Below are 60,948 nucleotides of genomic sequence, written 5' to 3'. Positions count from 1 at the left end.
TCTTCCGAAATCGACGCCTTTGATACCCGTCTGCGAATCGACCGGAAAGATGTCTGTGTCGGTCCAGCGATTCCGGTTGGATGATGGTATCCGGTTCACTGGTGCCTCGGCGATCCATCCGATGCTTTGTCGTGATCTATTCATCTTGACCTCGACGACAGATCAAGACTACACCGACGGAAGGTTCCCTGTCGAAAAAAGTTCTCCCGAACCAACGCTTATTTGCTGATCCCTTCTCCATTTTTTCTGCAGCTCTGACAGTATCTGAGTTACCACCCTGTATACTGCATTCCACTTGCCTTCTTCGCTACACATTTCCTCAACTATATTGCCCACCCCTAAGACTGGCATTCCCATGCGCACTTCCACAAACCTGGGACACTCGAAGATCATATTTTCTGGTGTTTCCTCAGCGTGCTCGCATTCTGGACAAATGGATGACACTGCATTATACACTGTATGTATGTATGTATGAATGTATGTATGTATGTATGTACGAAAGTATGTATGTATGAATGTATATATGTATGTATGTGTATGTATGTATGGATGCATGGGCCTATATGATGAAAGTGCAATATACATTATAATAGGGATGTCCAATATCGAGTCGATACTTTGAGGTGTCGATACTTTCTTTAAAAAAATTCTTTCTGACCCTCTGCGCGAGGTTGTAAATGACATGAAAATTGAAATAAGTGAAATGTGAAATCAACATAAAGTGACGTGCGGAAATTCTTTGACGTGGACCAAAAGTCGAGAAAGGCGAAGTGCAATGTATGTGACAAGGAATATGCGTATACTGGTGGCACAACAATATTATGCACATCAGAAAAAAATTGTAACAATCTCGATATGATTATCAACTGATGTGAAAAAGATTTAGACGTACTGAACATCAAATAGTTTTCTATTTTCAAGAAAAATTGCAGGTGAATCACCTTTATCTATGGATATCTCATTCTTAGAAGAAGTAAGAGCTCGGCGCACAGGCCCGAAATTTCTACTTCGATTGACTTCAAAACTTGACAAAACATTCTTGAAATGTTTCATTACAATGAATTATAAAAAAATATGATTGTTTTGAAAATGTTAGACCTTACAGACAAAAAACTTTAAACGCGTTTATCTCAAAAGCAGGTTTTGAAAGTCCGTGTCTATCGTCATTCAAAATATACTGCACCAATGTTTTTTTTTTCAAATTTTGCACACACTTTCTATATAGAAAAAATCAGACCCCAACGTTTTCTTTTTCGTTGTTTGTTACTTTGGAGAGGTTTAACAGCTACAAAATTACGGATTTTTTCGTGGAAAATCGTAGTTTTCACTTTGAACAACCACCAAAAATTTAAAAAAAATCAAGCAGAAACGTTGAGGTCTAGAAAAATTTCTACTCTAACTATGCTGCGTTCATTTGTTCACTTCTGATTAGTCTGCGCTGAGATACAGTGGACACCGCAAATCATGATTTTTAAGAAGCGTCTTTAAAAATACCACCTTACCGACTTATCTCTCAATATTTTTCCACCAAAAAATTGTTGTTCAAATGATGCTTTTTATCATGCAAAACATTTGAATTTATTTTGTTGAACGATAATTCTAGCAAAAATTTATGAAAATGATGATTTTTCATCGTTTGGACCCTACTCCATCTCACGAAATAGATAGATTTCACTTTATTAATATTCAATACGCTCACCTTTTCGATTGATGCTCTTCAATTAATGATACTATATAAAAAAAAGTCAAAAAACACTTTTGTGTTGATTTTCACGTAATTAAAATTTGTTTTGAGCGCAGCAAAAGGTACAAGCGTCTATGTGCTTCGGTATTCAGCACAAAAAGAACGTGCTGCTATTACACACACATGGCATTTGTCGGAATGACGCTATCTGCTTTCTGTTAAAAGTTACGGTGGGGTGCCGGCAACCGAACACTGCCTGCAAACGCACACCTTCCCCTACCACTAGCGAACCAAACGTGACGTATGTCCACTGCGCTCAATCACTGAAAATATTTCGTATTTCTATGTGTCGGTTTTGCACGATGCGCTTTTTGCAATGATTCGTTCAATTTATGTGTTTGGAATTTTAGGCGCCTTATTTTGGTTTTGAATTTGGCCTTAACCCGCTTGTGAGGAATTCTGGCAACCGTCAGAAGGCTGGTTGCATTCCGGCAGCTGTCAAAATTGTCCAGGCGAAATTGCGTCATTATCTCGCCGTACGTGTCTTGTTTATTTCCCTCCTCTCTCTTTTTTCTTTTTTTTATTCGACTTCATTTGATATTCATCAATCTCGCATGTACAGGGTCCGGCACTCGAAGTGTAACCAATTAAAAAGGCCATAAATTCAGTTTGGAAAATTACTTTTACTTAATTCAAAGTACAAAATGTGTAAATATAATACAAAATTCAGAATCAATTCACTTTTGCTCGATATGACCACCTTTTGCCTTGACTTGATGACTTGAGAGAGCGAAGGAGTTGCTTCGTTTGGCCGAAAGCGGTCAATTTCCGAACATTGTATTTTCTGACGTGAAAATTTTTCCAATTGAGCAATTCGTAAACTCTCAAAACGATAGGGTTTACTTGACCGACCGTTCATACGAGAATTTGAGTCATCGATTGGCCACCAGGAGGCAACACCCGCAACAGATAATGGTTTGGGCCGCTGTAACCGCAGAAATGGCTGGCAGACATAGCCAGCCGTCTGGGGGGAAATCTGCCCGCCACGTACAAGTGGGAATGCTTGTTAATACCAAACATTTTAAGGATATTTTAAATTTGAGTTATTCGTGGTTCCAAAGTCGATTTTTCTCAAAAAAAATCGAGCTTACATCTGATCACAGAGAACAGATATCCAAGTAGAGATTTCAATTTGTGTAAGAAATTTAACGGTTGTTTTAAAAATCATTCATAAAGTAGAAATTCTCTTGTAGAGGCGCTCCGAGCAGCCTAGTAATCCCCTATTGGCTCTTGCATTAGAGCTTTCATACAATGGTATTTCATGCGTGCAAAGTCGTGCGCAACGATGATTTTAAACGGATTTTTACTTGTATAACTGGAAACAATTCGATAAGAACATATGTAAAGTAATAAAACTAAAGCGTAAACAAGCAAACAAATAAAGGGTGATTTTTGTTGCTGGTATCTTTTTGGCAACATTGTTTTTGACTGATCGCTCGAATCGTGTCTTGCGTCATTGTTGAACTTGTTCTGTTTGGTCTATAATTTTATCATGAATTGTCATTTGGCCAATAATTTAATCATGAATGAATGCTGGCAAAGTTGGAGGAAGATCCACTTTTTTATCGAAAAATTGTGTTCAGCGACGAAGCTCATTTCTGGTTGAATGGATATGTCAACGAGCAAAATTGTCACATCTTCAGTGAAGACCAGCAAGAAGCATTGCAAGAGTTACCAATGCATCCCAAAAAAGTCACTGTTTGGGGTAACTTGCGCATGGGCCATATAAATCGGAGGCGCGGCCAACATTTGCACGAAATCGTTCGTTGATCGTATTATCGATTCCAATAAAGATTTAATCAATTTTCTCATTTTTTGTGTTTTCTTTTGAAAATCAAATCCTACATCTTTTAACTGTATTTGTAACTGTAACTGTATTAACTGTATTGTAATGACAATTTGTATTTCTCCGTAAGATGTACTGTATGTTTGGGAGCGCATATCAAACCATTTTACCACTATGTTGAGGAATCGAAGTTGGAAAAGGTGGATAGTAGCGATTTGAAATTCAAATAAGCTCCACGCGTTCACGGTGTACGTGCCTTTGAGTGTTTTCTTCGCGCATAAAGTAGTAATGTTCGTCACGAAAAGTCAATGCTGCTTCACTCAACGGTCTCACCACCACGTCCAGAATTCAATATAGTACTGACATCTTATCAGGGAAGAATGTAGAAGAGATGATAAGAAACATTCAAAATACGGTTTTTGAGCTGAAATCTTCTATCTCAAGACCAGTTAATTTTCAACATCAGCTCATCAGTCCGTTTTCTGTGCTATTCACTCGCAATCCTGCACCATTCGAGTGTGCAGTGTACCTGTCTGTGTCCTGAAACAGGTTTAGTGAATTTTTAGGTCGGATCTCAGTGGCAGCCATCATGAGCAGTTTATCTCGTTTTCGTCTAATCACATTCGATGTGCATAATACTTTGTTGCAAATTCGATCCGCGCCTGGTAAAAAGTATGGCGAATTGGGTGCTATGTTTGGCATAAGCAATAACAACAGTCAGCTGGTAGCAAACTATGTTCAGAGCTGGTAAGTCAACTTCTATGACAATTCAAGAGCGGAGCTAGTGAAATAAAATGTGGGCGTCTTATGAGGAAAACTTACTATGACTATATTATTACCCTGGATTTTTTTAATATTATTCAAAGCAGAGGAAGAATTTAATCAAGTTAAAAGTTTTAGATATAGTAAAATAAGTGTACATAAATCAATAAACTAATGAACATTATCAGGTATAAATATTTGATAATCATTTAGTTTTCGATTTTTAGATACAAATACCTAGTCATAGTAGATAACTTAAAAAATTTCTTGTTGTAATCACACATCCATTCATTTTTTTGTGATCAGGCGCAAAATGAACCGATTGCATCCGAACTTTGGACTGAAGACTAAAATTGGATACAAGCAATGGTGGCAGATGATGATAGGAGGTAATTGTGTTACGAGATTATTTTTTATAAACTTTCTTTAGGCTAATATTCGTAAGTACATCCCGCATGGGTATCATTATGTAATATGGCTTCATAGCAAGCCAATAAATAAATGATAAGATTTTTTCAGCGTATGTAGAGTTACGATGTAGCTGGTCTGACTGACTATTATAAAATTCATGTATACCACCGCGTTAGCAAATCTATCCGGTGCAGTTTTTAAATTGATTGTTTCGGATCCTATCTACTTTTAAAACCAAGCGTCGTTTCATGTGAGCAAAATTATTTGTTGTCTATATGTTTCAAAATATCGCGTTTTATGCATTTAACCCCTACTCTCACTATCTAAGTATATTTACCATGAGTGTCATACGTACATCATATTTTTAAATCCAAGGTCTTTCAGTTCAGTCTATACACAAACAAGCTTGGATAATATTACAGAACCTGTTCAAACCGTGTTCCGTTAGAAGAAGATATCTAGTAATTGTATTGCCGATTTAGTTTGCTTGTATTGGGACCGATAGCTACCTATAGATCAGTCGGTACGCTTTTTTATATAATTTATTTTACACCGGCTTTAACCAGTTTAAATGTTTTCCGTTATAGCAAAGTTACATAGTAGCTTGAGCGGATGATAGAAATTTGGTTCAGATGTGTTTTAAAAGTACAGTGGGTAACGTAGTTTTGCTAGTAACTATTAATAAGCTTGGTTAGTCAGCCTAAAACATCTTTGATTAAATGGGAATATAAATAGATAGATAAACGCAATTAAAATAATATTCTTCAGTAAAAATCGTTAGCTTACCAACAAATTAATTCTTTGAATTGTCCTAAATTGTAGTACACGCACAATAGACGTTTTCAATGTATAATTCTAGTTTTGTATATTCTTTCAAGGTTTCATCTATGATATACCGAAAAACATCTTCTCAATCCATTATCCATTATTTCTTTTGGAAAATTTCTGACACGAATTTCGGCTGATATTTAACACAAATTCATTCAGATTCTTTCGGTTAGTTCAGAAAAGCATAACTTAACGCTTGCGTCGCATATTCGAAGACATTTTCGAAACCAGATCAGCACATTCGAATTTGTTCATTGGTTACGTAACCTAAGCCTAAGTTTATTAAAATCGGTTCAGCCATCTTGTCGGAGGTTGCATGGAAAGATAAAATGCGTTTTCAGCTAATCTATCACCTTAGACTTCAACGATGTGTATTGTCTGAATAGCTTAAAAGTATTTGCTCCTTTTGCATCGTCTCACATTCTTGAAATTGAAGGTTTTAGCACTCGTCACTCTGTAATTCCAAAACAGGAAGTTGTGTCCCGACTGTGGGACGATATGATAAAAGGAATGTAAAAATCGAACTGTTTCCCTTGGCACATATTTTCATTCAAAATTTACATAAATTGCAAAATACAATTTATGGGAATTCTTAAATTTTTACTATTTCTTTTGTAATTTTGAAACTGCCCTCTTGTTTCCAAGAAACAAAAGTTATTAAAGGCACACCTCCCGAAACCGAAGTCTGGGTATGGGCCTGTATGTACACTCCTAGAAAAAACGAAATTTACGCTTGACGTAAATTCAAGTATGCCGTAATTTTTTCGGTGATGTCACAATATTACATCTACTAACATGTAAATATAAATTTTGCGTCTGTATCGATGTGAGTTCCAGCTAAAACAACTGTGATGGTAATGATATGACTTATCTTTAAATGCTTTGTATTGTGAATGTAAGTGAATCGCGACGCTCCTTTTATGTGCATCTATAAAGATGTAACATTTTTTAAATGTGTAGTATATATTTTTAAATAAATAAAAGTATTGAAAAACTTCCTGAATCCTCCGGAGAATCCAACTTCAGTTCGATATTCATAATGGTTCAACAATGGAATTCTACCATGTTCATTGACGGGGGAAAATGCCCAAATGTCTGTGAAAACCGGTAATCTTAAGACCCAAAATGGTCCCTCGAATGATTTATTGCACGTTCATAGGATTAATTTAAATAATTGGACCAATGAAGGACATCCGTTGGACTTTTTTACTACAGAGAATCGAGGTGTATTGTGTTTGCAGAAAAATAAATATAACGGACAGGTCAATGGGGTTATTCGAACTTTTGAAGCAGGATCAAACAACTTTCGTCAAAATCACTGTTAACTTTTGTTTTGAATAAATATTCTGTAGCTATTTTTTGTGTGTTTCATACAAACTTATTTGTGTCGACACTTTTTTTTCAAAATGATTCTTTGATCATTTTTGATACCCTGAAAAGGACCGTTTAGTTTGTTGCTTTAATGTTAAAATTAAATGATGTTCAACGAGCAATCCATGATCGAGGTCATTTTGCGTTTTCCTCGAATTTAAAGAAACAGGGGTATTTTGATCAAAATGTCTCTCATTTGAATCGAACGACGCGCAAAATAATTCCACAATCCCTCCAGTTACCGATGTGCAAGGTAATCTTGTCTACGGCATCAACGAACCAAACAGAGTGTGATTCTTGTTTCGTTTTTTTTTGCATAAATATCTGTTTATTAATCTTATTTTTGTGTATTACATCAACATTTTACAGTACTAGTGTTTTGACCCTTTGGCCTTTCATCTTTGTTGTTCATACGATTCGTTATTAATAATAGGTGTTTTAGTTACTCTTGTTTTACATACTAATGTTTAATCATAATATTTATTTTAATTATTTATAAAATGTCTACCTACTTATAACTATCCCTAACCTAATACGTACAAATTTTGAATTATTTGTATTTCAGAGATTGAGCACCTCTTTTCAAATTTCGTGCAGTATTGTTCGAATTTTTGTTCTAGTATATCCAGTGAAGCCATCTCATGTACTTCACTAGTCCTTGTCCAAGGGGGAAGATTTAGAATAATCTTTAAGATCTTACTTTGAATGCGCTGAAGCCTAAGTTTGCGTGTTCGTGCACAGCCCCGCCAAACAGGGACTGCGTATTCAATTGCGGGGTAGATGATTTGTTTATAAACAGCCATCTGATTCTTCAGGCACAGTTTAGATGTTCTACAAATCAGCGGATACAGAGACCTGATGAGTATGCTACATTTTTGAACGATTTTGTCAACATGTGACCTGAATATCAGATGTCTGTCAAAGGTGAGTCCTAGATAGATAACTTCATCGGACCATTGAATGACCTCATCACCGAATCGTATTCTGCATTCGTCTGATGGAACAAGTTTTGGAGATCTTGAATGTGGAAACAAGATGACCTGAGTTTTTGCTGCATTGATCACAATTTTCCAGCTTGTAAAATATTCCGTTAAAGCGTCCAGACCTGTCTGTAGTTTATTCTTCAGAGCATTAATGACACGACCTTTGTAAAGAATGGCAGTATCATCAGCAAATTGTGACAGAAGGTGGGATGTCTGATGTGAAAATGTTGTATAGAATGGGACCTAGGATACTTCCCTGGGGTACACCAGCAGGAATAGTAAATCTTTCTGAAAGTGCATTATTCAGAGAAACCTGGAATGCTCTATCTGCAAGATAATTTTTGATAATTTTAATAAGATACATGGGAAAATTATACCGATGCAGTTTGATCACCAGTCCATCGTGCCACACATTATCGAATGCCTTTTCAATATCCAATATTGCCATGGCAGTCGTTTTGGACACTGATTTGTTTTGCTGGATGACGTTGTTAACCCTTGTGAGTTGGTGGATGGTGGATCTTCCTTTCCGGAACCCAAACTGTTCTTACAGAAATATATCCTGTTCATCTGCGAAAGCAAGAATTCGCCTTTGTATTGACTTTTCAAACAGCTTGGATAGGGCAGAGAGTAAGCTGATGGGCCGATAGCTCTTGGAAAAAGAAGGATCTTTCCCCGGTTTCAAAACTGGGATAACTTTAGCTAACTTCCACTTTGAAGGGAAGTAACCAAGCTCCCAGCACCTGTTAAAAATTTTAGCTAAGAAGACAAATGAGCGAATACTCAAATGTTTCAGCTCAATGTTGAATGTGTTGTCGAAACCGGGGGCCTTCATATTTTTGGATTTTTTCACAAAAGCCATCAGCTCATTCGCAGTGACTCTACTTTCCTCAGGAACCAAGCTGTCTGATTGGTCAACCTCTGCTACGCTATCAGCAACGGCTCTTTCATATGGACTAACAATGTTAAGTCCTAAATTGTGAGAACACACAAACTGCTGGCCTAGCGCATTTGCCTTCTCTACTGGTGTGATTAAAGGTATTCCTTCAGCTGCGTCCTGGGGTGACATCAGAGGAGGAATTGGCTTCGGTTTTTTCTTAAGCACCTTCGTTAAGGACCAGAAGGGCTTTGAATGTGGGAGAATTTCTCGAAGCTTTTGCTGGAAGTTCCTGTTGCGAAGCTCAGATATCCTTTCCTGGATTATCCTAGTTAAGTTGTTATAAGAAGTCTTCCTATCTAGGATGCCAGTTCGTTGATACTGCCTCCGGTAGATATTCCGAAGTCGGATGAGTTTCTTGGTGACACTGTCGATTTGAAGAGAGGAACTCGGCATATGTTGTACTGGAACCGTCCTATCACGAGCGACTGTGATTGAATGCTGGAAGGAAGATAGGGCTGCATCGATTTCCATCGGGGAATCAAGTGGCAAATCGATATTAATAAGTTGGTCGGCGATATGTTGAAATTGGACCCAATCGGTGCGATAATAGTTCCTCCGAGGTTGAATAGGCACTGTTTCTGGTGAAGATCCCAACGTCAATATTACTGAAAAGTGGTCAGAAGAGAGCTCGTAGAAGACAACCGGAGAGCTGTCTATGGCGATGTTGCTGATGAATATATCCAAAATGGAATGAACTCCTGATCTGGAAAGTCGCGTTGGTTGATCCGGACCGAAGATGTTGTATTGTCCAGCTTCGTAATCTTCGGCAAGTACGAATCCGTTTCGATTCTGTCTTCTGTTTCCCCACAGCTCATGCCGTGCGTTCAGGTCCCCAGCAATGATGAATTTGTTCTGTCGTCGAGTGAGCATAGCCAGATCTCGCTTCAATGATGCACACGTACCATCTCGAAGATTGGTTTGTTTGGGGCAGTACGCTGCAATGATGATGATGGGTCCCATCGTCGTTGTAATCTCAATTCCGATGGCTTCTATGAGTTGCAATTTAAAGGCTGACAGAAGCCTGTGCTGAATGGATCGTTTAACGGCAATGGCAACTCCCCCTCCTCTGGTAGTTGCCCTGTCGAGCCTGTGAATCCTGTAATTGGAAATAAAAATAGAAATTTCAGGTTTAAGATGAATTTCAGTTAAAATAGCAATATCGGCATTCTTCTCTTGAAGAAAGTCGGACAATTCAGCAGTTTTGCTCCTGAGTGAGCAAGCATTCCAATTTACTATAACCAACTCATTATATTGCATATTCGATGATGAATTTGCCTAAGGCGTTGATTTGATCTAACCGCGTTCTGCAGTTTCGTAGTTTTGTTGTCATTGTTTCAAAAATGACGATCAGTTGTTCAGCAGAGAATAAATCACCAGAGTCATCCCTTGTTTGTGGTTGATTATTGCCCCATCCAGGAGGGATTCTTGAGGAAGATTGTTTTTGAGACCCAGCGGCTGAAGTCTTTGGATTGCTGCGAGGAAGTGGCGGCAAATTCGGAATATCCCTCTTCGGTGGGAGCCGTGGGAAATTAATTTCATCCTTCTGTGGAACATTCTTGCGCGTTGATTGTTTACGGGACGCCTGTTGTCGAATTTTTGTGAACTCAGCACGTTTGGGACACAATTTGCTAGTAGATGGATGGTCGCCATCACAGTTCACACATTTTACAGCGATGTCATCTAGTAGGCAATCGTTGGTATTGTGTGGTTCGGCACATTTCCCGCACCGACTTTTCATGTGGCAATTCCTCGCTCCATGGCCGTAGTTCAAACAGTTCGTGCACTGTGTGACATCCCGATGTACCGGTTTATGCTTTTGCCATTCGATGATTATGTGAAATAACGATTTAATCGTTTTCAATTGACTCATGGTGATGGAGCCCTTCTCCAGATGAATCAGGTACAGTTGATCTCTAAACTTTTTGTCCGTATTATGTCGCTTCATTTTAAATACCATCAAAGGCTTTAGTCCAGCCTCCGACAGGGCCTGCTTTAGTTCGGCTTCCATCATGTCGGGTAGTCCTCGAAGTACAACCTTCATAGGTTTGTTGGCGGCAATATCGTGTGTGAAGTATTCCGCTTTTGTCTGCTTCAGATAGCATTCCACTCCTTTGTAGTGGTTCAAAGCCGGAACAGTTATTTTGTAGCCTTCAGTACATAAACGGATTGTTGCCTGTAGTCCTTTGCTGATCAGTGTGTTGAAATCCGAGCGTAGAGTTGGTGGGAAGCCCTTCAGGTAGAAAGGTGGCATTTTTTCCTTCTTCTGCAGTTCCTCTTCGACATCAACTGGTAGATCAGCATATTGGTTTTTACTCAGCAAACGATCGTTTACCTGTACATCACTTGGCTTCATACGCTTAGCATCTTTTGGATCTTTCTCGGATCTATGGCGGTTTTTACCCATAGCTTGGGCAGGTAGTCAACTGCGAATAAAAAATTAAACAAAATCGAAATTAGTCGTAGTAGGTTATTCGTCTATCCACATCGAGTGTTAGATGACGAATGATTCTTGTTTCGTACGAGCGATTTTCTTAAATGAAAACACACATTGAAAATCATTGCCTCTTGTGAGAGGCGAACGGCGGATAAGATAAACCAGCAGAACACTTTGGTCCTGTAGCTGATGTGCAGAGAAACATTCTCTACGGTATTATCAAACCGAACAGAGTGCAAGTCGGTTCGATACTGATTCTTGTTTTGTGTGAGCGATTTTTTTAAAACACACACATTGGAAATCATTTTTAAAGAAAACAAATATGTAGTCCGTTGTTAAAAGTATATTGAAGACTAAAATGTGTTTTTAGTGAAAATGTTCACAACTCTGATAAGGATTATTGTTGAGAAAACATCAACAAAAAAGTGTTTTGTTCCATGATCCAACTGACATTAAGAATCCTTCCAGATCGTGGCTTGAATATATTAAACGGACTTGTAAGATCAACTTCCTGCGAATTAAACCCCCATTTATTATTTAAATGGTCTTATGATATTTGACTTAACTCTTCGAGAAGCTTCATGTATTTTAAACAAAACTTTCAAATCCTAACTAAAATATGAGAATTAGGCTAGTATTCGTAAGATGTTTTGGAGTAAATTTAAACTTTGGACAGCATATTATAATGCTCTTAATATTATTATTCAACAATAACAGGTACAATTTTCTATCGAAGTATTGCATCTTGATTTAGTCTTTAACAGAAGGTTTAATTAGCAGCTGTGAATCGAAGAACTTACACCTACTCGGCGGATCGGCGGTTCAGAGTATAAGGCGCTGTTCTAAAAAGCGAGGTGTCGTATGTTCAAGTCCTGACTTGGAAGGATTCTCAGTGTCCGTAGGATTTCAACACTGGCCATGCTATAGTCCAGTACACTCACGAGTCGGCAGCAAAACCTGTTGAAAGCGAAGGTCAAGTTACGCATCGGCTAGTAGTACCCGGTTTTGCTTGAATCGGAGAGTGTGTTCTAGCAACACGAGAAGCAAACTCATACTATCATGCATTCACAACCAGATGAATTTCTGAGTGGTTGAATTATATATTTGTTTACAAGTTTGACGTATGTTCTTGAAGATTAATCAACAAATGATGTTTCAAATGAATTAGATTACACAAGGTGGAGGCCGCACTCACAGTTCACTCCCTTTTTTCTTATCAATCATCGGGCGTATGTATTATAATTGAACGTATCGTCAGTGCAGAAGAAATAAGATAGAGAGAAAAGTTCCACCTATGAATGAATTGATATAAGGTATTTTTCAAAATGGGTTTTCTAAAATAAGTTTTCATAAGAAAAAAAGTTTTTTCTAAATTTAATTAATTACATTACATTAATTACATAAATTGAATCTTCTAAGAAACTTTGCTGGAAATTCTTTGTCTCGAAAATCTCATTTTTATAATGTTAATAATTAGGAGCGTGAAATTTAGCTTTTGAACCACTGTGCGTCGTGCTCCTTGTTTTGTAATCTTCACTCTTTTGCTCTAGCGAGAAACATTGTAAAACAAATCAAAATTTTCATATTGTAAAATGTTTGAGGAATATTGACAGGCCGGAAATCGTCATCTCTACATACAAAACATGTCTTAATCCACCTAGTGCTGTAATGATGCCTTTCTCAAATCAATCATACTATCATAAATAATACTGTGGCATTCTTCAAAATAATTTTCTTCGATTCTTAAAACCGAAATCGGTTTGTTTGACCGTCTACTGATAAAAACTATCAATTGGAGAATATTTGAGGTCGATTTAGAAAACTTTTTACGTGTTTTCGCCCCTTTCAGTGATGGTGTAAAAATTTTATCACACTTTACCCTATATTTCCGGATCCGGAAGTCGGACGTTACATACACACATACGCACATACACACACATACATACACAGACATTTTGCGTACTCGACGAACTGAGTCGAATGGTATATCGCACTTGGCCCTCCGGGCCTTGATTCAAAAGTCAATTTTTACAGTGATTGCATAACCTTTCTATATGAGAAAGGAAAAAATGGCAAAATATTTGTTCCGAATTCCGAATATTTACTACCAAAAAGTGTTTGAGAACCATTTATAATAATCTTCATAACACAAGTTTGGAATCCTTTGTTTTCTATTTAGGGGTGAAAATTTAAATCTCGGCAAATAACACCGTATAAACAGCGGTCAGGTTTTGCACAGCTTGACTTTTTGATATTCACTATACGGTAGAGATGGTCGGGTAAGCATTTTGTCAAACCCGAAGCCGACGTTTACCCGATTGAAAAAAAACTTTTATTCGTACCCGATCCGAACCCGAAAACAAAACCCTAATCCGACCCGTACCCGATAAAAAATAAAATCTTTACCCGTACCCTACCCGAGCCCGAAAAAAGTCTCGAAACACGAAAAAACGAACAAATTTTTTAACCCGTAACGTACACGTTGAAAATGATAAAAAATCGGCACTCGTACCTGACCCGAACCCGACAAACATATCTTTTTCTGTACCCGAACCCGGCCAATACCGGGTTCGGGTTCGGGTCGTCTCTACTATATGGGGCCGGGTATCAATTAAAAATTCATAAATTTGAACGTTTACAACCCAGTCATTTGTTGATGAATTTAAATAAAACAATCGATTCACAAACATTTAACTTAAACATTTAAAGCAATTTCGTTTAAGTGTTAACAGTTCGGCTGAAAAGTTCGTATCGTTTAATAGAAACACACATTTTTTTGCCAAAATTCGTTTTTATTATTCAACATAATTGCCATCAGAGGCGATACAGCGATTATAGCGATCTTCCAACTTTTCGATACCATTTTTGTAGTACGATTTGTCCTTTGCCGCAAAATAGGCCTCAGTTTCAGCGATTACCTTTTCATTGTTTCTAAATTTTTTACCAGCGAGCATTCACTTGAGGTCTGAGAACAGGAAAAAGTCACTGGGGGGTAATTCTGGAGAATACGGTGGATGAGGGAGCAATTCGAAGCCCAATTCGTTCAATTTCAGCATGGTTTTCATCGACTTGTGACACGGTGCATTGTCTTGATGAAACAAAACTTTTTTCTTCTTCAAATGAGGCCGTTTTTTTGAAATTTCGTCCTTCAAACGCTCTAATAACGCTATATAATAGTCACTGTTGATGGTTTTTCCCTTTTCAAGGTAGTCGATGAAAATTATGCGAATCCCAAAATACAGACGCCATAACCTTACCGGCCGATTGTTGAGTCTTTCCACGCTTTGGGTTCGGTTCATCGCGTGCAGTCCACTCAGCTGACAGTCGATTGGACTCCGGAGTGAAGTGATGGAGCCATGTTTCGTCCATTGTTATATATCAACGAAAAAATCGGTTTTATTTCGATATAACAGCTCCAAACACTGCTCAGAATCATCAGTTCGTTGTTGTTTTTGATCGATTGTGAGCTCACGCGGCACCCATTTTGCACAAAGCTTTCTCATATCCAAATATTCATGAATAATATGTCCAACACGTTCCTTTGATATCTTTAGGGTGTCAGCTATCTCGATCAACTTCATTTTACGGTCATTAAAAATCATTTTGTGGATTTTTTTCACGTTTTCATCGGTAACAGCCTCTTTTGGACGTCCACTGCGTTCATCGTCTTCGGTGCTCATATGACCAGTACGAAATTTTGCAAACCACTTACGAATTGTTGCTTCGCCCGGTGCAGAGTCTGGATAACACTCATCAAGCCATTTTTTGGTATCGGCGGCACTTTTTTTCATCAAAAAGTAGTGTTTCATCAACACACGAAATTCCTTTTTTTCCATTTTTTTCACAATAACAAAAGTAGCTTCACTCAAAATGCAATATCTCACAAACTAATAATCAGACAGCTGTCAAATTTATACACGTATCTTTTGAAGGTTGGTACTAACTGAAAATGGTATGGATTTAATTCTAGTGGCGCCCTCTCATAGAAACGATACGAACTTTTCAGCCGATCTGTTACCATTGAAAAATCGGTTTGAATTGACCTATGTTTTCACGAGCCATTCACAGCATGCCATAATGATGTCATTCGAACTTTTGCACCGAAAAAGAAAATACGAATGTATGCTCTGTCACATTTTCCATCACAGTCGGTGCCTTTATGCAAAGCGGATGGTTGAAATTTTCTTCGTCATCCACTCGACGACTAGTCAACTGGTCTATGGGCAGTGTGGTACTAAATACGGGTATGCCAAATATGTCAATCATGCCTCGTTTGATGCAATCGGGTAAAACCGTAATCAAACTTGGACTCCAACGTTCGCGGAAAATCAGGACTTAAGACATCAAGAAAAGTAAAATGTTCAGGAGTTAGGAAATGGGTAAGTTCAAACACTATGAATCAAGTAGTAGTAGAGATAGTAAATAGTGAGTTAAAGTGTCATGATAGTTAGAAGGACTTAGGCTTTTTAGTGTATTTTACCTTTTTTTTATAAATATTAAAAATAGGTATAGAATTCGTATTATAGAAAAATTTTCCGAGACCAGGAGGGCCGAGTGTCATATACCAATCGATTTAGCTCTACAAACTCCGTATGTGTGCGTCTGTGTGTTGTCAACAAAGAGGTCGAGATCTCAGTGATGACAGGACCGAGGATAGAAACTAGTCGCGTCGGATGTTTACTTTTTGAGTTATATGAAGTTTTATGTCCAAATTTTTAACATTTTTGTCAATATCGATTGAATCCGTCAATATCTGTCGCAATTGAACATTGAAATCCGTCCATTTTTAACGAAGATATCGATATTTTTGTGTAAGCAACTTTTCGCCTTATTCCAGTAGTAGGAGTTTTAGGCGCTTAATGATAAAGCGATGTTTTGGAGCAAAACGAAACACGATTTTCAATATTTTTTTATGCAGTTGTTTATCAGCACCTAAAAGAATCTGCACAGCACCCATTTTCATGACGTTTCAGCACGGTTCGTGTTTGGTAACATAATCGTTCGAACATGACATATGTATTAGAAAGATGACAGTATTTTCAAATTCAAAACAATTTCGTATTTATATTGATTCATACTGCTTGCAAATAGGCGAATTTTATCCGATTCATCAATTCCAATTTTGAAATCACAGGGTTATGAGATTTTAAAATTCAAACCGTCATAGAAGATGGTGATACTAAAAAATCTTCAAAGTTGGGCTCAAAACTATTTCAATTTCTTCGTCATACTAATTCATGGACATACGAAAAATTTTTGGTTATGCTGGTCTCTGAATATCGTTTCTGGAAGTACCACAAATAATGATAAAAACTTCATAGATGAACTCACTTCTGCATCTCAATCGATTGTCACACTTTTGTTTACTATCTTCGATTCTGAATTTCATCCGGATTCGAATAATTCCGGTTCCTGAATTACAAAGTGATGAGTGTTAAAAACAGTCAAATAAGCGATGTCATCGAAATTTCCAAATCTGATCTTGAATCTCTTTCGAAATTCTCGAAATTTTCTTTAGGGGCCACTGCGTTTACTAACGAACAATCTTTATATGTATTATTGTAAATTATAACTCCGTTTTTTCTTTCAGGAATTTTCAATGAAAACGGCACTCATAATATTCCCGATGACAAAATTGAGCAAATGACTGAACACTTCATGGATTTTTTCAAAACTAGTGGTTTTTGGCAGCATTGTTACGGTTCTATTGATTTTCTCAATTATTTGAAACTTCAAAAACACTTGGAATCAAGCAACAGTAAAGATGCTCCCTTTAAATTAGGAGTGATTTCTAATTTCGACCCGCGATTGGATGTTCTGCTGAGAAACATGAAAATAAATCACTATTTCGACTTTGTGTTAAATTCCTACGATGTCGGATACATGAAGCCAGCGAAAGAAATTTTCGAAGCCGCCGAGAATGCTGCTGAGCTGAAAGATTTGAAACCGCATGAATGTTTGCACATTGGCGCAACTCCTGTGACTGACTATTTTGGTTCGAAAAATGCAGGCTGGTATGGATTACTAGTGCACGAGAAATCTGCGGATGAACTGACGCGAAAATATTCGCAAACTGTGGACGACAACCATGTATTTTCTAGTCTGTTTGATATTCACAAAAAAATTTCCAATGATTACATGAGATGGTAAATAAAGAATATATTATTTTTAAAAATAAATAAAGAATATATTATTTTAACAAAAACCTGAATGCAAAAATCGTACAAAAATTTAACCGGCTCTTACAAAACAAAGATATTTATCCGGTTTTTGCATTCAAAGTTTTTACCAACTGTCGCTGTGAACGAGGCATGGTTTGTTATGAGCAACCTGATCTATGTTGCGTTCTCACAGCGGCCGTCGATAAAAACTTAGCAAAAACCAGATAATGATATTTGTTTTGGAAAAACGTAGTTAAGTTTTTGCATTCTAAGTTTATTTGTCCGGTTCTTGCGAGAAGGATGTTCTTAAACGATTCTTGCATTGAAAATTTTGTGTGCGGTTTTTGCTCTCAATGTTTTTTTTCTGGTTTTTGCATTCAAACATAATTAAACGTATTTTCCAAACAAAGTTTTTTTTCGTATGTTATTCTCTACGACGGTGTTATATGAAGATATATCAAACAAAATAGATTTAGAGCTGTTTTAAGCAGTTCAAATTTCTTGGTAGATTCTTCAGAAGGCCATATAAACAAGTGACAGGTTCGCTTTATATACATTCTCTTATATTACTTACTAAGCCGTTCCTACGTTTACCTCTTAACAACTTGTAAGAAACGATAGCTGAAACCGTTGCAATCAAAATACTGGACGGTAATACCGCTGACAGACATGTGATTTCTGTACAACGCTGTACGCGTACAACGATGAGGTGACAGACATGTTTTGCGCACAGAATAAATATACAGTGAAACGAAACAACTCAGATGATCGACAATATAGAAACCAAAAATTTTTGCCGTTTGAGATGTATTCCTAGTAACTGATTTATGACAGATATAATCAATGCCTCTCTGAATTATCAAACTAATTTTATGTGTGAATGTTCATCGAATGACAGTTTTACTCATATCAAATTTTATGGTTTTAAGGTACATTTATGCCACGTTTGTTCTGGGACACAGGAGTTTTTCCTTCATTGTTTTCAATGTAATTAGCATTAGGGAAAATTTTATGTCCATAATATTGATGTTGTACCATAACATTCACTGACATCGAATAAAATAGAAAATGGAAGAAAAATGAAAGGCATTTAGAACTAATTTCCGAAACATGAGCACTATTTCTATGCAACGACGCCGATTTCTACCAAAAAGCTGATGAATCACTAAATTTTGTTTCTAAATCATGCCAACTTCTGCCAAATCGGCATAAATTTCAAGGTGTTCAACCATAATTCCTTTTTCACCCGCATATTCACGATAAAAATAAAAGCGCATAAACTTTTAACATTGAGTCCCAAAATAATACATAAATCTAAGATATTCTTAGTATGTAACCATCAAAATCGGCATGGCACACACATATTCCAGAAAAATTCTGTCAATGTAACAGTTTATTCATTACGAAATTTTCATAAAAAGGATTATGTTTATCATAAAGCTGATTTTGAAACATTCTTGAATTTTAAATCATTCCGCAATAGATTTGACATAGGTTTGATGTCTAATTTTGCTTTCTATCCAACAAGTTTTCTTTCTATCCAACGGCAGTCAACCTGATGATTAGAGAAGATTTAGAGTTTCCAGAAGTGAATATAGGGGACCAAGGTGATAAATGGAATTTCGATTGATCATCAATAAACAGGATGATTACACAATTGGTTTATTGACGTATTCGATATTTATCGTTTATTATTATCACGTGTGCATTCAAAATATGAATCATTATATTTTCAAATCCATTGCAACAATAAATTTACTTGTCATTGAATAGAAAACGATTACTCAATATGATTTTATGTGCAAATATGAATACATTATTTTCCTTATTTGTATTTCAAAACTTCACCAAATTTATTAACATTTTTTGGTTTGACTGCTTTTTGAGTTTTATGATGCTTGTTAGCATTTTACCAAGATTTTTTTCAAAATATGACAATGGTTGTTTATTATTTGATGCTCAGATGAAGGAAATATTGTTTCATGAGTTCACCATCGCTCGCCAATGGCGATGGTAGCAGTAAACAGAGATGTGATTTTGCGCAGTACAACGATGAATGACCGTAGTACGGAAATCACCGTTGTATAATGATGCTTGCGTGATACCACCGTGATTTAGGGTGACAGACATGTGATTTCACGGTGCACAGTGATTCCGATATCACGTCTGTCATAAGCTATCGTCTGTCATAGGCATCTTTTTGCATGCATTTTAGGAGCATTTACGCACCCATTCTCCACCAGACGGTGCTTTTGCTGTCACGGGTTGCTCAACTACATTACTATTACACTGGGAAATCTATGTTTGCTTGATTTATGCTTCTACAAAGTTAACGTTACAACTTCTAAAGAGGAAAAACTTTGCCGGAAATGCTAACCTTTAAATCAATTTCAGCGACTAAGATAAATCTGCGGGTAATTTTATCGTCTCATTTACTATTTCCAATAGTAATAGGTTCGGAAATCATCTAAAATAAAAAAGATAAATAGTTTCACACTTCTTTACTAGTAATTGAAGTATCGCCCTGTTTGTTGGCATGGAACACGGAGGGTGACACTTATGTAAACAAATGGAATAACAATGTCGCCATTTATAGTTCTTTGTATTACTAAGATTGAGATTTTTGTAGAATCCGAATTTTTAAGTAAAATTTTAGGATTTTGAAGCATTTATTGGTAGGAGAGAAAAACTCGATATGTTTACTTTTGTAAGATTCGCCCTTCTTTGAAAAACAACTGATATATAAATATTGATCACTCCAGGGAATCCAAAACAAATTGAAAAAGACATCACAGTTACACCATCTGTTGACGGAAAAGGTAACGAATTCAATATTGTTTAAAAGTTTGCGTTTAGCATGCGCCATAATCTGAAATTTCAACACTTCCCACTTGTACGCGGCGGGCAGATTCCTCACACGGCTATGTCTGCCAGCCATTTTTGCCGGAATTCTGTCAGAATTCCGGCCAAAGTCTGGTTATAAACGGTTATGTTTCTGTCGGACTCTTGCCATATGAGATTGGCAGAACCGCTTTGAGTCGGTTCTATATTTTTTGCATTTTGATTTTATTTTTTCAATAAAAAAGTACATATGAAAGGCAATAAGTTATTGCCCATCATATATACTAATTATGAAAAATGTTACTGCCAATAACATTGCTTTTCCACTACCAAACATATGGACATTAAAATCTCATTTACCTCGTCTCATGATTCGTTTTTTGTATGTACATGCGGGATTGATGAATATCAAATGAAGTCAAAAAAAAAAGAAAAAATGAAGATAATAATTTTGTATAATAAATAAGACACGTACGGGGCGGGGTTTTTCCGCATGATGTCCTTTTAGATGTGGGAAATTTTCTAATTTTTAAATGTTGTTTTTTTTTCTGATGAAATAAAATGAAAACGAATTGCTATTGTGTATTAGACCCACTCGGAAATCATCATCATAGTAAACCTGAGTACAAGTGTATTGACGGTGAACCGATTTCATTGAGGGGTATGGTATATGAATTGAATGGTATATGAAAAATCATAGACTATTCCATCTTGAGTTTATCCTTGCACTTTTAGATTTTGTAAAGGATTGTGTTATAACCTACATTAAAAGCTTTTTTTTGTGCAGTGCATATGGAGAATGTTTTACATATTTGGGGTTGTTTGATTCAAAATATGATTTTTTTTTCGAAGAGTGGTTCAAACGAGCAAAAATGAAAACGAGTCTTGAAACCAGGTGAATAAAATGAAAATACTGGTATATTGACCAATCCACTCGTGAATGTAATAGTATGTTCACATTAGCGCTGATATCAAGTGATATACGGATATACTTGATATCCGATGATATCATGTGCGATATCACATGATATCCCATACAATTTTATGTCAACGCGTATCACCATTTTGGCATGATATCCGGGATATCATGTACGATATCATGTCGAGTTGTCAAAAATCGCTACTAGCAACACGGATGATGGCATTGAACGTACTCATTTATAAACGTCACTTTGAGAGTGACAATAAACAATCATTATAATTTTAAATTTTTCAACGAATACTGGGGTTCGGAAACCATTAATTGCAAGACTTCAATTATTGATTGAATTGTAGGAGAGAAAAGCAATATTATTGATCTTACTGCTAATGGGAACATTCAATATGACAACTTGATTGTCAAACGATATCATTTCGATCATATGTGAACACTTCGACATGATATGCATATCATCTCGGTATATCAAGTGATATCAGCGCTAATGTGAACATGGTATAAAAGGGTGTGGTTAATACTAGTGTGGATGTGTCCAAGATGTCAAGCCAATCATTGAAGTAATATACGAAGCGGAAACCCATAAAGTGTGTAGATAACAGCTAAAATTATCATAAAAATGTTTTTTTTGAAAGTCTCTAAGCACTTCTGGTGAAGCTCTCAACGCGTTAGCATGTGGGTTCGCACTAGTACGACGAAAATTTGTGTATTTCTTGTTCGAGGAAGAAAGATTTTTCGCGCTTCGGAGTAATTCAGTGTTGCGACACCGCGGAACTATCATCGGGAGTCACTATAAAAACAATTACAATCGAAAACAAAATAAAAATCGAAAATAATAACACAATCGAAAAATAACCTAACAATATTCAGGCGAGATGGGCCATCCTTGGCCTTAGCCTGTCATGTTAGTGACACAGCAAATAAAAAAAATAGTCTAACATTTAATGGGACTGAGTATTACTTCGTTAGTCTGTGGTTAAAAGTTCAAAACTTATGAAATTCTAAGCGCATTCTTTTCAGTGTAAGCTTTTGATACTATTAACAGAGATGCCAGGTGAAAATTTCAAATATCTGCAGACAGGGTTTAAAAAGTCTGTAAATGTGAAATAAATCTGCAGTTAGCAAGCATGCCTTGCTGGCAGCAATTTCTCTATTAAGTATGACACGCAAAACTGATTTGGCGAGCGAAAAAAAGGTCGCGGTAATTTAAAAAGTCTGTAAATTTTGACGAAAGTCTGCGAAAAACTCGATTTTCAAAAGTCTGTAAAAGTCTGCACAACAAAAAATGTCTGCAGCACTATGTCCGAAATCTGCAGATTTGCAGACAAATCTGCAGATCTGGCATCTCTGACTATTAAACGCTTTTTTCCACTGTGTAAAACTGAACCCGCTGTCAAATTGACCGCGGTTGCACGCAATGCAAATGTGTGTGGACCCTTGGCATCGTAAACCTTACCCACTTAGAAAAAAACGTTCAACGGTGGTCCTTCATTGGTCCAATACGTTGGATCATTGGTCCAATGAAAGTCCAATCAATCGTTCAACGGGAGGCAAACACGGGACCTTCGTTTGCCGATTTTGAAACAGACCGTTGAACCGAATGCCATTTTTTCGTTCAACAAACCCGGCAGACAGAGGTCCATTGTTGAGCCATTTTTAACATGAGGAGTTGGAGCCCCGTTGGACTAGTTTTACTGCAGAATTTCTGAAGTTTTTTTCCACTTATTTGTTTAAACTAACAATACATACCTGCACAATACTTCTACTTCACGTAGAATAACAACAAATTTTCTTTCTATGGAAAGGTAACACTTAATTTTCACACTATTTTTGCAAGAGAAAAAACAACAACAAACCGTTCCAGCAAATTGAACGAATATTTCGTGCAATATATCGTTCAACAAGCGCTCAAAAATCAACAAAATTGAACGGTCTGCTGAGAGGGTAATAGCAGCCCTTACACGTGACAATATTATTGTCAATCCAAAGTATTGTCAATACCGTCAATCCAATTGACTTGGTAACTTGAGTCCGCATTTTTCGAGAAAATCAAGCGTTTGGAGCTTCAAATATTGCAAATGAACATTGAAATATTGAGAGATGAGTTCATTGCACATATTTGGCAGTTTCCTCTCTGGAGAGAAAGTATTGTCGGATTGATGAGCAGTTTTGATTTCTTGACAATATTTTCGTCAATCCAATGCAGTTTCCATCACACGATCAAAAGTATTGTCAATACTCCTTGTATTGACAATAATATTGTCTCGTGTAAGGGCAGCTAATGGATTATGCCTTAATAAATATATCTTTGAAAAAAAAAATGTGTGTGAAACATAGCCGTCAAATTATAGGAAAATAATAACGGTATTGATGACATTACTGATCCTCAAGCTGATCCTCGTGTAATAGTATGTTCACATTAGAGCTGATATCAAGTGATATACGGATATACTTGATATCCGATGATATCATGTGCGATATCACTTGATATCCCATACAATTTGATGTCAACGCGTATCACCATTTTGGCATGATATACAGGATATCATGTACGATATCATATCGAGATGTCAAAAATCGCAACTAGAAACACGGAAAATGGCATTGGACGCACTCATTTATGAACGTCACTTTGAGAGTGACAATAAACAATCATTATAATTTCGAATTTTTCAACGAATACTGGCGTTCGGAGACCATTGAATGCAAGACTTCAATTATTGATTGAATTGTAGGAGAGAAAAGCAATATTATTGATCTTATACCATGTTCACATTAGCGCTTATATCACTTGATATACCGAGATGATACGCATATCACGTGGAAGTGTTCACATATGATCGAAATGATATCGTTTGACAATCAAGTTGACATATTGAATGTTCCCATTAGGAGTAAGATCAATAATATTGCTTTTCTCTCCTACAATTCAATCAATAATTGAAGTCTTGCATTTAATGTTTTTCGAACGCCAGTATTCGTTGAAAAATTCGAAATTATAATGATTGTTCAATGTGACCCTCAAAGTGACGTTCATAAATGAGTGCGTTCAATGCCATTATCCGTGTTGCTAGTTGCGATTTTTGACAACTCGACATGATATCGTACATGATATCCCGGATATCATGCCAAAATGGTGATACGCGTTGACATAAAATTGTATGGGATATCAAGTGATATCACACATGATATCATCGGATATCAAGTATATCCGTATATCACTTGATATCAGCGCTAATGTGAACATACTATTACTCCTAATGGGAACATTCAATATGACAACTTGATTGTCAAACGATATCATTTCGATCATATGTGAACACTTCCACGTGATATGCGTATCATCTCGGTATATCAAGTGATATAAGCGCTAATGTGAACATGGTATAAGGTCACTGTTTTGGGAAAAATGTTCTCGCAATCTCAGATTTAAAATTGGCAACACTGTAGTACATTGAATTTTCGGGTAAAAAAATTGACATTTACCGCCGACATCAAAATCAGAGAAAAAACACTTGTATTTTGGCTGTTTTTCAATAGAAGGAAAATATCTATCCTGGTTCGCGATGCCACTTCCGTTGATTATACCGGTAAGTCCATAAAGGAGCAATTTTATTTGCAAAGGTCATAATTCCTAGGATTCAATATTATTACCCTTTCATGGGTTTCTGTTCGGTAATCCATTCCAAGGAAAAGCTATTTTCAGAGATTTAATTTTTGATTTCAGAACGCAGTTGAGCCGATGCAGGTCGATGCTCAACCTGAGGATAATGAAAATAATGAAGAGGACATGTATATCGTGGAAAATTCATCTCTTGATTTGGAGGTCTATGCCAACCAATATATTGGACTTGCTAAGTTGCATAGGCTAATTTATATTGCGGATCATTGCCCGACACTTCGTTTGGAAGCGCTTAAAATGGCTATTAACTATGTCACAACGACCTACAATGTAACATTGTATCAACATCTACACAAAAAACTAGCCGATATATCCGCTGGAAACACACTACCCGATGTTACCGTGCAATCGAGTTCACAGGTAAAGCCTCTAGCGTATATTATAAAATAATGTTAATGTGTAATATTTTCGAAGGATGTTCCGAGTTTTGATGCAGCGTGGGTAGAGACCAAAAGTAAAAAGTCGGCACTTAAGTTGGAAAAATTAGACTGCGATTTAAAGAACTACAAAGCGAATTCTATCAAGGAAAGTATCCGCCGAGGTCACGACGACCTTGGTGACCATTATTTAAATTGCGGTGATCTATCTAATGCACTCAAATGTTACTCCCGGGCCCGTGACTATTGCACAAGTGGAAAGCATGTTGTTAACATGTGTCTTAATGTTATTAAAGTGTCCATCTATCTGCAGAACTGGTCTCATGTTCTGAGTTATGTTTCAAAGGCAGAAGGTACAACAGAAATCGCGGAAACATCCAAGGAGAAAGATCCAAATCAAGCTGTAGTTACACGCTTAAAGTGCGCTGCTGGTCTTGCTGAATTGGCTACACGCAAATACAAATCTGCTGCTAAACATCTTTTGCAAGCCAACTTTGATTTATGCGATTTTCCGGAAATGATTTCCACTAATAATGTGGCAATGTATGGAGGACTATGTGCCTTGGCTACATTTGATCGGCAAGAGTTAAAGAATGTTATTTCCAGTAGTTCGTTCAAATTGTTTCTCGAATTAGAACCACAACTTCGTGACATTATTTTCAAATTCTATGAGTCAAAATATGCATCTTGTCTCAAGCTGTTGGATGAGATCAAGGATAATCTTCTTCTGGATATGTATATCGCCCCGGTTGTTAATGCACTTTATACGCAAATACGCAACCGTGCATTGGTGCAGTATTTTAGTCCGTACATGTCGGCAGATATGCGCAAAATGGCAACTGCCTTCAATCGTTCAGTTGGAGCGCTTGAAAATGAATTAATGCAACTTATACTGGATGGTCAGATACAAGCTCGAATCGATTCGCATAATAAAATTCTATACGCCAAGGACGCTGACCACAGAAGTGCCACGTTCGAGAAAGCAATCAACGTTGGTAAAGAATTCCAACGTCGCTCACGGATGCTCATTTTAAGAGCGGCTATGGTTAGACATCATATTCACGTTAAGGTAATCCAGCACTGTAAAATCAAATCCACTTTCTTAAATAAATAGAAATAGTGCGTCATATACTGAACGAAAATTGATACATTATTTTCTATTTTACAGAATCAACCACGTGAAAGCAATCATGCAACGGAAATTCTCCCAGCTACTGGATCTTCCACATCCACTCTAGTACGCAATTGATTAAATCTGAACGAGGACGAGTTCTTCGCACGATTCAAGAGAAAAACTAAATAACAGGAACAAACAGCGCATACATAAAGTGAATATGATGAACATGAAAAAGGAAGCTCGACTGTTGATAGTAGCCTTCGAATTGAACGAGATTTAGGACTTTCGAGTTGAAAAAAAGCGAAATCGAAACAAAAATACATTACAATAATTGATATGTTTTACGAATAAAATTTCAGATACACATGTTTGAAAACAATGCATTTTATCATGTTATTCCTTGTTGCTGTTAATTAGAGCATATCCCGAATGTAAGAATAATGAATATCAGTATAAAAGAATTAGATCAGTATCTCTTACGATCTCTATTGGCACTTCTCGAGCGATCTCTTCTGGAACCACTGATGTACTGTTTACGGTGTAAATGTGGGGACCGTGACCGTTTTCTAATTTTGTCATTGTTCGTGTTTCGTTGACCATATGATGATTCGGAGAAATATGAATCATTTTTGCGGCTAGTTGATTTTTTTCGAGATAAGCGCTTTTCATCCTGATGAGAGTCCGAAGAACTGTTTGAATCTTTCCTTTTTCGTCGTTTTTCAGTTTTGTGGCGCTTTTCTATTTTCTCCAATTTTTTTAAAAGCTTTTTCTTTTGCTTGGTAGTTAGTGACTTCAGAAAATCTGTTTCTGTTTGAATCTTATCTAATCCAGGTTCTTCGATCAGTTGATGGGAAGTTGCCAGTTCTTTGGCACTTCTCTTCATGGCAAGACCGTCCTCGCGAAGTCCTTGCTCTAGATCGTTTTTAGACAGGATCTGGTTAGATTCCGCTTCCGAATGAATCTTCTTGGCCTCACTCATTGACAAACTGTACATTGTGCACTCTTTGTCGGTATTAATGTGACCCCATTTGTGACATTTGATGCAGCGAACGTTGCGAACTTGGATACCGAAACTAACATGAAAACATTTAGATGTCACTAGTCAGTATTACATATATTTCAAGGGTACTACTTACGGCTGATCTCGGATCTCGGTATCTCCCTTGCAGTAACTTTCACGCGGAGCATTGTACTTTCTCTGCCATTCAAATTTGTACTCTGCCTCATCAGTAGTTTCCTTTTCCCGTTCTTTCTTCATTCCCGGAGGCAGCTCATACATGAAATTAACGCTAAGTTTATCTTTACTCTCTTTGCTTAGCATCGCTTTATTATCGTGCAATTCCTGTTCCTTTTCATATTGGTTACGAAGTTCTTCCTGTTTTTTCTTGTATGCATCTGCCTGCTGTTCAGCCATCCATACCTAAAGGACGAATCAGGAAATTTATACAAACAATAAATATAGACTTGATGAATATCAAATTCATATAAAATTACCCGTTTCAGATTATCTCTGGATGCAGGATGAAAAAATTTCTTGCACATATAGTTGTTGAAACCTTTACCCATTGTATTAGATTATTATTTCACGACTCCAAATAAACTTAAAAGATTTAATAAACTTTCTTTCACAGTAATTGCAAAATAACAAAGACGTCAAATTCAGAGTACTGAGATGATTATTCAAAAGGGTCTAAACGACCGATTAGTTTGCAATGTAACGCTACAACATGTAACATACGTAACGATACATACAGATTTCACCAAAAGTATTAAGGAAAAAATTGAACTATCTATTAGTATTTAAGCTATTTATTAGTATTTGATTGCAATGACGAGATAAACGTTTAGGTATCAACGTACAAATCACTTTTTAAAATATATATTTTTTGTGCAGATATTTAATGAAGAACACTGAAATCCATTTATATTAAAATTTGTTACTAAATTGAACTTAAAAGTTTTTCTATGAAAATATCTGGCATCTCTGACTTAGGCACGGTTCGCCATTTTTTTCGTTCAATAAACCCGGCCGACAGAGGTCCATTGTTGAGTTATTTTTAATATGAGGGTTTCGGTTGGACTAGTTTTATTAAAGAATTTTGGAAGTTTCCAACTACATATTTCTTTAAATAAATACTACATACCTGTGGAATACTTCTACTTCACCTAGAATAACAAAACATTTTCTTTCTATATAAAAAACAGCGTTCCAACAAACTGAACGTCCATGGTCTGCCACCGAAATGTTTGTCTGCCCACGGCTTCAAAGCAACCTCCAGAATACTTTCCTGATAATATGTCGCATTTACCTTGACGCCAGGCTCGAAGGTCTGAAGTTGGTTACACTTCGAGTGCCGGACCCTGTATTAACGTTAAAACATGTTATTTTGTGCAGGTGTTAACATAGTATAACACGCTTAGGCTTGATTGAAAGCTACACGCAGTGAAATGAAGCATGTTTAAAATAGTAAACCAGTTAGTAGATATTTAAATTTGGTTTATGTTGATTTCTAGAAAGAATATAAATATTTTGAACCATTTTCTCCCTTCAACATCCATGATGATTTTTGTTTGATTTGAAAGAAAATTTCGGTCTCCCCAAACGAAACAAATATTTGTTCCGGTTGATTGTTCTGTTGAAATAAACTAACCATATATTACATGTCAAGAAAAGTTGAGTTGATGTTATCGGCAATGTCCATGTTGATTCAATCCTGTTATACATAGGATATCGAGAATAAATTTGGCTCATTTTATCTACGATTATATTTGTGTAATGACACAACTAAGATTACTGTTTAAAGGGATCGCTTTGCTTTCATATTTTATAAAACGGCGCAATATTTTTCCCACGGATACTACAGAGAATTTTTGCTGCCGCAGATAAAGTTTGTTCGCGTTTTAAAGCTAAAATTTTATCTGCATCTTTCATATTCTAGGGGCTTTGCAATAACCAATATTTAATTAATATTTTTGAAAGTTGCATAACACTACAGAATACATTTTCTTTACAAAAAAATATTGGATGCATAATCTCTATCTTGACTGGACAGATGGAGAACCGAATCATAGTTTAAAAATTTAAATATCAGGGCTTGAATGTGGTATGTGAATAATTCGATCGTCTCGCGACAAAAGTTCCGAATGTTTTACAAGTTTCCTATGTCAAACAATAGTTTGATTTTCAATAATTTGAAAACGAAAATAAATTAAAACAAAAGTAGTATCAAAAATTACCTTGTAAATTATTTTTAAAGAAATAATCTTATTTTTGAAAACCAACAAAAATGTAAGATTCTTATAAACAAAAGCGTTAATTGAAATAACTAATCGTTTTAGGTCAATTTTTTACAACTGAAAAATTTGTAAATTCGAAGCACTAAAATTATTGACTTTATCTAAAGTTCGTTTATTTAAAACTAATTTTTCAAATTGAATTTACTATGAAATTGGTTGTCAAGAAATTCACAGGAACTCACAAGTAAAATATTTGTTATTTTGATCAAAATATTGACCAGAACAAACTAATGTCGTTTTCGCTTGATACCCACTTTCCACCCTAACTGCTGTCAAACCATTTGTTTGAAGCTAGTTTCGAACCTAGTTTTAACGTTGTTGAACTGAAAATCGAGTCAGTTTCAAACCTGATTTTTATATTAGGTTTGCTCAAACCCCCGTTACTAAGTACGAAATCAACACAGTTTCTTGAAAAGTGTTTGTTTGATGAAACTACCCTGGGCCAGTTTAAGTTTTCTCAAGCGAAAACGACATAATCCATTGAGAAAAATTTATTATGTAGTTTTAGGCATTAGTTAAACCCAAATTTGGTTATTTTTATAATATTTTGCTCTGCGTGTACCATTAATTCATTGATCAAGTTGTGTGACGAGGAACAAGTATAATTTTCCCCTCGCACTGACAACATCAAGCTATTCTCTTTCACACATATTATATGCACTATTATATAAAGTGTGTACGCATCATGAGAGCGTGCTTTCTTTCACCTCTAGAACTGGATCACACCAAATTGCTAGAGCAGAGCTCTAAAATTCTCTGAGGTGGATGCAGATATTTTCATCGAAGTGAGCTCCGGCCTTTTTTGGAAAGAGCTGTGCACTGTCAGTTCGTTTTGTAGAAGAATGGGTAGAACATAATAGTGAGTATCTCGGGTTGTACTAAACGCAACAACTTAATTCTTTTTCCATGTTATCATATATATGATATATGTCATCATATATATGAGCAATTTATAATAAAATTTTCATCAGTGTGAGAAACCATAATTCTGGAAGCGAAGCCATCAACTTGCAAATTTCACATAGTTAACTAAAACGAACGATTAACTATATTCGGAAGTGTGAAAGAAGCATACCAGTTTTTTTTTTCATATTCACGTCCTCTAGTTATAGTACATTTCGTGCTTGACACCGATAGAGATTCGTAGAGTGCCTATAACCAGAGCGACGACTTCTCATTCGTAATGTTGGCAACAATTCAAAACATTTAATCCGAAATATTGGCAGTGTAGTTACAGGACGACGGAGGGATAAATACATTTAAAATCATAATTTTGAACGCGTAAAAATTTGAATGTTAAGGCTTCTTGTTGTTTTATTGTGTTTTTCATGAATACTTATCAATTTAATGAATATTTACAATATTTCTACTATCTGAACTTATAAGGAGAGAAGTCTGCCAAGTAGATATTTCATTTTTGCAATGACTGAGTGTAAACATATGTTAAAGAAGTCAAAGGAATGAGAAACTCTCACTGAAAGGATGACTTTTTTGATTCATGCTAATATTCGAAATATACTTTCCCCTGTGCGTTTCGTCTTTGACTTATCAATCCATCAGAGGTTCGTTTCAGTCTGTTTTTTGTTCCGTGAGGTATTTGTCAATAATTTGTAAACAGTTCTGGAAAGTTTGTAGCAAACGATTTTTAACCTATTAACTGATGTCAACTGTCATAGTTATAGACTGAAGATTTAGGAATCTTGAATTACTACGATATATTACCTATAGTTTATTTACTTTATATTTAATCGAGGTGTCTAATTAATTTCGACTTGTTGATAGCTTGGATCAAGTTTTTTTTCTATTTTTTCCGTTCCTCGCAAAACGCTCAGGGATACTACGAAGAGAAGACACTAGCTTTGTTTGCGGTGTTGTTATTTAAAGTTGTCTGCTATACTGTGTTTCTTCGATTGCCCAGTAAAATGTCAAGACACGAAACATGGCACCCGACACTGGGTTTACTTTTTGCACTCTGATGAGGAACATATTGTGTGTTTTTGATAACAAAAACAACGGCGTAAATAAAACAGATATGGTATGGTACGAGTAAAAAGAACTTGCTAACCCCACAATTGCAACCGAAGGAAACTCCGCAATGGTTCTGGGGATACTCTTGCAGCCATTCCTTCTACCATCAGACTAGGCTTATAAGAAGAAGTGACTACACAACAAAACATGTGAATAATTATGTAGACGTAAAATTTCATGGGATAGTTTTTCATTTGATGCTTGTTCACAAACGATTCAAAACAGTCTTGAAACAATGCTCGATGCAAATGCTTTCCTGGAGGGGTAATATTAATGAATTTAATTAAAATGGAAATGCTTGTTATTGTTTTGTATAGTGCTTGACGGTTTTTACAAATTATGTGTTCGCAGTTAGTGAGCCCCTTTTGACATCAACAAAATCAACAATGAAATTTTAAAAACTGCTAGAGATAGCCGCATTCTCTGAAATCAAATTGTCTCGAGTTGGTCATAATAGAGGAATTCCAGAAATGGGTAGTAAGTTATCAGACTTCACATACTTTGATCTGGAAGAAACTTTGCACACGTTATCAGTATGAGAATTCATTTATTTTGCACGGATGTATAGACTAATTCGACTCAAGACTAAATTACAAATAGGGCGGTTGATTTTCCATATCGTCGTAACTCAAAAATAATACATTGTACGCAAATGAAGTCCAAGAAGAAGTTGTAGCAATTTGATTATGCGCACTAAAAAAAATACATCGAAAATATATTTTTTAACTTTTTTATGTAATTTTCATTTAATTAAATGGAAAATTAACCGAAAACTTGCAATATAATTTTGATTTTAAATTTACCATTTTTTAATAGAACACTTGACGTAACTTGAGTTAATTTGCACATAGTAACCTTTTTCATAGAAATATTACGAAATTTCAATCGATCAACCAAATTATTTTATTATCAAAGCTTAAGAGCAGTCACCAACCAATATAGGTATGTTTTTCTAATGCATATTGATAAATGTGAAAATTAACGTAGTAATATTTCAACATTGCTTATTGATTAAACATTAAAGTTTCTATCCATCGTGTTGATATTCGAGGAATATGATTCTGATGAATCAATAGCCGCGAATATACATACTTTTTTCGCGAATAATTTGATAATTCTGTTCGAGAGCTCAATCAGAGTGCTAACCATGAAACGATTCTGTATGATAAGAATCGGTGGCGAAGTCAGCTGAAGCAGGAAGTTCAAATTCCAATTATGAATTTAATACCAAGATCTTTCTTTGTTTGATCTTGATACAAGCGTTATGAGCTTACCTATAATCAGGGCTTTTTGGTCACTTTTTGCCAATCTTCCCGATCAACATATCGTATCTGAACTATTTCTATTCTCTTTTTGATATTTGTTAGAATATTTTGATATTTTAAGTACTAACGAGACCAGGCTTATATCACCACTTGCTACGAAAACATGTTTTTGTTATAAACTTGTTAGGGCTTGATGGTCCGGTAGTGTATCTTTTGTAACTCCTCCATTGTGTTTTCAGGGGAAAATATAGAATTAGTTCATTGTTTAAAAACATAATATTTTATGGAAAAATAATAGCTGAATTTTATGTAGATTTTATTGCTATAAAATAGTAACAACATTTTAAAGGAGCTTCCGAATTTTATTCAAATTATTCCAGATATGATGAAACCATCATCACAAACAATTTTATTGTGATCTATTGTCATGAGTTCATGACAGACTTTCAGTTTCATTACCCTATCTTGCCCTATCTTGGATGGTTAGGATGGGCAGGACATGTCTTTAGGATACTGGACAATAGTCCAGACAAAATGGTTCTCGAATCTGATCCGATAGGAACAAGAAGAAAAATAGAGCAGCGAGCAAGGTGGATCGATCAAAAGGAGGTCGGTCTACAAAGTATCTGTACTTTGAGTGGCTGGCGATGAGCAATCATGGACCGAGTTAGATGGAGACGTATGATTGATACAGGGCACCCCAGGTCTACAGTGATGCAGCCAACAAACTAGAACTACCAAAAAGTACCGTATTTTGTGTTTATTTGTTTGTTTGTTTCATTGATAAATTTGCAAATCTTTTGTCCAGCGATGACCTGTTGATCGAAAGAATGGAAGTAGAATAATTCCAAAAGTATGCTTCCGACAAATGGTCAAGAAGGTTTTATCCATTATTGAGAATAATCTCATTCTTTCTGTGCAGTGTGCAGTGCAATGAAACAGGTGCTCAACCGTTATAACAAGCAAAATTTCACTGCAAATAGTTGTGCTTAACACCAATTTTTTGCAAAAATTTTCATGTATCATAATCGACGACAAAACATACGTTTTTCAAAAACTTTAAACAGTTTCCAAGTCTGGCTTTTTATATCGCAATGCGAATGAATGCTGTTGTCAAGCATTTTCGGACAAAGAAGGTGTCCAAACTCCAGAAAAAGTATTAGATTTAGCAGGTTATACGTAGCTGTGGTCAAAAAATCAAAATTTCACAACTCTACAGCTCTGATTTGGACTGATTTGTTTTTTTGTCAAATTACGAAATCCGTCCTAAAATGGTATAACGTACAGGAGGTCAAATACGTGCCAAAAAATAGTCAAGAAAGAATATTTTCAGCATCGAGCCAGATTTTCACTATTTCACATTCTTTTCTCTGCGTGTACAAGGGCGAACAATGTTTATTGGTGCAAATATTTTGTTTCGAGCAGCTACTAGTGAAATTGCCAATTGGAAAGTGTTTTTTTTTCACAATTTACAAGAAAGAATAGTGGTGTATGTGGGCATAAACGTCAATCGGAACGTTATCGTGAGTTTAAAATGCAAATTATAACATATTTTTTTGCAAACATGTCATTGGTTTGATTGGTAAATTGTTCTTCGTTTGTTAAAGTTCGCTGAATTAGGTAAACTTCTCTAAAAAATATTTATATGGGGCATTTCACACAAAATCAACCACCAAAATTTTTTTTCCATATAACTATTTCTTTCGGTTAAGAACACAAAAGTTTTAGAGAAATGATTTTTGGAAGTTCCGACCGATTTGGATAATTTTGGTATCAATGGATTTTCTTGAATGTTTAGAATAATTTAGACTAACACTGACTTGGATTTGAGCATTGGTCAATTATGAAAACTGAAAATGTCGGAGTAAGTACTGTAAAATGACCTACGCGTAGCGACAATTGTTGAGAAACTTAGCATCTATCGCGATAACTTACGTTTTTTCATTGTTAAACATTCATATTGACACAGGTGATAATTTATCAATTTTTTTTTCGAATTTTTGACTTCGAAGGAATGAAATATTTTCACAAAAATACATGTAATTCAGGTAATTTCTGCGTTTTATTATCAGGTGTACAACTTTGCTTCCGCCGTTTTTTTTCAAAATTAAAAGCTTTATTGCAAAAAAGTGCTTACAGATGTATTATTCAAAGTATTATCCGTTGCTAGCGATAACTTTCTCCCATCTTTCCGGCAATTTTCGGATCCCGGCTCGAAAAAAGGAGTTCTCTTTTCACGCTATCCATGAAGCAATCCATTTTTCCAACTCTTCGAAGGATTGAAAATGTTGATGCCAGGCCGTGTGGCATCGATCGGAATAGGTGGAAGTCAGAAGGGTCGACATCTGGGGAATACGGCGAATGGGGCAAGACTTCCCATTTCAGCGTTTTCAGGTACTTTTTTACCACTTTTGCGACGTGAGGCCGAGCATTGTCTTGTTGGTGGATGACATTGTCATTTCGCTCTTGATATTGTGGCCGCTTTTCTTTTAGCGCGCGACTAAGGAGCATCAGTTGCGTTCGGTAGCGATTTTCTGTGATGGTTTCACCCGGTTTTAAGTGCTCGTAGTAATATGCACCGAGCTGATCCCACCAAATACAAATCATAACGTTGGCGCCGTGAATATTCGGTTTTGCCTTCGACGAAGTAGCTCATGGGTAAAGCCCGGGACGAAGCGAAGTAGAAAATCATGGGTAAAGCCCCGGGACGAAGTAGCTATTTTCTGCATTTAGGATTATCGTATTGAACCCACTTTTCATAACCGGTTACGATTCGATGTAAAAACCCCTTACGATTTTGTCTTTGAAGCAGTTGATCACATACAAATCGATGTCCCTCGGTTTCAACTCGTACGGCACCCAGTTTCCTTCTTTTTGAATCATGCCCAGGGCCTTGAGACGTTTTGAAATGGCTTGCTGACTTACTCCCAACGATTCGGCAAGCTCTTTCTGGGTTTGGCACGAATCTTCATCAAGCAATGCTTCTAGTTGTTCATCTTTGAAGGTTTTTTCTCTTCCACCACCATGTTTGTCTTCGACATCGAAATCATCATTTTTAAAACGTTGAAACCACTCCCGACACGTTCTTTTACTCAGGACAGTATCACCGTAAGTTTCTGAGAGCATTCGATGCGCTTCAGCTGCATTTTTTCGAATTGTAAAAGAAAAGTAAAATTTCTCGCAAATGGCGGGAATTGGGCACATAAGCAGACATTTTCGAGCGTGAATAATACGAAAACAAGAACAACTGTTACTGAAACGGCGATGACAATTCGTTAGGCACTGCACACACTCACTTTAAAGGCATTATCATCTATGTATTTTGACCACCCTCAGCCGGTACAGCTACCTATCGGAAAACGGCGGAAGCAAAGTTGTACACCTGATATTTAATTGTTTTTTTTTTCGTTATGACTCACTACTATTGACTAACTACCTAGAACTGAGACCGTTTATTTTAATTTTATTCTATTGGAAGTTTACCATGGCAGGGCCATCTCTAATTTCGTGCCCGTTAGTACCCAAAAGATTAAGCACATCAAAAAAGACTATGTGAACATTTGGGACTAAATCGGATATGAGTAAGTAGTGCTGCATGGTGATGAAGCTTTGAAATTTTGAATCTTTAATAATCACCAATGGGGGAATTTCCGAAATAAAAATTAAATATATGTATATGTTGCCTTAAGAAATGAACGTATTCATGAAAATAACGTGCTAGTCATAAGTTTTGATAATTAAGTTTAACATTTAAAATATAGTTTTTTGAAAGCAACGCAAAATTGAGCAGATGTCTTTTGCACTATCAAAAGCAAGTTGAACTACGGAAACATAATATTTATTTCATTTTATAGGTTCACATGGGATGAAATATGTGGATGTGAAATTTGGCATTCGTAATCTAGTAAAACTTTATCCTACGCCTGTGTTCGTACGAGAGTTAGGGCTGGATTCAGAAAATTTGGTTGTCATTCTCTGTGGGAAATGTGCAAAAAATCTCTGCTATTCTCTATGGAAAGTTTACCACGGAAGTTTACGACCTGTTTGTATGCATTTCATCTCTTACTGCTAACAGCGAAAAAAAAAAACGCTCGCAACACAAAGAAGAACAAGAATTGTATAGCAGTTGGTTCTCCCAACGACGGAAATGTAAAAGCACTCTTCAGGCGTCGGACAGTGGTTTGCTGATGGAATGAGGAGCCATAGAGAATCTGTTACTTGACGGTTTGATAAAAATGTGGCATGCAAGCACTGGAGAGCACTCGAAAATGTCAAACGAGTTAAAGTTTGTCGAAATATTCAAATGTAATTTGCAAAATCCACCTGTCAAATAATGTGCCAGGAAATGTCGATACAGTCGGAGGAAAAATCTCAAACAAAAACTTTTCATACCCCGGCGTCACTAGTGGCTTACAAGAGCAGGTTTCCTTTTTCCCATGAAGAGCAAACGGCTGTGGTTGAAAGTTTTGTTCAAATAGAGGAAAAACTGTTGCGCAGAACAAGTGAATAACTGGACCAACAAAAGTTTTAATGAAATTCTGTAAATTTGTGTGAATGCTGATTGTAGTTCGTATTTTGACCATACACTAGGAGATTCAGAACGTAGTTAGCGTGCAATTCGACAATCTGATAGTGGATATGGTGTCGTAGAGGAATTAATGAAAATCTATTGCGTGACTTCTGACCATGCATAACAGTTTATAACAGTAGTTATGTAGAAAAAGCCTTAAATTTTTCATGTAATCAATGTACAACATTTCTTCACGCGTTTCCGCTATAATTACTTTTATCTACACACCTAGAAAAAATCGTGTAAATTTACGTCTTCTGAGACCGACATATATGAGCGTCAAAAATAACTCAATTTTACAGTAAATATAACTTATATTTAATTCATTCCGACATACTTCTAGGTGCTAAAACATGTAAATTTACACGTTTGCTTGAAGTACGGGAGTATATTTATAACATTCTTGTAAAATTCAGTCGTGTCACGGATTACGTTCTATGAATTGTGTCATATGTAGATTTGCGTCATCTGTAAATTTCATAATTTTTTGCTGTGTAGTCTACGACAAAGCAAACAAATTCACTGTTCACAACGGTGCAAAATATAAGTAAATTGTGTCTAGTGGCAAATAAGTTACCAGTTGTAAGAGTTCCAAAAATCTCATGTTCACCCTGTACAAGAGGCCGTACCAAAAGATTTGCTTTTTCTCTATCATCTTTTCGATTATTATTATTTATGGTTTATTTAGACCCGGCACAGTTATTATTCTTTAAATTGTTTGTTTTTGTAGTAGTAAGGACTTCTACTTTAACTGAGAACTCATCTCAGCTCAGTCACATTTTTTATATGTTCCAAATTGAAAATTGAACACAACCGACACAACTCGAAGATGTCGACCAATGTCGGTATATTCGGACATACTTTGAAAGCTGCAATCTAACGTAATTTGCAAGGCATCTAAAAGTGTTTTCAAACAAGAACAGGTCTATTTTAGATCATGTAATAGATATTTATCAATAATAAACAAAATGTCAAAAAAATATCTGTTTACTGTTTACTGTTTACTGTTTACTGTTTACTGTTTACTGTTTACTGTTTACTGTTTACTGTTTACTGTTTACTGTTTACTGTTTACTGTTTACTGTTTACTGTTTACTGTTTACTGTTTACTGTTTACTGTTTACTGTTTACTGTTTACTGTTTACTGTTTACTGTTTACTGTTTACTGTTTACTGTTTACTGTTTACTGTTTACTGTTTACTGTTTACTGTTTACTGTTTACTGTTTACTGTTTACTGTTTACTGTTTACTGTTTACTGTTTACTGTTTACTGTTTACTGTTTACTGTTTACTGTTTACTGTTTACTGTTTACTGTTTACTGTTTACTGTTTACTGTTTACTGTTTACTGTTTACTGTTTACTGTTTACTGTTTACTGTTTACTGTTTACTGTTTACTGTTTACTGTTTACTGTTTACTGTTTACTGTTTACTGTTTACTGTTTACTGTTTACTGTTTACTGTTTACTGTTTACTGTTTACTGTTTACTGTTTACTGTTTACTGTTTACTGTTTACTGTTTACTGTTTACTGTTTACTGTTTACTGTTTACTGTTTACTGTTTACTGTTTACTGTTTACTGTTTACTGTTTACTGTTTACTGTTTACTGTTTACTGTTTACTGTTTACTGTTTACTGTTTACTGTTTACTGTTTACTGTTTACTGTTTACTGTTTACTGTTTACTGTTTACTGTTCACTGTTTACTTTATTTATCTTTATCTATCTTTTATTTATCATCGCAAACCATTTTATTTAGGTAAATATGGACAGTCGATTACCTCGAATAATGACCAAATGGTGAAAGTCGAGGTAAAAAAAACGAATAATAATAATAATAGTAATAGACGGTCGACTTTGCCCCATCATTTTTGAAAAAAGCAAAAAAGATTTTTTTCGTAAAACGCTTGTATTTCCATTTTCTCAAAGATAATAATAAAATACTTTACATAGAAAGTCGCGCAGAGGCGTAACCTTTAATTTGTTATATGTTACGACATGATTGAAGCGAAATAGCTAAAATAAAATAAGCATTTTCTAGTCAAAACCATTTTCTAGGTCGGATTTGCTCCAACTTACCCTACAATGGATTCCAAAAATCGCATAAGAAAAGATATTATAAGAGTTGTGTTATTTAAACATAATTTACTCATAAGAAAAAATAATTCAAGTGAAACACGAAGAAAACATAAGAAACATAAATTGGATTGTCTATCTTTCAATTTTTGAATTTTTATCCCAAGACCTCCTGCACGCCCAAGTGCATTAGATCTATCTTTTTGCTCAACATCAATTCGACTAGATTGCACCTGGAAAATATTGCCTGATTTACACGGTAGCGATCACTTACCAATCATCATCTCAATTAGCAGTAGCAATTGCATTGCTACTTCAGCTAGTATTCCATATGATTTGACAAAAAATATCGACTGGATTAAATACCAAAGTAGTATCTGTAGTATTTTGAATTCAATGAAAGAGCTCCCTCCTCTTGAAGAATATGACTTCCTCATTTGTTCGATTCTGGAGGCAGCAGAACAATCCCAAACTAAACGCTTTCCTGGGCCAACGACTAACAGAAGGCCTTCCAACCCCTGGTGGGACAAAGAGTGCTCAGAGGCTAAACTCGCAAAACAAAATGCTTGCAAGACGTTTCTAAAATGGGGAGGAGGAACTCCTCAGAATTTTGAAAAACTTATGGTGTTAGAAACCAAGTACAAGAGAATACTTTGAGCCAAAAAATGTAGCTATTGGAGACATTTTGTCGAAGGTTTGTCAAGAGATACCTCAATGAGCACTCTTTGGAACACGGCCAGACGAATGAGGAATCGTAATAATGGGCAATGAGAGTGATGAATACTCGAACCGTTGGATATTTGACTTTGCTAGGTAAGTTTGCCCAGATGCTGTTCCTACGCAGAGCATTATACGGGAATCTCCTCCAAATAATGGTTTTATTAATAACCCATTTTCAATGATGGAATTTTCTATAGCACTCTTGTCTTGTAACAATAACGCTCCTGGGTTGGACAGAATTAAATTCAACTTATTGAAGAATCTGCCCGACCTCGCAAAAAGACGTTTGTTGGAATTGTTCAACAAGTTTCTTGAGCAAAATATTGTTCCACCTGACTGGAGACAAGTGAAAGTTATCGCCATTCAAAAGCCGGGGAAACCAGCTTCCAATCACAACTCATATAGACCCATTGCTATGTTGTCCTGCATCAGAAAATTGTTCGAAAAAATTATTCTGCGACGTCTCGACACTTGGGTCGAGACGAACGGTTTGTTGTCAGATACTCAGTTTGGCTTCCGTAGAAATAAAGGGACGAATGATTGCCTTGCATTACTTTCGTCTGACATCCAAATTGCCTTCGCTCAAAAGCAACAAATGGCATCTGTATTTTTAGACATTAAAGGAGCATTTGATTCAGTTTCCATTGATGTTCTTTCAGACAAGCTCCACCAACATGGACTCCCAGCGGTTATAAATAATTATTTACACAACCTTTTGTCAGAGAAACGCATGCATTTTTCACATGGCGATATGGCAACACTCAGAATTAGTTACATGGGTCTCCCGCAAGGCTCATGTCTCAGTCCGCTCCTCTATAATTTTTACGTGAATGACATTGACAGCTGTCTAGTAACCCCATGTACACTAAGACAATTGGCAGATGATGGCGTGGTTTCAGTTACTGGACCCAAAGCTATTGATCTGCATAAACCATTGCAAGATACTTTAGATAACTTGTCCGTTTGGGCTGTTCATCTTGGTATCGAATTCTCTGCGGAGAAAACAGAGTTATAGTATGTTCACATTAGCGCTGATATCAAGTGATATACGGATATACTTGATATCCGATGATATCATGTGCGATATCACATGATATCCCATACAATTTCATGTCAACGCGTATCACCATTTTGGCATGATATCCGGGATATCATGTACGATATCATGTCGAGTTGTCAAAAATCGCTACTAGCAACACGGATGATGGCATTGAACGTACTCATTTATAAACGTCACTTTGAGAGTGACAATAAACAATCATTATAATTTTAAATTTTTCAACGAATACTGGGGTTCGGAAACCATTAATTGCAAGACTTCAATTATTGATTGAATTGTAGGAGAGAAAAGCAATATTATTGATCTTACTGCTAATGGGAACATTCAATATGACAACTTGATTGTCAAACGATATCATTTCGATCATATGTGAACACTTCGACATGATATGCATATCATCTCGGTATATCAAGTGATATCAGCGCTAATGTGAACATGGTATTAGTCGTCTCTTCAAGAAAGCATGATCCCGCGCAGCTTCAGCTCCATATGATGGGAAGAACGATCCAACAGGTTTTAACTTTAAAATACCTCGAGGTGTGGTTCGATTCCAAATGCACGTGGGGAGGACACATTAGGTATCTGATAACGAAATGCCAACAAAGAGTAAATTTTCTTCGAACAATAACAGGATGTTGGTGGGGTGCTCATCCGCAAGATCTAATAAAATTGTATCAAACAACGATACTTTCAGTGATGGAATATGGATGCGTTTGTTTTCGTTCCGCTGCAAACTCTCATATTATCAAACTTGAGCGAATTCAGTACTGTTGTTTGCGAATTGCCTTAGGCTGCATGCATTCGACACATACAATGAGTCTTGAAGTTCTGGCGGGAGTTCTTCTATTAAAAGATCGATTTTGGGAGCTTTCATCACGCCTGCTAATAAGATGTGAGGTGCTGAATCCCATGGTAATTAATAATTTCGAACGACTAGTCGAGCTTCGATCTCAAACAAAATTCATGACAGTATATTTTAATCACATGTCACAGGAAATCAACCCATCAAGATATATTCCTATCCGTGTCAGCATCCTAAGTGCCCCTGACTCAACTTTATTTTTCGATACATCCATGCAGCGCGAAGTGCGTGGAATCCCGGATCATCTACGCTCGGCGGAAATCCCAAAAATATTTTCAAGTAAGTTCAGGCATATTGACTCTGAGAAAATGTTTTACACGGACGGATCGCGAATTGTTCAACAATAATGTTTCGGCCTCATTTAGGCTTCAAGAACCTGCATCTGTTTATATAGCAGAGCTAGCAGCAGTTCATTATAGTTTGAGTGTAATCGTCACATTATCTCCAAACCATTATTTCCTCTTCACAGATAGTCTGAGTGCAATTGAAGCCATTCGCTCAAACATGTCTGGCAAGACTGAACCGTTTTTCCTGGGCAAAATAAAACAGTGCCTGAACGACATATTGAACAATAATTATCTAATCACTATAGTCTGGGTCCCGGCTCATTGCTCCATTCCTGGCAATGAAAGAGCCGATATTTTAGCCAAATGTGGTGCTATTGAGGGTGAAATTTATGAGAGACCGATTGCTTTTAACGAATTCTATAGCTCGTCTCGCCAAAGAACACTTGCCAGCTGGCAAGCTTCTTGGGATAAAGATGATCTGGGTCGGTGGATGCACTCAATTATTCCGAAAATATCGACAAAGGCATGGTTCAGGGGACTGGATGTGAGTAGGGATTTCTTTCGTGTGATGTCCAGACTCATGTCCAATCACTACACGTTAGATGCACATCTCCTTCGGATTGGGCTCTCCGAGACTAATCATTGTGCTTGCGGAGAAGGTTATCGGGATATTGATCATGTCGTTTGGACATGCGTGGAGTATCGTGATGTCAGATCTCAACTAATAAATTCTTTGCGTACCCAAGGTAGACTATCCAATGTCCCAGTTCGAGACATTCTTGCTTGTCGTGACCTTTCATACATGAAACTTATTTATCATTTCATAAAAAAAATTGGAGTTTCAATTTAATAAAGGCCCCTTTCAAGACTTAGTTCTGATTCCAGCTGCGTCCATGAGTTCAACCAATAGCTAAATTAGAATAAAAATTATGTAATGATACAAACAAACTCGAAACAGTTTATGAAATTATCAACAAAATGTCTGAAAATAACAGCTTATATTATAATTTATAGAAGTTAATCGTTTGGTTCAAATAATATTTCCGAGTAGATTTCATAATTAATGACGAGTTACCTAAGATGATGTTTAAGTAATAAGAGGAATATGTTTTAATAAATTCAAATCGTTGTGACTATGTTAGAATTAAATTAGGATAAGAATTTTATGTAAAAGTGATGCTACGGCGAATAAAAACTTATGTAAACTGCCTTAAGAAATAAACGTATTTATGAAAAAAAATTTATTTTGATTTTTTAAAAAATTCTAATATCATTCAATTTTAATTGTTTCAGATACGCGTTGTTGAAACAACATTTCATAGTTAAAGTATCTTGAATATACATATTTTCATGAGCTATTTTGATTATGACCCGAGCGTACATCGCTGTTTTGTGCGATAAATTATTTCTGGATACACATGGCAGACGACTGATGCTCGTTGGCTGACAGGGCTTTTTTTTCTCTCACCGTGCTGCCTTATGCTTATCAACCTACCCGGCACCGATTGTTGTCCTGGAAGCTGTTTCGGCACAAGCGAGAAAAAATCGCATCAACACTTGGTTATTTTATTATGACATAAATTATCTCGCATGATTATTATTTCAGTATTAAGCTTAAAAATATGAAATCGCTGTTTAATGATACGCCTGCTGCGGGATGAGTTATGTGTCCTGACGGTAAGAGGCTAATTTGAAAATAATTTGATAAATATAATTAACGTTAAGTACGAGGATCCATGGTGTGATGTAGCTTTAATAGCCTGGCTTGTGGAAAGCATGTGCATCCCTGGAATGGATAGACAGACATATGGAGCCGGTAGTGGATGTAGCAAAGATTCAACGAGTTTATCCTTTCGCAAAGAAGCACATTGTAAAATTGTACATTGCCTCCACTATGAATAACATGCTTATGTCAGAAGTTGTTTTTAGACTGACATTGAAAGGATATATAGTTTGAATACTTTTATGTTAATTCATAAGATTCAACATGTAACCTCCTCTATACAGTTTCTAAAAACGACTTGAAGAGAATCCAAGCCTGAAAATTCAATTTGAAAAAGTCATTTGTAAGAAATCGATGCTTATTTTGTAAAGTTCATTTTTAGAACGAAGCAATTTTGTGTACTCGGAACATTGACAGTTCATTTTAGCGTGAAAAGTTTATAGCTAGTTCTTCATATACACAAAGAAATTTAATTTTAACTGGTTTCAATGTGAAAAACTCATCTCGTATAATCCGGATAATCCCTACCTCTGAAAAGCCGAAATATTTAGTTGAATTGTACTGTAATTCCTACTATTTCAAAAGTATGTCCAACGGAAATCTGTTGATCTCTCGTTTTCCCTAACCGCAAAAACAATTCTGTCGTAGCGACATTCTCCAGCTTCCATTAAAGTCTAATTATATCACATTTATGCACTTATTTCCGGTTACGAAGCAGTGGCCTTCCGCTAGCAGTCGTGTGGACAGAGAAAGTCATTACAGCCAGCAAAATAGGGCTTTGTCTACCTGAGCGACTGGATGTGTACGTGTACCAACAGATGAGAGAGTATGCTGCGCTAATTTGCTAGGACAAACGTGAAATCTACCAGCAAACTGCACTAAATAGCTAATGCTCGAGATTAATCTAGAAATTAGCTAGTCAGCAGTCGCGTTCATTGTTTCTGGGGCTGGTGACTTATTCTATAAACGGCACCAGTTCCGGAATAATGTTGACACGGAAATAGCTTAATGTCTGCCAAGAGGGTGGAAGGTAAGGGGGTAGAGGATCTCTCCGGGCCCGGGTTTTCCAGTGGGACCGGAATTTCGAAGATTTGAAATTTTACTCATAAGAAACTTCGCTGATTAGAAAGAGAGAAAAGGATTTTTTTTATAGCAAGAGAAGATTGTAAGTTGATCGCAACATAAAGTCAATGCTGTAACTTTTTATCTACATGAATAGAATATAAATATGTTTCGATTAATAGTAATACGAAAAATTGAAAGTTTTTACCTGTTTCCTAATTAAAATATGCTACATGCACATCTCATGTATTTATTTTTTTAATTTTCATTTATAGAGTCCGGAATATTACAGTCCCCCTAGTCCCGAATTTTCTCTCGCCGGTCCTGAATGGCTTAGCGTAGATCGTTTAAGAAGCCTATGTTTGCATAAATCAATGCAGACGACGAGCCAATTTCAAGTAATCTTTTGTTGCTGAAGTCGAGATTGTGCCAATTTGTCGAGACATAAAAGATAAATTGATATTGACTACTATTTTCGATTCATTCATTTCGTTTGTTTTGCTATATTGGAACTAAGTTCAACCCAACCAGAAACATACTAGACAAAAAACTAATTGATGAAATGGTATACAGAATACAAAAAAGCTGATTTTATTCACCTATTGGTGTAATGATGCCTTTCTCATATCAATCATATTTTCATATATACCACTGTGACATTCTATTTATACACGGAACGACCGAAATTAGCTCTGCGCCTAATTCATTTTACTGTTTTTGAATTAGTTAATTTTAACAACAAAATTTCCAAAATAACTATGAAATTAGTTAAAATTGAGAATTTACTTTTCTGAAAAAAACTCTTATTTTTAGAGAATGTATTTAGTTGGCGAATATCCTGGACACAAACCAGCAATATTTCAATCCAACACGAAATTCTCATCGATAACAAATTTTGTAATTAAAATCAGAAAATTTGTTTCTACTTAGCTATCACCTGAGGACAGCACAAAGAAAACAAAAATGAAATTCCTTTTGATTAACAAGTTCATTAGCCAAAAACTCATGAGAAATGTCAAAGCAAAACAATCCATTAAAGAGCTAAAAAGGAGAGTCTTGGTAAAACTGTTTGCAAATTGTTTTGCTGTTTTTCGCATGTGTTACGATATATCCATATATAAATTCCTAAACCGATATGTAAAAATGACGTAAACTCTTAGTGGAAAGTGTATTTATTCAGAGTTTGTGCGCATTGGAAGCGATTCCGGGCTACGCCGTCCGGTGTACTACTTGGATTCGGTTTTTATTTTCCGAGTGCTCAAAGTTTTCAGTGAGAGAGTCGATTTCACGCAGTCGAATGAAGAAACCAGCGATTTAGAAGAAAAAATTTCAAAAAGAAGTTTATGTTTCGTTTATGTCTTTTTCTCCAGTACAACATCGTATTTATACCTGCCAATAGAGAAAAGACAACAGCGACTGAAATTTTTTCGGTAGTAGTGTGCCATCTAGTGGCTAGTAGTCATTACGGTGTTAAGGTTTTTTCGGAGACAGTGCGCCATATAGCTGCAAGTTTCAGAAGCCAATTCAACCATTTATGTTGGTTGAAAACAACGTTTTATTTCTCTAATTCAACTAAAAAAATTGTTGAATGGAAATGGAGTGTGCTTTAGCTAAGAAATGATAGCACGTTTGATTGATGGATTCAACTAAAAAATAGTTATTTCAACAAATATTTTATTATTATTAAGGGAATGAGAATTAAAAAATCTAAATTAGCAAAAGTAAGGTTAGTTGTCTCATAAAATAACTAACTAAAAGAAAAAAAAATCAACTAATTTTTTTTGCCAAAATGCTGATTTCGGTCTTTCCGTGTTTAATTTGAATTTTAGTTTGTGGAAATCGGGCAAACCATCGCTGAGAAAAGTGAGTGAGATCCATTTTGGAATATATGACCACTATTGCCGGTACTTCCGGAACCGGAGACCGGAACCAGGATAGCCGGAATCAGTTTGTTTTGTTGTCTACTGATAATGGTTATCGATTGGTACAGTTTTGAGACCAGTTTAGAACATTTATACGTTGTTTGTTTCGTCGGTTTAAGTGACGGTGTACAATATGTAACACACTTTACACTATAACTTCGAAACCGGTAGTCGGATCCGGATGAAATTCAGGAATTGCGTATGGGACCGTGAGACCTTTCATTTGAATTTGTGGAAATCGGTTCTGCCATCTCCGAGAAAACACACAGAGACATTGCTCAGCTCGATGAACTGAGTCGAATGGTTCATGACAATTTTTACTAGTCGGCTTTTCATGTGATTGCATAACTTTCTATATGAGAAAGTAAAAAAAGTTTAATTTTGTCTTCTTATGTAAATTTGTTGATACAAAACGAAAAATAAAACAGAAAAAGTTTCTTCATATGTTTATAAAATTTGTTGTTGTTATATTTTAAGAAAAGAAGAGAAGAGAGAAAGAAAAGAAGATCTATTATACAACATGACACTACTTGACATTCATTAATCTTATCTATCTATCTTACGATACCCAAAATATAGATACTAGTATTACTTTTGGTCAGGTAATTTCAATGTAATGTAACAAACTGTGAGAAGCGTGAACACCTTGCAGAATGTCCTATCTTTTATGAGATCGAATTTATCCTATCGAAACGATATCGAGCTTCATTGCTTTTGTGGTCGGCTAGGCAGTACATGATTTTCCGCCTATTGCGCTGACGGGGCTCCCGTTGACTGTACCTACGCGTGGAATTGTTAGGAGAAGATAAAGATAGAACGCCGTTGATAATGCGAAATCGATATCGATTTAATTATGTCAGATTAAGAACGTCGTTTGCTCAAATCTCACATCATCCGTGTGCACCGTTCAGGAAATCTGTTTCTCGCCATTTAGCTGGGTATCGGTAGGGATAACGTGCGGTTTATGTTCGTTTAACGTAGTAACCTGTTATACATAGGCATCAACCTTCTGAATGGGGGTAGAGTGAACGTTGAGATGCAAATGACAGCTAATCCTATAATCGAGGGTCTTTTGAAAAGAGTTTTTGAAGAAGCAATCATGTTTATAGTGATGTAGTACACACATTGTATGGATACTTATACTGTGTTTATTGACGGTAATATTAGACTGTCTCGTTGAATAGAATCTACGAATGCGTTGATAAATATCAGTGTAATTTAATGTACTGTAAAAAAGTGCCTAAATAACTGCCTATTTTATCATGAAACATAACAGCTACAAAGGTACATCTAATAGATCAATATACTGCACCATGCCGTGAATGTTAACTTCACGGCATGGTGCAGTATATTTAGAAACTGGTATCGGCACTCACTACAACAGTGCTATATTGAGCTCGTTTCCTTGGAAATACTAAAACTACATTTGTTCAAACATTGCTGACTATTGAACTGAAAACAACATCCAATGGGAAAAATTATTAAAAGTTCTAGATTGCGATTATTAACCCTGTACAAGCTGTTTTCTTGACCTCTACAATTGCTAGGACGGTCAACGGTTCAGTCAGGCAAGGTTCAAATCGTTTATTTCACGGTTCGAGAATCCTTCCCTTACTAAAACATGTTACTACGAGTTTGGTTCCGATCGCACAGGTCGCTTGTTTAATGACACTGTTCAACATTACCCTGAAGAATTCTTACTGCATATTGTGCTGAGGGCTCTAACATGGCAGTTAGGTGCAATATTTTAGAGGAGCTGCTGTGGTGTGAACCAGGGAACACTTCGTTTGTGTTTCTTCTCTGTTGGATCTGCCTTACTGGTGAGGAAAGTTTGCTGATTTGCACTTTATGGCCTCGGTTTCGTTCCGAGCTCAATATAATAGACGGCGAGGATGGAGGAACCACACATACATTATATCGTCAGTAGAGTGCTTCAAATAGAATTCTTGTCGATAGAATTCTAGAGTAGTTGCAAACTTCAACGACAAGTGCACTCTGTAGCGCAGTAATATACGGAAGAAAACTACTGCCGGGATGCAGACCAACTACGTGAATAGCGTTCGACCAGCTCAACTAAGAATGCTCTCACTCGTGCTGTGAAAAAGCATATACATTAATCAATGTGAGCTAACGTTCACCGAATTTTGTGACAATAACTCAATGTATCGGGAAAGCCCAGTCACATTTTGTTATTGCTGTTGTTGGGGTGGATATGTTGTGTAGTTTGATCTCGGTCATACCACATACTCGACTGTATATAGAAAACTCAGCTCAGTTAGACTGGCTTCGAATTGTATGTCACTATTAGAAGAACATGGATTGTACGGAAACCGAATGGTAATCCTTTGACAAGAGCAACTTTTACAGATCGAAAGAGGTATATAGTGAACGTAGTCGATAAGGTCCTTTGCTGGTATCATTGGAGTAACCTTCTGTCGAGATGATATGTGATTGCGGACTGATGGAGTGAAAACACTATTTGTTATGTGCAAACTACCGCCGCTTGTGCAATGCGTGGCTAAAGATTGAAATTGCGAATCGGTCAGTTTGTCCACATACAATTAATTGCTTTTCTAAATACGATGAACACTGCGATAGAAATAGTGAAAATTTCATGAAGAAAGCTTCGACTTTGTTTAAAGATCTTTCGTGATATTTGTCGTTAGGCAGAAATTTTTAAACTTGCTCTCGATGATGTTAGTTAAAGGTTGAGAAGGGGAGGCAAAATTATTTATTCGAAGTGTTTCATTATGATAGTAAGATTTTAGTGGTAATACATGTGCCTAATGGGTGACTGGGGTATGGGCCCCGGTATATTTCAATAACACATCGATCAATAAATCTCCAGTCTGGCAGACAGATGGCGTCACTAATTAAAATCCGACTAGCGTTTCATAAAGACATCTTTTAAATGTCATTTGTCGAAATTTCATGACATTCGGTTCTTTATTGTGTTAGTTATTGGGCTTACTGTGGCGCTACTTTTGAAAGAATGGATACAATGGAGAAAAATGAAATTTTGTGTATTGATAAAGCACTGTTTTTTAAAAGAAAAAATCCTGTGTATACAAAACACTGGGTTGTTAAGCGTTATTAATCATTACTGCCTGGTACGATGAGTTTAAACGTGCCAAAACCAAAGGTACATAACGCTCTGGTCGTCCAAATGAGGCTGTAGTTCCGAAAATTGTCCCAAATGCTTATTCCATAGTAATAGAAAATCGAAAAGTAATGCTGCAGGGGACAGTTGATATCGTAACAATATCAGAAGGAACTGTATAAACAATATTATATTATCTTCTGAATATAAAAAAATTGTTTGCAAAGTGGGTGCGCATTTTCTCACTAGTGATCAAAGGCTCTGTTCCATGAATTGCAATTAGAAATGCTACCGCATCCACCATACTCGTCTGATTTAGCTACCGGTAACTTTTCTTTATGTTTCCAGATTTAGAAAAGAAACTTGCTGGAAAGAGATTTGCTAGTTTATCGCTGAGGCTGAAGCGGTTTTTTGATTGTATTGTTTAGTATTATTCTATGAGGAATTGGAAAATGTTATCCCAATTATTCAATAATTTTTTCAGATGGTGCAACCTGTGTGACAACGTGCTACCCAAGGATGGGTTTTATCGTTTCAAAGAACGCTCTATACCAATTATTCACACGATTTAATCAGTGCCAGTAAGGAGAGAAGCGATATCATCTCAGCAACAAATAATCGGCATGATTCATTTAACATAGAATGGACACCAGTGCGAGAGCGAATTTCTCTTGATGACCTGTCACAAGTTAGCACGTTGCTGTGAGGATTCTCTCTGAAGCAACAAACGGTCGCTTATTCTCGTTTCGCGATCTGATTCAACATGCGATTCTCTCTTGGGAAATTCCACACAGCGACGATCATTATCAGACTATAAATTTTTTTAAGGGACGTGAAATACTCAGAGTATGAAGTGGGGCGAAGAAATGTAGAAAAATTCTCTCACGGTTCATGCGCTGAGAAACACGAGTTCTTGTAGCATCTTCTACCGGAATGAAAATGTTGTGTACAATGTAGAGAAATATCGAGCAGCTTCTGTCCAATTATCGACAATCAACAACACTGGAGCTACCATGGACCGATTTAGTTGAAGACATCTGCTTCTTAAAGTAAAGATCACCCCAGGACTATAGCTGCTAAGTATTGTAACTAACCTGTACAACATTTCGATAATTTGTGTTGATATAGGAGATTTTGTTTTGCATTTTTAATCTTTGTTCTCTTTAAGGATTTCCCAAATCGCACCGTTTGGTTTGAAGTAATGGTAATATTAATATCTTGAAACGTGTTCAAATTCTCAGTTATTCAGGACACGCTAGCGGCAACTAGATAGAATAATTTTCAAATGTCTCTACCGGGTGAACAATAGAAAAGAAAAAAAGAATTTTCTCGTAGATTAACTCAAATGAACAATTTCACGGGGTTGAGAAAATTAGCAGGTTCCAGATCAGCCTTAGAAGTTTTTTTTTCACTAATTTTTACTTCCGTGATTTAATCATATACCTTTTTAGAATCTATCTTTCGTTGGATATTGGAACATAGTAAAACTAAGCTGATGGTGGTTTCCTGTCATAAAAAAAGGGAATGTTTTCTGATTGAATCGCTCTGGGCTTTGGACTGCAGTAGGCCGATAGGAGTAGGAGTCAATTTACAATTCTTACAAAGTAAAAAAGTTGAACCAATTCGGACCATACTGAAATCGATCGTTTGGGATTCAGATTAGGGTGTAGAAATCGGACCTGGAACCGATTGTGGATTGGATTTAAAAGAGACGGTTAGTCGTTAGGTTCAAGCTAGTCGCCTCATGCTTGGAAATGGTAACCAATTCGAATTAACTTGACGTGTTTGAGGTTGATCTCAAACTAGTATACTCGGTCTACAATTTATCACAATTTTTGGTTGTAAAGTCGTTTGTTAGAAATTGTTCATTTTATAATTGACTTAAATATCTAAAAATAAGAGTTTTCATAACATACGGGAGACCGGGGCTCAGCTGGATAATTTTGGGAAATTGAAAAAATATACACTATAATTAGATTTTTACCTAAGTTATCTCGACCGTTGTGTAGATTCAGCTACAATTTGCGATTTGGAAAAATATGCATTGACTTTCGTACCGAGTCGCGTGGAAGTGACTGACCCAAAATCCATCATTATTGGAACCATGGGGCTAAAATGGACTCCTTATGGGGTAAATTGAACTATAAGACTTGACACAAAAATTAGAAACGAATACAATGGAGTGCCAAATCTCCAGATACCGCAATTTCAACCTTTCGTGAGACTGACGTCTCAACCTCCAGCTAACTGACGTCTGTCTATCTCATGAAAGCGTAAACACGTCAATTCATGGACCGAAATAATTGCAGGTTTATAAGATATTAAGCTGTTAGGTTGAAGAAAAGAATATTATGAGAAAGGCAGCAATACACCACTAGGTGGATTAAACCAGGTTTTCTGTTATGAAACCGCACCAGAAAATCTTAATTTATCAAAACAAACGCGAATTTTGTTTAGAAAAATAACTTTTACGCGAGCGGAGTGTATTCGTGACGACACGCAAACCTGCTACGATCAAACTCATCTCGATAACTAATCGACACAGTGTGGTTTAATTTTGTACATGTGAACATTACAATCTAAACTAAAACCACGTCCATTTCGCTCCATGTAACAAAAAGTTGAAAAAAAAGCTTTGCCTCTTTTTCGAGTACTAAGCTTATTTATAAACTATCGATTTAATCTTTTTATCGGAGATAAAAACCGTAGCTGTGCATTTGTTGATTTATTTTCGTCTTGTTAAGAGGTATGTTTTTGCCTTTCTCTATGGAAAGGTGTTATAATTACTGAAATACTGGACTTCCGAACGGAGCATCGGATATTCGTAGTGTTATATATCATTCGATTCAGTTCGACGAGATCGGAAAATGTCTGTGGGTAAACTTTTCACAAATATTTTTAACGCTCAATTTTCTCAGAGATGGCTAGATCGATTTTTACAAACTTAGACTCGTTTGAAAGATACTGTTAGGCCTTTGATCAGGTTCAAAGATCAAATGGCTGAGACTTCTGGTTTCGGAGACGGGATGGTATAAGTGACGTAACCGACAAAAAGCGTTGTTTTCTTCGCGTTCAATTTTCTCAGAGATGGCTGAACCGATTTCAACAAACTTAGACTCGTTTGAAAGGTAACATTTAGTCATTGACAGGTTTGAAGATTGAATGGCTGTCACTTACGGTTCCGGTGGTATAATGGAATAAGTGACATAAACGTCAATCCTGTATTACGAATTTATTAAAACCTGGCTCATCTTCAACCGATGTAATGATTGAAAGCTGGCCAAAGGTCCGAAAAACAATTGGATTATTATCTATGTGTTTTCATACCGAGATCAAAAGAAAGTATTTTTTAATAGTCCCAGATTAATATATTTTACGTTTATAAGAAAGGCGCCATTACACCACTAGGTGAATTGCAATAAGTTTGATTGTTTTTTTTATGTTTGCAATCTGTTCTCATACGACACAAAAAAGAAGGACAATCACTCTGAAATTCAACTTAACAGAATTATAACTGACAATTGTGAGGAAGGAGGTTATCAAATATAAATTTACATTTTATTTCTTGCACATATTTGGACCAAGGATTATATTTTATTTTAAAAGAAAAATTAGGCGTTGATTTAAAAAAAAATATTGCATGCATGTCACTTTTGCTTTACTTCGAAGATGGTTTACAACCAAATTTTCACTTCAAGTGATATATATTTGATCCTATTATTCATTTGCATGTCGTGTATATTTCAATAATTTTATTTCTGTGACTTTATATTTGGAACATCCAAATCGCCACAGGCATTTTAAAAATCTTGCTGGTGTATTTTGAACAATGTATTCACATGTTCTCTTGTGCGTAATTGAATTATACGAACATGCTATCGTTTCATTTTGCAACCCGCATTGTCATTCATATTATGAGAACACGCCCTAACATGTAAACATATGACTTATTGTGTATATCCCGATTTACGAAAAACAGTGGTTCCTTTTTTCAAAGCCCGGAAATCGTACATTTTCGTTTCAAACAACTCCGACATAATTTCCATCTTTGATGTTTGTATTTACAGTCTAACAAGTCGTGCTTGTTGCTTGTTGCCAAATGCAAAAAAACGCCGCAATGCAACCGAACGAAGTGCCATGAACTGTCGTTGAAGTTGCATACATTTCCCGTAGACTTTAGCTTAATGCTTTGCACACAGAACATCTTCAATCTAGAACAAGTGCTACTTCAATGAAGGGTGAAACGTTTTCCAAAAGAGGCGGCGTCAGCGTGGAAAACATTTTTGTTCAGTCAGCTTGATTGTGATGAACATGTGACTGGGATTTTCTATGCATGCCTCGTTATGTTCTATTACTGACTGGGAGCTCATGAAGAACGGCGAAAAGCTAGTATCTTACACTCGATTTAAGAGTTTAGAAAACTTTAATGCATCGTTCTTTTGCTACTGAAAATTGTTACACATTCAGGAAATTATTAAAATTTTGATTGAATGCTAAGTAGGGTAATGGTAATTCGATTCATCTCAGCTTTCAGAATTGCGGAAGCAAATGATGTCTTAATGGTAATAACCGAATCATGTATATAATAGGGCTGAAAAGTCACCGCTTGTGACTGAACACCCAATTTAAATCTTAATAATTTAGGTTTAACTCATATTTCAAAAAAATATTAATTAAAAAAATCATCTTAGCTCCACTATTCATCTCATATATTAAATTCTCAAGTTATAGTGAGATTTGCTCTCTCTGTTCGGCTAATTAATCCTAAGGGTAAAAGATGAGATTAGGTGCATTCACTTCGAGTTTTTGCGTGGCTAAAACAGCAACAATGTCGGGAAATTCTTTCTACGGTATTGCTACTTAGAATCGAAACAAATAAATTTTATAAGATTTTATTACAATTTGTTGATTGAAATTCGGGTAATCCGCAAAATAACATGGCGACTATACTAATGCGATAACAATTGTTACAATAACCCTACTTTGTCATCAGTGAAAGTGTGTGCGATTGGAAAGTAAAACTTTCACGAAGGTTACTTAATGAAGTTCTATTAATTTAGGCAAATTCGGAAGGGGTATGGCGAACATTTTCGATACAAAAGATTTTATTAAATAGGAGACGTAATCGACAAATCGCATTTGTTCGCGATAAGTTAAATTTTGCGGGAACCGATTTTAAATATGTTAAACACGTTTGAAAGCTACTGTTAACAGTGCCAATGCTCATGGCTAACACTTTATATTCCGAAGATAAGTGTTTAAGTGGAGTAACGGACAAGTCGCGCTGATCTCTGAGATGACTGGACCGATTTTGATCAAACCAGTCGCAAATGAAAGGTCTCTTCGTCGGCCTAAACGCTATTGAATGTTTTTTGAGATAAGATATTATTGTTCCGAGTTATATGAAGTTTTATGTCAAAATTTTCAGTTTTTTGACAATATCTGTCACAAATGTCCTTATAAAAATATGTTGTGAGACTTAGATTTCATACGGTAATAGCTATCCAACAAGTCATAGATTGTTAAAATGCGTCCATTTTTAACAGAGATATTGATATTTCTGTGTATAAGACTTTTCCACCAATTCCAGCATTTTGAAGTTTTGAGCGCTGTATAATAAAGCGATACTTGAGAGTATAGTGAAACACGATTTTTAATATGCATGCATTTGTATGCAATTGTATCTAAGCACCAATAGACTGTACACTGCGTCCTGTTCTACAATATTTTGCCTCGGTTCGATTTTAGCACGGTTATGGCAACATTCGTATGGTTTTTAATAAGATCCGACTTCCGGCTCAGGAGATACAGAATGGTTAGTGTAAAAATGTAAATTTCACCGAAATTAATTTGGTTAATCGGATTTACAGATTTTGATAGTCGATGACCAAGTAAACTTATTTCCGTTTTACTGGTGTTCGGTTTTCGATGCCGGAAGGTACTTAAAAATATGATTTCTCAAAGATGGCTACACTGATATTCGAAAATTTCGAATCAAATGAAACGGTTTACAATCCCTTAAGTAAATTTAACTGACTTAGGCTACACCGATTTCCGAATTCAGTTTCCGAAAGTATCTGGAATAGTGTAGCTCAATCGTTTTCTCAAAAAAGGCCAAAACGAATTTCATAAGCAAAAAGGAATCCCTCCGGGTCCGAACTTTTTAAGGGACCCGGAAAATTGGAAATTCTAAATTCTTTTTTTAACAAAACAAAATATCAAAAATAAAAAATAAATTGGCTTTCGATTTATTTTATTAAAATAATGTTTTTAAAAATCACTTGATTCAATGATATTCCCATACTCACAATATGTTTTTATTGTCGTGTTTAGATGCCCGCAATATTGCAGTCCCCCGGGTCCAAATTCTCTCGGCGGCTCTGGTGACAAATGATTTACACGAAATTACCCCTCGAATCCGGGCCGAAAATCACATGCGTAACAAGCGTACGCCATTTAGAATACCAGTTAAAAAGTTCTTCCACACTTCTTTTTCGATGGAAACAGAGATGGCCTTTCACTAGAGTGGTACACCAGTGCGTAAGATTCATTTCTACACTGCGGATACATTTGGTGTGCAGTGCCATTAGACAGACTTTGAGTGCGTGCTTGCGTTGAAAGAAGCTGGTGCGAGAGAACTACATTCTCTTCGCATGAATCACTCTCACGTGCTCTCGCCTAAATACACCCAAGTGACGACTGGCGCGTGATGGTGAGCGAACACTTCTGTGAACTTCAATTAATAGAGAGTAGATTTGGCCTTGCTTGAAAAACTTGCAAGGAAAAACGAAAATTCAACGATAAATTGTTTTATTTTGCTGATTTTGCTTGCCCCACGCTTCTTATACTCAAACCATACACCAGAGTGCTCATCGGCGTGTACACCTCTGTGAAAGTATCTACATCCACCTCAGAGAATTTGATAGCTCTGCTCTAGCACTTTGGTGCGATTCAGTGGAGGAGGTAAAAGGAAATAAACACGTGCACTCATGATGCGTGCACACTTTATACAACAGAGGTGTATATATGTGAAAGAGAAGAGTTCTCGTTGAAGTTGTCAGTGCGAGGGGAGAAATTTCGCTTGCTCTTCGTCACATAGAGAAGATGGACATCTCTGGATGGAAAGAATCTATCTGTACTGGGAAATAGTTATGCGAAAATATTGATCGTTTGCTGATGAGGGTAGATCATGCACACAGATAAGTTGTACTTGATGCTTTCATGCTCCACGTAGTGAGTGACTGAAATTTCAAACTGTCATTTAAAATGAGGGTCATTAAAATAATTTCATGAAAATTAAAAAAATCCGAAGAATATTCACGCAAATAACACATGCGGATTGATAAAAAAAAAGGTGTCATCTCACTGCTAGGTGGATTAATCACGGTTTCAAACATGTATTTCTTGCATTAAAATAGATTCAAAAAGTTTGAAGCTTATTTTTTCACATTTCCAAAACCCACAATTTTTTAGTTATTTCTAAATCAACATTCAACCAATCGTCTCCATCAAATTTCTAATAGAAGGAAAGGCATGGTGCATAACTACAAAGCACCATGCGTTCCTTTCTAATAGAGTATAATTTCTTTCAATGGAAGCGCATGGTTGTTTTCAAGAAAAAATTAAATATTGTGGTCGCGTGCTCACAAATTATTTATTTATTACTAAAAATTTCAGAGTGGTACTAAAATTGAAAGTGTGAAAAAATATTTATCAAAATTTTTAAGTATTTTTAATGCAAGAAATACATCTCCAGAAAATTGGAGAAAAAATGTATCTTTCAAGTGGTGGAGCGGTTGCTTCAAAAATCAAATAAAATGAAAATCAATAGAACCATTTCAGCTCCGTCAATATGTCAGTTAAATGGTTGAAATTTGGGGAAAACTGGTGCCAGTGTTTATATGCTAAGATCATATGATCTACTTGGATAAATTCTGACTATTATTCATCAATGTATTCTCCTTAAAAAACAACATGGTTATTCCAACGGCATTCCAACAATTATACCATTATGTCTCCTTAGCCTACACTTCTGTTTCAACGATGCAGTCCTCATTCGGCAAGCTTCTGAAAGCAAAAAAAAGTCACTGGGTGCTAAATCTGGCGATTATAGTGAATGCAGTAGCAATTAAAATTTTAATTCTACGAATAACGCCATCGTAACGATAAGTTGTTTTTGATAAGCTGTGAGAAAATGCGGATTAGAAAATCGGAATGCTCTACTGTGAGCTGCATGTGAGTGTGGCAGTCTACGTTATTGATCATATGATGTTCTATGTCAGTTTAGGTTGCACGTTCGGCATGAAGTACCTACTACCAACAAGTATCATGCATTTGGTTCAATGTGAAATTTCAATGGTTTTTTTATTAATCACGGGGATTCAAAAATCTAAGCAGATACTGTTAGGTATTTAGGTAAAAATATTGAATCGAATTCTGTACACCCGTTCCTAGAACAATCATGATTTGCTGAAATGTACCGATTTGATCTCTTTAATAAAAAAATAGCATAACATATATATTTAGCGCACCTAATATTTCACTGATGCTAAGGCTTATAAATATTTATATTTCTATGAGCACACATGAGTGCAAATCTTTCTCATGCCTTCATAATTCCCCGGTGAGCGTAAAGTTTTACTTTGAAAAGAACTTGCAAATTTGAAACTTCGGTCCGTCCTTTGCCATCAGCAGCATGTGTATGGCTTGTAACTCTTTCGTTCGTCTTATTTTTTGGGAAACCCCAGCTCAGTTGTATCATAATTCCAACTACCATTCGTCGGCGCAACAGTCACCAGTATGTGGCTACATAGGACTTATACTGCATGGAATAAAAAGTTGATTTACGAGTACAATGCAAGATGCAAAACGTATTTTGTGTAGTCTCTTTTAATTAATGTTCTTTTTAAAGGATCACGTGTAATAGAAAATGCGACGAAATCTTATATAATTCCACCGTAAATGATGCTTTACCCGCTGTTACCATCAAAAAGTGCATGTGTTTTATATAGCACAGCTTGCTTCCGCGTGTGTAGAAGATTGTAATACTTTATTCCTTCCGACTTGAAAAAAATAGACTTTTCAAGATTCATGAGAAAACTTTTCAAATAAACCTTGTGGATAAAATCTGCTAGCCGAATCAGCAGTTTAGGAACTAACTCGCAGGACAACGATTGTGCAAGCTTTATCGTTTTAAATGTAATTTGAACGATAGCTGGGTAATAAATTTTTCCTACTTATATGAGCGAATAATAATGAATCTGTTTTAGTTATAAATCACGGAATGTAAAATTACGAATCAAGAAAGATAATGTTTGTCTTGAATGAAACAACATAAGTATTATTATCAACTTTTGATGTTTGTTAACAGTTTTCTTTCTCTCTATTTTTTTGTGAATATTCCTCTTTGCGTTAGTTTTGAACTGATTATTGGATTAACAGGCTCGGTCTATTTTTAAATTTCAAAAGTATCAAAATTTTGCGAATTGTTGATTATGAGGCTTGTAAAGCAATATATGAAATGGAACGATAAAGAACACACAGTTCAAGATAATTTGTGTGTTTTAAAAATAACAGTTTTGGATTAATCAAATTGTTATTATTCAGATTCGAAATCGAAACATGTGCAATTTCCATACTTTATGTTTCGTCTTCGACTCGTCAGTACATAACAGTTTATGTTGAACTGTTATGTAACCTAGCAGCTCAACATAAACCGCTAGGCAGACATAAAGTTTCACAGATGCACAAAATAGGATAACCCCTAAATGACCATCACCTGAATCGGCCAGTTTAAATCGAAACTCGTTTACGTTCGGCACGACAGTAAAGACGTTGCACTTCGGTGCAAATAAAAAAAAGTGTTCTGTAAGTAGCAGAAACTTTATGTCTGCCTAGCGGTTTATGTTGAGCTGCTAGGTTACATAACAGTTCAACATAAACTGTTATGTACTGACGAGTCGAAGACGAAACATAAAGTATAGAAATCGGTTATGTGCCCAATGCACAAAATAGGATAACCCCTAAATAACCATGTGCAATTTATTTTACTGACATTTAAAAATATTGCTAACTTACACATATCATGGCTATCATGGATCGTGCAAAGAACTACATCTCATTCGACCAACATGGGTTTATGCCAGGACGATCAGTAACAACTAATTTAATTACGTTTACGTCAAAGTGCATCGCTTGCATGGAGACTAAGGCACAGATGGATGTTATCTATACGGATCTAAAAGCTGCTTTTGACAAAATTGACCATAAAATACTGTTGTGCAAATTGTCTCATCTCGGATTTTCTGCTCAGCTTGTGTCGTGGTTAAACTCGTATCTTTCTGGTAGGATTTTACGAGTAAAATTGGATAATTGTACGTCATCGCAATTTTCGAATTGTTCTGGAGTTCCACAAGGCAGTAATTTGGGACCATTGCTATTCACACTGTTCTTCAATGATGTTTCATTGGCTCTGGGAGATGGTTTCAAACTGATATATGCAGACGACTTAAAATTGTATGTCGTAGTTAGAACTGTGGAGGATTGTCGGCGACTACAGCATCAACTACAACTCTTCGTCAATTGGTGCTGCGTGAATAAACTTTTCA

At 36.1% G+C, this 60,948-nt stretch overlaps 3 protein-coding genes across 3 annotated transcripts; 2 read left to right on the top strand and 1 right to left on the bottom strand.

Moving 5' to 3' along the window:
* The first annotated feature begins 3,749 nt into the window (after nucleotides 1–3,749).
* Nucleotides 3,750–17,436, top strand: LOC131436615 (rhythmically expressed gene 2 protein). The gene is made up of 3 exons (XM_058605435.1): nucleotides 3,750–4,277; nucleotides 4,599–4,681; nucleotides 16,850–17,436. The coding sequence occupies exons 1-3, from the start codon at nucleotides 4,120–4,122 to the stop codon at nucleotides 17,407–17,409; spliced, it is 801 nt and encodes a 266-aa protein (XP_058461418.1). The 5' UTR covers nucleotides 3,750–4,119; the 3' UTR covers nucleotides 17,410–17,436.
* A 7,207-nt stretch (nucleotides 17,437–24,643) lies between these two features.
* On the top strand, nucleotides 24,644–26,767 carry LOC131436382 (COP9 signalosome complex subunit 1b). Its single transcript, XM_058605083.1, has 4 exons — nucleotides 24,644–24,785; nucleotides 24,923–25,237; nucleotides 25,292–26,323; nucleotides 26,423–26,767. The coding sequence occupies exons 1-4, from the start codon at nucleotides 24,762–24,764 to the stop codon at nucleotides 26,501–26,503; spliced, it is 1,452 nt and encodes a 483-aa protein (XP_058461066.1). The 5' UTR covers nucleotides 24,644–24,761; the 3' UTR covers nucleotides 26,504–26,767.
* On the bottom strand, nucleotides 26,690–28,024 carry LOC131436383 (corepressor interacting with RBPJ 1). The gene is made up of 3 exons (XM_058605085.1): nucleotides 27,866–28,024; nucleotides 27,508–27,791; nucleotides 26,690–27,444 (listed from the first exon to the last, which is right to left on the bottom strand). The coding sequence occupies exons 1-3, from the start codon at nucleotides 27,935–27,937 to the stop codon at nucleotides 26,838–26,840; spliced, it is 963 nt and encodes a 320-aa protein (XP_058461068.1). The 5' UTR covers nucleotides 27,938–28,024; the 3' UTR covers nucleotides 26,690–26,837.
* Nucleotides 28,025–60,948: the final 32,924 nt, after the last annotated feature.

Source organism: Malaya genurostris, chromosome 3 (genome assembly GCF_030247185.1).
Source record: "Malaya genurostris strain Urasoe2022 chromosome 3, Malgen_1.1, whole genome shotgun sequence".
NCBI lineage: Eukaryota > Metazoa > Arthropoda > Insecta > Diptera > Culicidae > Malaya > Malaya genurostris.
Note: the sequence above shows the minus strand (reverse complement) of the source record. Positions and strands in the feature narration are given on the sequence as shown.

Bases quoted from the DNA above. Each gene is read 5' to 3' on its own strand.
- LOC131436383 (XM_058605085.1), bottom strand. From the start codon at position 27,937: ATGGGTAAAGGTTTCAACAACTATATGTGCAAGAAATTTTTTCATCCT. The intron at 27,792-27,865 runs GTAATTTTATAT...TTCGTCCTTTAG, and splicing joins CCAGAGATAATCTGAAACGG to GTATGGATGGCTGAACAGCA. The intron at 27,445-27,507 runs GTAAGTAGTACC...TTTTCATGTTAG, and splicing joins ACCGAGATCCGAGATCAGCC to TTTCGGTATCCAAGTTCGCA.
- LOC131436382 (XM_058605083.1), top strand. From the start codon at position 24,762: ATGCCACTTCCGTTGATTATACCG. The intron at 25,238-25,291 runs GTAAAGCCTCTA...ATATTTTCGAAG, and splicing joins CCGTGCAATCGAGTTCACAG to GATGTTCCGAGTTTTGATGC. The intron at 26,324-26,422 runs GTAATCCAGCAC...TCTATTTTACAG, and splicing joins GACATCATATTCACGTTAAG to AATCAACCACGTGAAAGCAA.
- LOC131436615 (XM_058605435.1), top strand. From the start codon at position 4,120: ATGAGCAGTTTATCTCGTTTTCGTCTAATCACATTCGATGTGCATAAT. The intron at 4,278-4,598 runs GTAAGTCAACTT...TTTTGTGATCAG, and splicing joins GCAAACTATGTTCAGAGCTG to GCGCAAAATGAACCGATTGC. The intron at 4,682-16,849 runs GTAATTGTGTTA...TTTTTCTTTCAG, and splicing joins GTGGCAGATGATGATAGGAG to GAATTTTCAATGAAAACGGC.